The sequence below is a fragment of the Caloenas nicobarica genome, chromosome 15 (assembly GCF_036013445.1).
Source record: "Caloenas nicobarica isolate bCalNic1 chromosome 15, bCalNic1.hap1, whole genome shotgun sequence".
NCBI classification, from domain to species: Eukaryota; Metazoa; Chordata; class Aves; order Columbiformes; family Columbidae; genus Caloenas; species Caloenas nicobarica.
This window is the reverse complement of record NC_088259.1, coordinates 2858244-2919191: the sequence shown is the minus strand read 5'-3', so window position 1 is coordinate 2919191 and position 60948 is coordinate 2858244. Positions and strand designations below refer to the sequence as shown.

Here is a 60948-nt window from a genome sequence, read left to right as displayed (position 1 = left end):
TCGCAAACCTGCTCACAAACGACCGTCGCCATCGACCTGTAGCTCAGATAATGCTTCAGCTCCTCCAAACCCGAGGTCCCGGCTCCGCTTCGCACTCGCTCGTTTCCACCGCTCGGGGGTCCGGGCCGGGCAGGGGCTCGGCGGGCTCGGGAGGCCCGGGCACGGCCGCCGCCAGGGGCTGCCCTCGGCCCGCGGGCCCTGGGCGCCGCTGCCCGCCCCGCCCCGCCCCTCCCGGCCCGGCCCGGCGCGGCGCGGCGGCCCCCAGCAGAGGGACCCGGGGAGCGGCCGGGGGTCCCGGTGGCCGGGCCGGGCCGGGCCGCGCCGCCCCCCGGGCGGGGCCGGGATCGGGTTTCACATCCTGCCCCACTCGCGGGCGGCGCGGCCGAGCCGGCCATGGCGGAGAGGTGAGTGCGGCCGCCGCGCACCTGTTGAGGCGGGCGGGAGGCGCCGCCGCCCCTCGGGGCCTGCCGGGCCGGCGCGGGGAGCGGGACGGGGCCGGGGGCGCCCCTGGCCCGGGGGCGGGCGCGCAGGTGAGGGGCGGCCGGGCCGGGTCCTGTGTCGGCGGCGGCGGGGCCGGGCCGGGCGGCCAAGTTGTGCGGGAGCTGCTCTCCCGCAGCCCGGGCTCCTCCCGCCTGTGCCGCCTGTCTGCGGGGGAGCCTCCCGCAGCCGCTCGGCTCCCGCCAGCCCGGGCCCTGGCGACGTGCCGGCCATTGCCGAGACCGGGCTGTTCGCAGGCTCCGAGCGCTGGCGGGCGGGTGGCCCCGAGTTTCGCTGGGCTGAGCCGGCCCGACCCCTGCCCGGAGCTCCCGGGCTGGGCCTTGGGGTCCGGCCGAGCGGCCGCTGGCAGCATCGCCCTCCAGGGAGGGAGGCCGGGCTGTGCTGGGTGCCCTCGCACCTCTGAGGACGGGTTGTTTATCAGAAGCACCCTCTGATTTTGTACCTGTTTTGGACCAGGCTCGCAGGCTTCAGGATGGGGTGCATGCGTAGGTTGCTCTCTGTTGCTTAAAAACCCAAACCTAATTACAAAATGACAATGTTTACCTGGTGAAGCACAGGAATGTGAGTTGCACTTGGTTTGCTGGAGAGGGGTGAGCAGGAGAGGGTTTGCTCCTCACCTGGCAGCAGGCAGGGAGCCAGGCTCACCTGTTGGCAGTGACAATGGAGGGCCAGGTGGCCAGGCCAGTTTCCCAGGCTGCATCCTGCTTCCCACAAACACGGGCGGATTTTGCGGCTCCTCTGAATAACCCCATTCAGAGAGAATTCCTCCTGGTCGCTCTGTGCCTCGGCTAGTCAGCCAGAAGTGGTTGAATTAAGTTTGGCCGTGCTGGGAGGAAGGTACAGAGCCTGGCAGAAGCACTGTCCGCCCCACGGCTGACGCCAGTTGCTCTAGTGCTGTTTTGCTAGTGTATTTTTTTTTTTCATCCTAGATGAAAAGCTCATTGAACATTCCTGCGAGCGGGGCTCTCCCCAGGGGCACCAGATTTCAGCTGGCTTCCCACATTCTCTTTGTCTGGGGAAGAGGAGGGAGGGCTGTGCTGGCATTTTGCCCAGTACCTCTGTGACAGTGCAAGGTGTTTGGAATGAATTTTTAAATTTCTCTTGCACTTGAAGTTGTTGGGTTTTTTTCCTTCTGCTCTTCTGCATCTTCTCCAGCAGAATGTGGGTTCAGTTAGTCTGTAAGAAGGAGTGTCTTGGGAAGGGATAGCAAATCCCCTTGAGAGTGGATGTAGAGTACCAGAATTCATCCAGAGTGAAACCATCAGCGCAGCAGCAACTCCGAGCGGCTGCTTCTGCCTCCGTGCTTGTGCAGCCAAGGCACTTGTGGATCACGGCTGCAGGTTGCTTGTGTCGGAACGAACTGGGAAACCTAACAAAGCCATGCAGCTTTGGGGCTATCGTTCCGCTGGCCAGCGTAGGGGAGCACGGGGCTTCTTGCGCCAGATTTCAGCGTATCCCCACTGACTATCTCTTTGGTGCTTTTTGAGTTCAGTTTTTGCCGAGTTGATGAAACAGCTCTTTCCTATCGGTTGGATGGAGGCTATTTGGAGTGATGCTGAGATCACAGCAGATTGTAGGAATGCAGATTTTGAAGCCAGGTTTTTGGCTGGATAGTTCGCATGCCTTCTGTATTCACGACAGGTTTGCTTAGCTGAAACAGATGTCTTGGCCTTAGCTGGGAGCACATGAGCTACAGGGAGATAGATCTAAGTGTGCTGGCCCCGGTGCGTTTTGTAACCAAGAGAATTTTATGGTTGTCCTTATGATGCAAAAGGCTGCTTCAGCCTGACTGTTACTGGATCCACAGCTGAAAACCTCCTATGAGACTTGCACGTTTAATGTGCCAACGGGAGATGCAGAATCTGGTTCACTGAATGCTGTCCTGCTTTAGGGACACGAGGCACATGCCTCCCATTTGACTGGTTTACTTGATCTCTAGAAAAATGTTATGTGTGGTGGTGCAAAGATGAAAGAAGGAGAGACCGAGACTCCTGTAGTGAGCTGCTCAATGGGTAAGAAAATCTTGCAGATTTCAATGTATTTGTATCTGAGCTTTGAAGCTTTTTTTAAAATCAATTCTGCCATTCTTTTGGGGTTGGCTTCATAGGATTAGGGCAACTGCTTGCTGGCAACCAGGTAAAGTTTTGTAAACCAGAGAACAGTTGTTTTGTTGGTGTTTTGGGTTTTTTTTTCCCCAATAGAGCCATGGAGGAAGAACTGTTAGCATCGTTGAGGGACTGTGGGAAGGACTGTAAGATCTGAATCAGCTTTAATGGAATGACTTCTTTAATCAAAGATAACAAAGCATAGCCGTAGGATTTTGGCTTTAAATTTATTTAAATATGTATTTTAATAAATATTCACGAACCCTTTCTTTGAAGTTGCAAAAGGATGTGTCATATCTGTATTTCTTGATAAGGCAAATGCATTAGTAAGAATACTACTTGCGTGCCATTTTAACTATGGAGGACAAAACTCTTCAGTTTGGACTTGCTGTTTTAGCAGCGTGTTTTTGGCTGTTTGAATTAAACAGCCTGGGGATGTGAGCAGAGGGAGATCTTCCGCTGGGGACTGCTGAGGTCCTGGGGGTGGGACTGGGTGCGCTTGTTCAGTGGGAAACCTGCTGGTCCGGCTGGCTGTTTTAATTTGATTAGTACAAAACATAAAGGGTTCACATGCTTTATGTTCTGATTACAATGAAGACTCTTGATTTTTTTTTTTTTTGTTACTGAGTCTCAGTATCTTGACTATGAGTTCATTGCATATAGTTAATTCAGATTAATTCAGGCTTTAATTTGTCTTTGCCTGAATACTGGTTTCTGTATTTTTTTCAGAAGCTTTACTTTAGGAACGCTTCATCAGCCTGCCCTGGAGCTGCTGACGGGCTCCTTGTGTCTGAACTCAGCTGTGGATTTGCAGCAAAAGGGTCTTCTGGCTTTTGGCAGAGCATCTGCACCTCCCGCTGTTATTCAGCACAGAGCCCCCCGTGTTCTATGAACTGGATCCATGTGCTGTATTCTGATTTACCCTCTTCTTTATTGGCAGAAATAAGGCCATGAATAACCGTCACGTCTGTAGCTGGCTGTGACCGCAGAACAAACTTCTGCTCCCAGCAGGTTGTGCCGCTCTGGCCTGCTGGATGAGCCTGTTCCTGGCTGAGTGTTGTGGTAACTCGCTCCCCAGTCAATGGGCTGGGGTGGCGAAGGTCTCTGCTGTCTGACATTGGTGGAGATACGTGCAGGTGGGAGAGGTTATGGGCAGCCCGAGCACTGCCGTGCGCTCCTGGTGTCATCCCTGCTCCTCTGAACGTGCTGCTGGAACTATCGCTGACCTCGCCAGGGCAGCTTCCTTGGGATTAAATGGTCTAGGGGTGAAGGACTGACTGGCTTTAAGTGAAACCAGGAGCGTGTTTTGGCTGCAGTAGCTCTGCTGGCAGAGGCAGAAGCGGGTGATTAGGTCAAGAGAGGTTCCCCTCCCCCTCTACTCTGCCCTGGTGAGGCCACATCTGGAATATTGTGTCCAGTTCTGGGCCCCTCAGCTCCAGAAGGGCAGGGAACTGCTGGAGAGAGTCCAGCGCAGCCACGAAGATGCTGAAGGGAGTGGAGCATCTCCCGTGTGAGGAAAGGCTGAGGAGCTGGGGCTCTGGAGCTGGAGAAGAGGAGACTGAGGGGTGACCTCATTCATGGGGATCAACATGGAAAGGGGGAGTGTCAGGAGGATGGAGCCAGGCTCTTCTCGGTGACAACCGGTGACAGGACAAGGGGCAATGGGTGCAAACTGGAACACAGGAGGTTCCACTTAAATTTGAGAAGAAACTTCTTCATGTTGAGGGTGCCAGAGCCTGGCCCAGGCTGCCCAGGGAGGTTGTGGAGTCTCCTTCTCTGCAGACATTCCAACCCGCCTGGACACCTTCCTGTGTAACCTCATCTGGGTGTTCCTGCTCCGGCGGGGGGATTGGGCTGGATGAGCTTCCGAGGTCCCTTCCAACCCCTGACATTCTGGGATTCTGTGATGAGCTGTGGAGGACAAGGTGGTTGTCTTGTCCACTAACGCTGCCGTATGCTGTTGAAGCTGCTCCCCTCAGCAGGCCCAGCATGGCCCGGAGGTAACTCCTGAGGTGGAACCGGGCCTTCAGTTATGATGTTTAACTCTATGCAGATAAAGCCTCATCCTTGGGAAACACCTTCAGACACAGCAGAGTCTTCTGATTGAAACTAATCAGAAGTTCAAAGGGAAGAAGCAGCGTTTCCTCCTTCCCTGTGGTCGCCTTTCCCAGCATTTCCATTCCTGTCCTACCACCCAAATGACTTTCTCAGTGGATGATGCAATTAGCAGGAGATGCTTGCAAGCTTTCAGCAAATAAATACGTCAGAATTTGAAATGCCTCATTTAGGCTCCATCAGTCCTCCCCAGATGGAACGCAATTATTTGTGCCTTGTTGTGACATGTATACGCTTGTGTTTCTTTTAAAAGCCCTCTGGGAAGATTTGAATAGTTAGTGAAGTGCCTCTTATTTGTAATAAAAATAAATTCCAGAGCAGATACTGGGATTTGGTTTTTGCTGGATTCATAGAGAGTTTCTGAGCTCTGCTGTCATGATTTACACATTTGATGTTAATTCCTGCCTTTGTCAAGGTGCACACAAGGGCAGTTCCCGTGTAGAAAAAACAGCTTTAATGATCAAGCAATTCCTTGTGCTTTTTAGTAGCTCAGTCAGAGTGTCCACTGAAGCAAGCTGCCTCTCTGACTGCTTTTTATACTTTTCATGGGGAATAGCAGTCTTCTGCTTTGGCCCATTTCTTAAAGCAGTCACTTTCCTCCCACTCCAAAAACTAGTAACTAAAGCAGCAGACGTGAGGTCCATCTGGCTCGTACACTTGGAACAAGACACTGTAGGTAAAGAGAGAAAATGTTTTTTGCACTTGGTCTTTGTCTTGTGGGAGAATGGAAAAAATACCATTATTTAGGATATATTCTCTCATCCTAATTACTATTCCAAGTGGTTTAGGTTACTGATGTAAGGAATAACAGTGTTTTATATTTCCAGCTGAATATTGGCCAGCAAATTCCAGTGTAGCTGGTGTCAACCATCCTCCAGCTACTCTCCCAAGCTTTTTTCTCTGTGTGTTGTCAGTTGCCTTTTTTTGGTTATGCAATGCATAGAGCCAAAAGAAGTTTGGGAAGCTTATAATGAGGATGCTGAAGATCCAGATTGCTTGTTTGGAACGAAGCATGGAAGGTGGAAAGCACTCGGGCAGCGCCGGGGGGAGCGTTGGTGCAGCTTGTGTAGCAGCTCCAGGAGCCAGGGTGTGTGTATGAGCTTCAGGTGAAAAGGAGGGACTTGGGTCAGACAATACCAACTTAAGAAAATTCCCCCTGAAAAAACAAGCTGAAAGACCAAAGCACTGGAGATGCTGAGATTTTTTTTTTATTTTTTTTTTTTTTTTCAGGCTCTTTTGTCGTTTTAGACTTAAGGTCTTATATGAAATTTCACTCAGGGCTTTAAGCTGCAGCATGCTGGGGAACTTCTGAAACAGAGAGGTCTAAATAGAATTATTCACTGGCATCTTCATCAGCCACTGGAGGCAAATAGAAGGCTGGTTCTACATAGGGGATGTATTTCCTTATCCCTCTCTTATTCTGCTTGTGCCCAGCTCCCCGAGCCAACTCTCACTACGCTTTGTTTCCTCGGTGGAAACTGCTCTGCCGTGGGATGAAATGAAGATGACAGGGAGTGCCCCAAGCTCCTGGACCTGTTGTGTGTTCCTGTGTCAGCCTGGAGCAGCCCTGGGCCCCTCTAAACCGGCCTTTTCCTAAGCCGCAGGGTTTATGATCTACCAGAAACAAATAAACCAAGTGTGGAGGGGAAAAGCCCAAACCTGCGTGGGGCTCGTTTGTGTGTGGGGCTTGGCAGGTGTGGGACGCTGCCATAAGGCACTTTGCTTTGGCAGGTGGGGCTGTTTCCTACCTGGGCAAACAAGGTTGTTGCTTTCTGGCTGGAAAGCTCTTACAGAAAAGCAGAAAAGCCTCAGTGTTGTGGGATTGCGTGTTGTCTTGTACATCATGAACTGGTGGCCCAGGGCCAGGTGCACTGTAGCAGGGATAACTTCTTCATTCTGTAGATCTGGTTTTTCTGTTTGGTTTTCCTTGTATATTTTTTTTTTCCCCAGAAAAGTGACAAAGAGGCTTACTGTCTCCATCGCCAGTGATCCCAAGAAAAGCCCTGCACAATGCTGCCCGACAAGTTGGGACCGAGCTCAGTAAATCCCTTTTAACCACATAGAGTTCAGCTGTCTCGATTTTTTTTTTTTTTTTTTTTTTTTTTTTTTTTTTTTGACTCCGAGGCAGTGCTATGTCTCGCACGTGGGTTTTCATGTGTAGCAGCAGCCAGGGCTCCGTTTAGGAGAAGAACGAATAGGCATAAAATGTTTTCAGTAACAAAGCAAAGTTAGTGAAAAAGTTATTACAGGAGACTTTATAGGTGAATAATTAAATACAGACCCAGGGGCTGCAATGGGTGAGCAGTGCGGTGTGGTGTTACCTGGAAAGGTGCCTCTCGGGCTGTGGCCAGAGCAGGTGGTGGCTGTTGGCCGCAGTTTGGGTGCGGGTGCCCTGGCTGCCTTGGGGTTACTGCCGGGACCCCGACCCGCTCCGGCCGCTGGTCCCGGGCACCCCCGCTGCTCCGGCACCTCGTCCTCACCCCGGCCCATCTCCTTGCGCAGTCGTGGTGCCCCACGCTGCCTTATACACTCTGGGCTTGTGCCTCGTGTGCTTTTGGTGCTGTGAGGGGAAACAGCAAGTGTGGGGTTGTTTCCAGACACGGGGTGAGCTGTGAGTGGTCACACACTGTGCTCCAGGCTCTGAGTCTCTCTTATGTGTGTTTAAACAGTAACTCAGGGTCCAGCTGGTAGTTTCCACGCATTGAGTTTGTCACAAAACTGTAAATGCCACATTTGGCCCTCTTCGGTATGGCAACTGTTTCCTCCTCAGGTATATTGTATTTCTTTGATAGTCCTTTGAGAACTGTGTATCAGCCACACTGTCTAGCTCTTCCTTGCTCCCTAGCTATGGTAATTAGGTTTGGGATTTTTTTTATTAGGCCTTCCAAGCATTGCTCTAAGCTATGGTGGGAGAAGCTCCAAGTGTTTTACGAATTCTCGGTGATGAATCAACATCAAGTGAAGCAAAGCGAGATGGTGAAAGGGCTGTGAGCTGAGGCGCAGAGCCTGGAGTGCAGCTGGCTTGAGAAGCACTTAACATACGCCTAAGGACAAATGCTAAGTATGTCATAATATGGAGGTACATTTTCTTAGCAATTTAGGCCATCCTAATGTGATGAATAGTCTGGCTGGGATATGGCTGAGGTGCGCTCAGTCTGTACAGTGAAATGAGTGTGAAACGAGCAGCGTTGGGGATTGGAGGGTGGCGTTGTGCTTGAGCCGGTGCTGCCCCGGGGCTCTCGCAGTCCTGCCTTAGAGCACAAATGGCAGAAGAGTTGCAGCTTTGGCTTGGAAACTCCTTACAAAGCTTGCTCCTGAAATAAGGTACTTCAATTTTCCTGAAATTAGTATTAAAATCACTGAAAATGAGTGTGAAAAGCAAGTGCTGTGGCCCTTTCTGTACTGTGGGTTTAGAAGCTGCTTGAGGAAATGCCTGGTGAGTAAGTGGTGGTCTGACAACTCAGCCTAAATTTGCTAAACCTGTAATTTGAAATTAATACAGGGGCTTGAGGTTCTGGAGACTGAAGGCTTTTCCAAAGCAGAAGTCTGGTTTGGGGTGGCAATAAATGTAAAAGATGATAAAAACAGTGTGATCTTTTGGGGGTGATGCTGTGCACTGCCACCCTCGTTTCTTCTGGCCCTGGTTCTTGCCACCACAATGGTTGAATTCACTAAAGCAAGAGGAAACTGGCTGGTTTTTATTTAGCAGGTGGGATTAGCTGTGTGCGGGATTTGCGGAGCTCCAGTGACCTGTGCGATAGGTGCTGGGAATGCACCGCAGGGAAAAGAGTGTTGGGGAGACACGGAGGGGACCCCTCCTTCCAGCAGCAGCAAGTTGTCGGGTCCGCTCTGCTTTCCGTGTACGGTGACGTTCTCATCCAGGTCCCTCCCCGTGGTCCGTTGGGCCAGCTCTGGGCACCGTGCTGCATGGGTGACTCTGGGTGTGTTGTTGAGACTTTGACCTTGAGTGCCAAACCCTGCTGTGAGACAGGGAGGCAGAGCTGCCCATGGTGGGGGACACTTGTGTTGCTCTTGTTGTTGAAACAAGGAGGGCTGGGTGAGCCCAGCAAAGGGGGAGATGTCTGTGATTTCAGCCTCTCTGGCTCCCCACAACTCTTCCCCAGCAAGGCCGCCTCTTGGGGTGCGATGGCAGAGTCCCCAGTGCTGCCTCGGCTGAGCACTTATGTGCTTAAACTTTGTTTGGCCTTGGAGGGATGAAATCACTGGCTTTCGGCTCAGTGTGGGTAAGGAAAGCTTTTGCTGAGGTGCCAGAGCTGTCTGCGCATGGGGGAGGAGAAGCTTTTTGGTGTTTGGTGCAAGGTGTGTGTGCTGCAGGGCTAGAAGGAAACTTCATCCTGGGCTTTGTCTGCCCCGCCATCTCTGGAGTGTGAAGCAAAGGCTGCATGCTGACCACAAAATAGCTCTGAAACAGCCCAGAGTTCAGCTCAAAATGTGAGAACAGGTGACTTCCAGGGATCGGTGTGCTCGTTCTGCCTGACCTGGCCGGCTCGGGCACTGAGCTGCGCTCAGGGCGTGTTGATCTCGGGCTCTGGGGAAGAGCAGAGTTTCCTATTTGAGTGTGTCTCCTGACACCACGTACATCTTGTACTCCATGTGCTGAAATAGAATAGCCCGTGCAGCTGGCTGCCGTACCTGCCCAGAGCGGAGCTTGGCCCTTGGCACGCATCTAATTCCTGTTACCTTCCCCAAACCCCTACGATTTGCAGCAGCAGCCGCCATCTCTTTGAGCACGTGTGTGGGGATGGTCAGAGAACAGACACATTTCTCACAGGTCTGCCTGCGGTGCTGCTTGCTTGCTCTCCACGTCCCAGCTGGGTTAAACACAGAGTTTCCATGAATTGCAGAGAGTATTCGAGGGGCTTTACATGAAATAACAGTATTCCCCAGAAATTACCATTTTGGGGCTGTTACCTGTGGTAGGAATTTCACATAGAATCACAGAATGTCAGGGATTGGAAGGGACCTCGAAAGCTCATCCAGTGCAATCCCCCCGCCGGAGCAGGAACACCCAGATGAGGTTACACAGGAAGGTGTCCAGGCGGGTTGGAATGTCTGCAGAGAAGGAGACTCCACAACCTCCCTGGGCAGCCTGGGCCAGGCTCTGCCACCCTCACCGGGAAGGAGTTTCTTCTCATATTTAAGTGGAACCTCCTGTGTTCCAGTTTGCACCCATTGCCCCTTGTCCTATCACTGGTTGTCACCGAGAAGAGCCTGGCTCCATCCTCCTGACACTCCCCCTTTCCATATTGATCCCCATGAATGAGGTCACCCCTCAGTCTCCTCTTCTCCAGCTCCAGAGCCCCAGCTCCCTCAGCCGTTCCTCACACGGGAGATGCTCCACTCCCTGCAGCATCTTCGTGGCTGCGCTGGACTCTCTCCAGCAGTTCCCTGTCCTAATTTGTGCTGCTTTGCCCGTCGGACTATAGCTGTAAACCCTTCTAACGGTGCAGCTGTTTCACCCAGAGAAGGCAAAATCAGCTTTAATGGTGGGATGTGTCTGCACTGGAGCTTGGACTGCGCTGTTGGTCCCTGTGGCAGGGCAGCCTTTCACCAGGACAGGTGGGACGTGGGCCTGTGGACAAAGAGCGATGTCACTGTGGCTGGCTGTGAGGACTGGGTGCTGCCCACTGGCCCCTTTGCAGGGGGCAGCCCTGCCATGCACAGCTTGCCACGCTGCTCAGGGTGCAGAAGCGGCTCAGGCTTCATCTCTTTCAACTTCACACCTGCTAAGCTGTGACAGAAGATGTGAAGAGGAGTGATGAACAGCTGGGAGATGCAAACCCTCGTTTTTCTTGTCCTTCAGGCAAAAATTGGTCAGTGAATTTTTAATTTCTTTAAGTTAAGACCTGCTTTGTGGTTTGCTAGCAGCTTGGCCCTGCCTCTTGTCTTCGGCAGGACCTTGAGCAGAGCCGTGCAGACCTTGCCCGCGGCTCTGTGCTCAGCAGTGCCGAAAACAAGGCAGGAGTCGCGGCTGGGGCTGCTCCGGGCAGAGTGGCCTTGGCTGTGGTCCTGTGCTCTCCAGGAAGGAGGAGCCTTGACCCCTCTGCCTCTCATCTGGCGGGTGCCTCAGGAGGTGCTTTGATCACTTAATGTGTTTCCAGCTGGAAATACATCTTGGTTTGGGCATCAGGAATATGCAGTTACCTGTGAAAACTCTATGTGTGCGCCCAGGAGCAGTCATGGTAGCTCTGAATCTGTGGTTATGATGGGCTCATTATGACTGGCAGCATTAATAAAATTAATGAGACTACCTGCCATAGAGCTGGTGTTTACGCCTGAGTCTGCCGAAGAGGAGCTGTCTGTTGTTGCAGGGTGTGGGAGCCCTGATGTTTGTCTGCTTGTACAGCTCTGTCCCTCTGCTGAAGAGTCGCTGATGGGACCAGTGGTGGTATGGGAGTTATTCAGTGACGCCGTTGGCAGCTCGGAAGGAATGGATACCTCCACCAAGAAAAGATCAAGGGCACTTTTTTTTTTTTTCTTTTGAAGACAGACAAAAAACAAAATAAAACATACAGGGGAAGGAAGACCAGCGGAGTGAGAATGATGTTGGTCAAAAAAGGGAAGCTGTATCCATGCAAGAAGACCCCCAAAAAAGTATGTATTACGGCAGATTGCATGTAAAATCAAAATAAGGCAGGCCAGAAAAAGACTTCTGAAGAATGAATTTGCCAAATATGACTCATTTTCAAATGCATCAGAAACCTTTTGGAAGCAGGCAGCAGAAGAGATCGAGGTGTGAGAGGCACGAAAGATAAAGCCATCACAGAAAAATCTAAACCATTTTTTGGCCATCTTGACTCCTGTGGAGGAGCTTAGTAACTTTGCAAAGTACAAGCTCACTACAAAAGAGCTGTCTGAGAAGCTGTCTCGCATTGAATGTCAGTAGAAATCACTTTAGAGCAAACAGAGGAACTGATAAGGAACTGTAAGGAACAGATAGTGTTTACTCAAGAGTGCAGTAGGATCTTAAATCTGAAATTGCTGAGATACTTTTGTGTGTATCCTGTTGCTGAAGTGCCTTTGGTATCGCCGAAACGGATGGTGACGAACACGATGGCATTTTTTAGAAGGGAGATCTTGGGGAAATTGGGGGGGGCACATACACATCAGGTGGCTCAATACCTGTGCCAGGTGTGCTGCTGGGAGGGGCTGGAGGGGACCCTGGGGACCACAGACCCGAGCGTCCGACCTCTGAAGGCACGGCCAAGCACGGCTCCTTGGAACTGGGTTCAGAGGGCAAGCCTGGCCTTGGGTCCTGCTGGAGCTGGCGGGCACAATCAATAGACATCATACAACTGGGTTTTCAAACAACCTTTGACAAAATTCTCCACCAAAGGCTTTTAAGAAACTAAGTCACCGTGGGCATGAAGGCAAGGTCTTGTTATGGACTGAGAGCTGGTGGAAGCACAGGATGCAAAGGGTCGGGCTTAGTGGTCATTGCTCAGGTAAGAGTCAGCAGCGAGGCCCCACAGACTGGTGCTGGGACTGGATTTCATCTGATCGGTGACCTCGGGCACAGGGGGTGCAGTGAAATCCCCAGGTTTGCAGAGGATCCTCAACTCCTTCAGGTGGCTGAATACCCCATTGGAGGCGAGGGAATCCAGAAGGACCTCACGGAACTGAGCAAGTAGACAAACATGCGGCAGATGAGCTTCAGTGTAGGAAAATGTGGAGTAACCTTACCAGAAAATTATCTACACCAGACCTGTGTGATGCTGAACCTGGAACTGGTGGTTGCAGTTCAGAAAGGAGCTGAGAGTCATCATCGACGGTTCTCTGAAATTATCAGTTCAGTGTGTAATGTTAGCTGAAAAGCCAATAAATTTTGGTCACCATTGGCACAGGAGATGATAACAAAGCAGGGGGCATCATTTTGACCTTCTATAACACCTTGGTGCATATCTTGGGGGCTGATGCAGTTCTGGTTTCTGCACCTCGAGAAGGATGGTGGTGTTGGAGAGGCTGCAGGGAAGACAGTTAAAAATGACTGAGGGACAGAGCAGCCGCCCTATGAGGAGAGAGAAAAAAGTTTGTGACTCTTTGGTTTGGAATGGGAGAAGTCTGATATAGCGCATGATCAAGGTATACAAAATCATGAAGGCACTGATTAAGTTGAATTTTATCTACCAAGTCTTGTGACTCTAGAACCAGGAGCACCTGATGAAACCTATAGGAGATTAGTTTAAAGCAGGTAGAAGGAAGTACTTTTATTTTACACAATGTGTGATGAACCTCTGAATTAATTTTCCTGGGGGTTGTGGATGCAAAAGGCATCAGGAGTTTCAAAAAGCACTTGGGTAAACTTAGGGGCAGTAAATCTGAAGCAGGTACTGGGAAGAGCAGCCATGGATGTGCCCTCAGCATCCATCCCACCAGTGTGGATTCTGGGGAATGAGGAGGATGGAGGGAGGGTCTGACCAGGCTCATGTGCTCTGCCAACCAACCTCTCCTGCTGTCCCAGCTGTAGGCACGATGGAGGGGCAGTGTCACCCAAGGTGTGTATCTTACGTTCCTCAAAGTTCCCAGAAACCAGCATTGGGTGGGCACAGAGATATGCCGTGGTGCAGAAGAGCCAGTGTGGTTTTGTAGACCAAAACTGAGCCACATGACTCCGTCGGTACTTGGAAGGTGTTTGGGAGCACACGGCGGGTGGTCCAGTGCACCTCTCTGAAGGGTTTCTGCACAGGGTACCCCAGAAAAGTCCATCGTGGGATGCGTGGGTGAAGAGGTGGTTTGGAGGCAGACTACAAGGATGAGAGTGGATTGTCAAGCTTCACGGTGGAGGGAAGTTCCTCGGGGAGCCAGGCTGGGATCTGCGGCTCAGAGCATTTGTGTTGTGTGTGACCTAGAAAAGGGGATGAAAGCCATGGCTGGGGAGGAGTGTGCTGGAGTCCACATGTGCAGCGATGGGCTCTGAGCAAGCGAGGTAAGAAATCCTGAGCGCTGAAATTCAGCAATGAGGTTTGGGGGTAACGGGTGTTTCTGTGACGGCATCGGCCGCGTTCGGCAGCGCTGCAGGAGGCTGTGAACTGCAAAGAGGGGAGCAGAGAACAGCATGAACAGGTCATGACACCACTGTGCTCCACTGTCAGGCTGAATATTGAGTGAGTGTCCACTCACCCCATCTCAGAGAAGTCCTTGCTTCTAACTGCTGAAGTACAATAAGCGTCTCTGTGGTTTTTTGCCTTTTTTTTTTTTCCCCAGTAGCAAATACTACGTGCTGGAGGCAGATGACAACTGTCTAGGTGGACATCAAATATAGTTGAATGTGGTCCAGATATTTGCCCTAGTCCATTGGCCATGCTGTAAAAGGAGGACAGAGAGAGCACTGCCTGCAGGGGCATCTTTCTGGATTTCCCCCCTTTCTGCTGCCCTCCTGCCACTGCTGAAAGTGAAAAGGTCAGTTCTGGACTGAACACAAGCTAATAAATGCTTGGGGTTTTGGTGAGAGAAAACAAAAGGAACTTGTTTTGGGCACCAAATCAAAAAGCAAATTGTTCTCACACCACTGTTCGCTGTTACCATGTATAGCAATTACTGCCATGGCAACAGATATTTTCAAGATCCAGCCAAGATCTTCCAGGGCTGCAACATAACTTCTGATACTTGCTCATTGTGGTGCTATTAATAACTGTGTTTTCCCCCCTCATAGCCAGGAAGTTTCTTCTTCCTCATGTACCAAGTGTGAGGGATAAACTCATTTAAAATCAATTGTAGGGAGAAGTGACACTGGGGATTTCCTGGATTTTTTTTGTTCTGGAGATCCTGTCTAGTGCTGCCAGCTCTGCAGCCACCTCCTGAGCCGAGCTGGGCTGTCTCTCTTGTGCTATTTATAAGAAAACCCAGTCTGAATTTTTTATTACTACTTTTTTTTTTTTTTTTAATCCCCTTAGATCAGGACAAACAGATGACACATATTTACTCTTCCAGCTATGCACAGAGCTTAAGTGTTTATTTCAGGCTGACTTGGTTAAGGGGAGAACCTGCTGCCAATTAAACATGATCTGGGCCAGGCTCTGGTATGCATGATTTCTTTATTTATCTCCTGGTCATTTAAGCAAGATAAACGCTGCGTATTCAAGTTTGCGGTTCAACTGTTCTTGGCAGTAGTTGAATTTAGCTGTGTTTAAAACCCCCAAGTGCACATTCGCGTTTTCCCAGCAGCATTAGCACACCCGCGTGAATCTCCTTTGGGCTGGAAGTGTCAGAAATACCAGCACCAGGTCTTCTGGCACCTGATCGAGGAGCTGTGGGAAAGGTGATACTTGGGCTTTTGCTGATGCCGGTGGTTCCTCTGGAGCCCGAGTGTCTGTGATGCCCTGTGACGGGGGAGGACCGGGGTGCTGAGTCGGTCCCCAGCTCTGGTTCTGGTCATACACGAGTCACAACTGTGCAGTTGTCTGGTTTCATCCCTGCAGAGGAATGTGCTGTTTTGCAGGCTGGTCTGCTCTCCCTGGGGGAGTTTGCCTTTCTTCTGCAGAAATGTAGCTGTTAACTGTGGGTGCCTCCCTGCCCCCTTTCCTCACCAACCCCAGAGTTAAAAGGAAGCCACTCTCTGAGCACTCTGGTTTTCCTTGTTTTCTGGTGCTCTCAAGTCTTGCAGCTTCTTCTGATGTCACTGTCTTTGACGTCACCCTTCCCCACGGCTCCTGGCCCGCTGGATTGACAGCCTACCGTCATCACCGAAAGAAAAAGATTTAGTGGAGACACATAATCTTTTATCCTTACAATCTCCCTGGAGAAGCTGCAGAAATGAGCATATGCCCTGCAGAAGTTTGGTCCAAGGCAAGAAATGATTCAGTCGTGTCCACAAGGAGCGACTGCATCCTTCTTCGATTGCTGCTGTAGCTGTTTCTCGGGAGGGTCTGTTGAACGTGGTACCGCCGGGGATGCTGCCGGGGCTGCGGCTCCCGGGGGGCAGCGCTGCGATGTGGGGGTTCACCCAGTGAGCTCCTGGCCATCCCCGAGAAACAACCGAGATGATTTTTGAGAGCCTTCGGTGAATGACTGTCAGTCACCAATAACTGGCTTCTTGCTGACTCTCAGGAAGGTTAATCCCACCTTTGTTTCTATGACATGGTGAGAGCAAAGGCAGATTTTGGGCTTTAACTAATCATGCTTTGTTCTGACATGCGAGATTGTGGAGATGTTCAGTTTTAAAAAGGCTGTGACTGCATTTTAAGGCAAGCTTGAGCGACTGTGTCTTTGTTTCTCATTAAATCAAGCCAGATCTTGTTAATGACAAAGCACCAGAACTACACATAACTAGTATTTTTGTTTATCTGGAGTTCGAAGGTGTTACTATAGTCACTGCTAATCTTATGGACGCAAGTGTATAGCACACAAAGCAGAGGGTTGAAATACAGCTCACGGGATGTGACTCCTACCCACACCATAACGTTTTGGAGATGATCAGAGAAAAGAACGTCACTTTGGGGCAACACTTCAACACGCCTTTCCTTTTGGAGGAAGTGTTTGTCATGGTTTAATACATCAGAATTAAAAACAATGGAAAAAATCAAACACGGGCTGTGTTTTTCATTCCAAACAGCTAATTCATTCATTGGTAGGTGAGTGTTTTGGAGCTGGAGATGTGCATGGAGCAGGGAACCGCGTGCCTTTCCTTCAGCAATTCCTGTAGGCCAACCAAACGTAAGAAATTAATTTCTCATGGAAAAGAGGTTTTTTTGCTTATTGTTTTATGAAGGGTTTATAAACTCTGTGGCTGGGGTTTTTGGCTATTTATTTACTGCCTCTCTTCCCTTGCCAGAGGAAATTAGTGTGCTTTGGGCTGGGGAAGACGGCGGCTGTGAAGCAGCTCCTCTGCACGGAGTCCCGTTGGGATGAATTTCCTGATGGCAGCTCAGGGCGCAGGGGAGAGTTATTCATTTGCGGACTCCGTGTTTCCTATTGCTTTCACTTGCTGCCAAATTCCTCTGCCATCCCGGCATTGTAGTGGTTAACTTGAGTCACGCTTAACAAGCTTGGACAGCTAATACTTTCAAGAGCTTCTCTGCATTTGTTCCTGCTTAGTTTTTTCAACAGAGCCGGCAGAGACAGCTGCAGCCGGAGAGATTTGCCGGAGAATGAAATGGCCTAAAAAAGTTGTGATGAAACACTGTTATCTTTGTTTTGTACTTTCAGCCACCAGTGTCTTGTGGGCTCTGCAAGCTGAGAAATAACCGTGTCCCTTGCAAACCGCGTCTCTGTCGTCCATGAGTTTTCAAGGGCCTCTGTGTTTCAGCTGATAAATGACTGGCAGTCCTTTAAATGAAGAGAGACAGAGGGCCATTATTTTGCTAATGCCACGCCATTTAGGAATGTCGCTGCCTCAGATATGTGGCTTTGCAGACTGGTGCTTGAAAGCCTGATGCTCTCCAGCCCAGCTGTTTGCAGGGAGTCACCAGCGGTTGTTGGTGCCCGGCCTGGTGCTCCAACCCGTAATAACAGCCTCGCTCTGCTCCTGTCCCCAGCGCTGCCCCCTCCTGTGCCTCCTTTAGAAAAGCTGAGGTTGTGGTGGGTTTTTTATGGACTGGTGAAGTAATTTTAGACCTGAGGTGGCTGTCTCAAGAGGCCCTTTCAGCCCTGTCCCTGCGTGCTCTTGCCAAGGTTGCTGCTCATCCCAAGGTACCAGCTGATGGCTTTCCCGTTTCTGGTTTTGTAGGTTTCTGTTCCTGTTTTCCCAGTCTTCGCTCACCAGCACCATTTAGAAACCTCTGTAAATGTTTTCTCTGTGTTGCTCAGCGTTCCTTTGTGTAGCAAACGAACATCTCTGTGCCTGGTGTAAACGAGCCTCTGGCACTTGGCTGTTTGCTTTGGTCCAACGTGTCTGCCAGGGCGCTCTCTCCCCTTCAATGAAGATGGTACAAAAATAGTTCTTTTGCCCTCCTGTATGGGGAAGCTGTGCGCCCTGTAGCATTGCAGTGTGTTTGTGGCCGTGCAATGCCTTCCATGGTTTCACTACACCCAGGATGATCTACCCATGCACAGAAATAATGAAAGCCAGTCGGCTGCGGAGTTACCGCTGCAGAATCGTGTTCCTCACGCGGTGTGAGTGATGTGGGCTGCTGCCGGGGCGGTGGAGCAGTTGCTGGGTTTACGTGGTGGGGCAGCTTTTCCAGAACAGCTTCTGATTGTGGAGCCTCCTGTTCCTGGGCTGCTCTCCGTGGCACCGACCGGCTGAGGCAGCAGCTGCAGGGCCTCCGCTGCAAGGGCTTTGTGGCAAGGCTGGGAGGAGTCCCTGAAATTGGTAGTAGGTGATATAGGAGGTTGTGAAGAGTAAATCTCAGTCCTGAAGCAGCTGGGCAGCAAGCTAGATAAATCAGGACCTTTGTCAGTAATTCCTAGAATGGCAGAGAGAGAGGGCAGCGGGTGCTGTCGTGTCCTTGACATAGCAGGGATGTCATCTGGGTGACGTTACTTGTTTTGGGATAGGGAGAGCACTTGGTGTGTGCTGATTCTCCAGGGCTCTGGGCTTTTGCCCTTCGTCCTTTGGCAGGTGTATTTTCTCCACCTCATTCCCTGCAGCCTTATCAGGATGATGTTCTTGGCCGTGAGTGCAGACTTGTCAGCACTGGGAAATGTCGCCCTGCTTGGTTCTGATTTACATCTGTTCAGCGGCTGGTGGGAGGTGTGGGGGACTTGGAGGGAACAGGAACCAGCCATACTCAGCTTTCTGGTCGCTGAGCACAGTTTCAATCAGCAGGTAGCCCTGCGGTGCCAGGGCCCCTTGCAAAAGCAGCAGACTCATGCACAGGTTCCAACTCCATCCCTTTCTCTTGCTCTGTGTCCATCCCCCTGATAAAAACAGGAACAGTGCAGGCCTAATTGTAGGGTTACATTCACACTGGGAGGCTCTTGGGTGCTTTGAGTCCCATCTTGGGCAGATCCTGTATGACTCTGTGCCAGCACACTCTCCCAGAGGGGGAGAAAGCCCAGCTCTGCTCTGGCAGAAAGCATCTGTCTTAGCTTGGTGTGACCCAAGAAGACATAAGGCTGAGAGAGTTGGGGTGTTCAGCCTGGAGAAGAGAAGGCTCTGGGGAGACCTTATTGCGCCTTTCCATACTTAAAGCGGCTGATAATAAACATGGGGACAGACTTTTTAGCAGGGCCTTTGCGACAGGACAAGGGGTGATGGTTTTAAACTAAAGGAGAGAGATTCAAGCCAGACATGAGGGAGAAATTGTTGCCCCTGAGGGTGGTGAGAGCCTGGCCCGGGTTGGCCAGAGAGGTGGTGGCTGAACCATCCCTGGAGACATCCCAGGCCAGGCTGGACGGGGCTCTGAGCAACCTGAGCTGGTGCAGATGTCCCTGCTCATGGCAGGGGGGGCACTGGGGGAGCTGGGAAGGGCCCTTCAAACCATTCTGTGAGTCTATAAGGAGAAAGCAGATGTGTGACCTTGGGTACTTCACTGCAGAGGTTTGCACACCTGGGAGGATCTGGCTGGGGCAGCTGGTGATGGCCTCGCATGAGGACCTGCTGCGTGCCTCGGTGAGGCCATGTACAGGTGGGACGGCCACAATGACGCCCATCAGGCCGTGCTTGTGGTGTATGTGCCTGTACAAATCCTCCTTGACAGTGGGGGCATTGCCTCTGGGAGCATTGGGAAGGTGTCAGGCTGCTGCCCTGGGGCTGAGCTCAGGGGCAGCACCCAGGGATGGAGGGAGGGCAGGATACATCCCAGCTGTCATGGTCAGTTGTTGCTGAACTCACAGGTCGTCATGTAATGCCTTCACTTAGCAGCTATGAAGTATTTATTCTCTAGAATATTGCTAAAACTGAGGTTTTCCCATGTAGATCCTGTTTGTTGGGCACAAAGTCTGGTTATGATGGTGTTGAGGTGGGATGCAGTCGCTGTCAGAGCACAGCGCCTCTGGTATCACAGACCAGACCATATGTCCTGGGGTTGCTGCAGCCCGTGCCCACACAGGTGGGGGGACAGCACTGAGCTGCATCGGGCCTCGGTGCTCCCCAGGGCACCCGTGCCCCTGGGCAAGGACCCTGCGGTGGCACCAAACCTGCCCCGAGCTGCCTCCCCTCCAGCACCTGGGGTTTGGATGGGGCTGTGGATGCACACAGCACATTTTCATAGAATCATAGAATCATTTCAGTTGGCAGAGACCCTCAGGATCATCAAGTCCAGCCATAACCTAACCCTAAGTCTAGCACTACCCCATGTCCCTGAGAACCTCGTCTAAACGCCTTTTAAACCTCTCCAGGGATGGTGACTCCACCACTGCCCTGGGCAGCCTGTTCCAATGCCTGACAACCCTTTCTAGGATGAGTTTTTTCCTAATATCCAATCTACACCTCTCCTGGTGCAACTTGAGGCCGTTTCCTCTGGTCCTGGCGCTTGTTCCTGGGGAGCAGAGCCCGACCCCCCCTGGCTCCAAGCTCCTTTCAGGCAGGTCAGAGATCAGAAGGTCTCCCCTCAGCTCCTGTTCTCCAGCTGAACCCCCAGCTCCCTCAGCCGCTCCCATCACACTTGTGCTCCAGCCCCTCACCAGCTCTGTCGCCTCCTCTGCACTCTCTGTCCTCTTCTTTAGGAATGAGAGAGAGAGGGGGGATGAAAACTGCCAGTACAATTTTTTTTTTTTTTTTTTTTTTCTTCTGAAACTCTTTGTCAAATGCTCAGCCCTTAAAAGGAAAAATGACTCTGCTGAAGCCTTCACTGGGCTTAGGAGGTGCCGCTGTGTCTGGGGCAAAGCTGAGCTCTAGGGAGGCTGTGTGAGGATTGGGGGTTTGAGCTGTGCTCTGATGTGCAAAGCAAGAACTCCAGCCGTGGTGCTGCAAGAGATCCCACAGGTGCTGTGGGGGCAGCTTGAGGGCTGGACGGGTTGTCCAGGCAGATCCTGTAGCCCAAGGAAAGTGGCTCATTGCTCTGTGTCCTGAGGCTCAAGCTCCACAAGGGCTTTTGTTCCCCGGTCACATAAAACCCCTGGGCTGGCTGGGACAGATCTGCAGGAGAAACTGTCCAGCAGGATCCGTGTCCCTGGCCAGCTTGAGGACTCTTAGGAAGAGCAGAAGGAAGCACCTGTAACTTTTTTGATACTGAACGCTTTTTTACATCTTGTGTCTTTCCCCTCTGCCCAGGCTGCAGTGGCCACAGCTGGTCTCTGGCCATGGTGCAGTCTGAGGTGCTCACCCTCCCTGACAATTTGGAGACAGAAAGAAATGAGGTGCTCTTGGCCTTCCAGGGAGCAGCAGATCTCCTCTCCGGGCACAGCAGCTGGTCCCTCTCTGCACCTCCAACACAGGAGCTATGGCAGGAGCCGGTGCTTGCCCTGACTGTGCAGGCACAGGCAGAGCTGTGCCCAGGCAGCATGGTTGAGATTTTTTTTTTTTTTTTGGTGGATTTTACTTCTCCTGCCCTTAGGTGCAATTTCCTGTAGCATTGGTCTGTGCAGTCCCCTGGTGACTGTGCCCATGTCCCTGGTACCCACTCTTGTCCTGGTCTCCTAGGCCCCATCCAGCAGGTCCTTTGTGCTCTGTCCCAAAGCCATGAAAATGGGGATGGTTCCTGTCCCTTGCTCTTCCCTCTTGCAGAAGCCACATCCTGTGGAGGAGGGATGGAGGATGGGGTGGAGGCGAGCAGCCCTTCGCTCCCCTCTGTGTTCCCCTGCCCGTGGGGTGCTCTCTGTGACCCCGGCCCTGACCTGGGGACGGTTTCAGGGTCCAGATCAATACGAGCCTGATGCTGCTGGTGGGGCTGCGCAGGTGCTGGTGGGTGGTGCTCAGCACAAAGCGGGTGATGGAGAGCGTGCAGGTTGTGGTGGGAGTTTCTGTGCTGCCCTCCCTTCCCCGTGCTGAGATGCAGTGCTCTGAGGTGCCTGCGCATCATCCCACCCCAGGTTCAGGTGCTGGTGTCAGGCTGTGGGACCTTGTGCCTTTGGGGCTGTTCTGGGCTTTATTTTCAGTTGATTATCTTTGTGGTATGACTTGGCATGGTGTCTGTCCTCCTTGGGGAAGGTTCCTCTCTGCCCCCCCAGTCCTGTTGTGGAAATGCCAGGAAATCTCAGCCATGTCCTGAAAGCCCTTGTGTCTTCCTTGTTTCTCTTTGAGACAGGATCTTGGAGGAATCTGCTATTAATTTTGGTGCTGCCCTGACCCGCTCCCGCAGGATGAGCTGCCCCGTTGCCATTGGTTCTGCTCTGGAGCCGGGGTGAATGGGGAGACTCGCAGCAGGAGATGGGAGCTGGTGGTGCTGGTACGAGGGCTGAGGGAGTTTGGGAATGGCTGGGAAAGAAGCAAGAACCAGCAGAGTCTGAGCAACCAAAAGGCCACCAGGTTTCTCATCTGGCATCTTTCTTTGAAAACACCACTTAGCAGAAGGCTTAGGGCTTTGGTTGTGTGTTTGGTTGTTTTTTGTGTTGTTGGGTTTGGTTGGTTGGCTTTTGTTTGTTTGTTTGTTTAAAATTAAAACCCCCAAAGTAATGAGATGCTTTGCTTGATAGGGCCTCTTCCAGGCTCTGTCCTGCCTCTAACCCACCCAAGTCGTGGTGAAGTGCTCCGTTCTGCTCTCTGTGCTGTGTTGCCGCACTGGGCTCTGCTCTTAGAGGGCTGCCCCACGCTGCTCTTGCTGGAGCTGAGCGTATGTGCTCAGGCTTTGAGCAATTGCAGCCATTCGTTCTATATTTTCACAGTCTGGTCTCTCTCCTGTGAAGTAGAGGTTGATTTGTTTGCACAATGCTTATTTTCAGAAGCAGGAAAATTTCAGGGACAGCCTGACATTATACTTATTTTAGTTTGTCTATAATTTTTGTTAGAAGGATGCATGTGTGTTCAAAATAAGTACGGATATATATAAAAGTGTGTGTGGGGAGAGGGTTGTTTTAGGTACATTTTTTTTTTCCTAAGATCTAAATTACAGCTTTTCCAGACTTCACTGAGAGAAGGCAGTGAATAAAGCCTAAATTGACTGAGTGAACCAGTGGAGCATCACCGTGAGGAGCTGGTGCTAGAGACCTTCTTGGACCTCTGCAGCTCCAGGGTACGGATGAGTTTTACAGCCTTGTCCTGGCTTTGTGCAAATCTGAGCGACCTGGAGCCGCCTGTGGGTTGCACTTTACTGCTCAGCATTTGCAATGAGCAAAGTTTTTCTAAGGGGAGTCTGTCTGACAGCCCACCCAGTGTGCTGGGGTGGCAGAAGGGGAAGGGGCAAGCGTGACCCTCTCCAACATCAGTTTTTAGCGGCCCGGGCTGCTCTCCAGCCAGCCAGGAGCCTGGACCTGCAGGGGAGCAGTGCTGTCAGCAGCTTCAGTGCCTCTGCGATGGTACTCGCTCCCCATTCCTTAACTAGTTTGCCTTGGTCTGCTGCTGGGGCCTCCCTTTGGAGCACTCAGGGTTGTAAACATGGCTTTGTTCTCCATAATGCTGCTCCTGCTCCCTCTCATGGGCCCCTCGTCATAAGCTCCGTTAGCAGGAAACGAAGGAGGCTCTGAACTCCCTGTCTCTGTAGGACAGACAATTTCAGATGCCCGTCCCCATCACCCAGCTGCTTGTTGCAGAGAGGAGCCCTGGACCCCACACACTCGTCCCTGCGTCTGGCTGGTGTCACAGTGTGACCCATTTCCAAGAGCTGTACTTCACTCTCTGTATGTGTCTGTTGGCCAAACTCTTCATTCCTTGTCCTTAAGGAGGACCACTTAAATAGGCACTTAGTCTTGGCGTTGACACATCCTCGGTTAGATGACCTCTGATGATGGGATCTGCCTGGTCCTGGGGCCCCACCGCCTCCTGGGGCTTCTCAGAGGCTTCAGCAGCCCTGGCTTGGAGCCACAGGCAAAGAGCTGCAGCTCTTTGTGCAAGAACACAGCAGGGTGGCTGCCCCACGCAGGGCATGGGAGCAACACCTGGCCCATGCAAGGTACAGAGGTGGGGTAAAGGGAAGCATCAACACTCATAAAGGTCATGTTGGCCTTTGGCCTCTCAAGTTCTTCAGTCTCCTGCTGTCCAGGAGGGTCCTCTGTCCTCTGAGCACAGCCATCCTTCTGCGATCCTGAACACCAGACCACTCCCTGGCTCTGTTCAGGCTCCTGTTTCCTGAAGGAAGAACTTTCTGAGGTCTTCAAATATCCCACTCAGCACAGAGTCACGTTTGGTCAAGAAGGACTTTGTAGGGCCCCAGCTCTCTGCGGGGCTCATCCCGAAGAAGGGAAGTGAGGGAAGGAGGTGGGATCTTGGCTCGGAGCACAGAAGTCCAAAAATTACATAACGTGGAAGTGAAATGGGGGATCAAGCTGTGAGGGCTGTCCTTGCAGCCACGCAGGGCTGTGCTGGCTGTGGAGCTCCCCACGCAGGGGCTCCCCAGGGCCTCCCCTGGGCTCTCTCGCCCCTGGCAGGCAGGTGCCTCCTGGAGCTGGTGCTGAGCACAGGGGTGAGCGGAGAGAAGCTCCGTGTAGAGGGCTGGGTGGTCACATCGCGCGGCTCTCGAGCTGACAGCTCCAGCTGAGAAAACACCTCTCTACTATTCATATCTTTGCCTGGCCTTGTGAAGAGCTCGTGGTCTCCAGGGACCGCGTGTGGCTGCCCCGGCTGTGGTGTCACTTGGGTGACGGTGGCAAGAAACCCAGCTCTGCTGTGGAGTAGTGGCTGTTCAACTTCTTGGTGTTTCTCAGGTCTACCCACAAGTGGCTTTTCTGTTTCTGTCCCTTCCATTTCTGATCTTGCTCCTTTCTCTTTAGTTAAAACTATTTTGTTCTTTCCTGGACTTGCACTAACATTTATAGTTTTTGTGAGAAGATCCAATCAGGAGATGCTAGCAGGATGCTCTTGCAGGCTGAAATACCCTTTTAATCCCAAGGCTTTGCTAAGCAGGAGTGGCAGCCAGGAGGGACCCAAGCTGTTTTTGAAGGAGCAGAGTTTGCAAATGTCCAAAATCTCTTTGCCAGGGGCTGGCAGGAGAGAGCTCATCTTACCTGCTCTGTCCCTACAATACTTGATCAGAAACGAGCTGCCGGCCTGCAGGGGCTGAGCCTTCAGGTGGGAACAAACCTTTCTGCCCGTGTCAGAGGCAATTCTGCACAAAAAGCTCTACGCTTCCTCCTGCTTTTTGTATGCCTGCTGCACTGTGTCCTCCCCCCCCCAGCAGCTTGGTGCTTGGGGACTGAGCTCCTCCATGGCCCTGCCACCCTTCCAAAAAATCAGCGTGCCCAAGGCAAGTGCCTTTGCGGGCAGGTGGGGCTCAGGCTGCTGGGGCGAGCGGCTGGAGCTGCGGGCTATTGACAGGCTAGGAGGCGTGGGAAGTGTTTGTGCATTTGCACTGGACACAGAGGAAACTCCCGAAATCTCTTGACAATACAGGAGGATGCACACTGGGTTTGTTTTTGGAAGAACGGAGGGATTTTGTTGAAATTCCCCCACGTTGCAGGCTCTGGTGACCAGGTTAGTTCTCCGGTGCTGCCGCGATGCCGACGGGCTGTGTCCCCCCACACTTGAGCTGCCGTGGGGGTTCTGTCTGGGTTTGCAAACCGGGCCTGCAGGGAAGTCCGGTGCCTGGGGATGTTGAGTTCCAAGAGGTGAGATGGACTGAAACCACCACAGGGATCCGGGTGTCACCCAGCGCTTGGAGCTGAGGGGACAGACAGGAAAAGCATTATTCGAACCATTCCCAGGAAACTACTTCTTTAACCCCGCAAAAGGGAGTTGGAATTAATTTTTTTTTTCTGAGTTGTGGTCTTATCTCTCTGCAATCCTGGGTTTATCACGTCTTTCCAGAGTTCCTGATGTTATGTTCAAGGCTTGTGTGGCAGCCCAGGGCTGGCCCTGCTCCAGGAATGTGCTCCTTGCTTTTCCTTTTTGTTCTTTACATATGAACGTGATTGTACCAAACTCTTTGGTATTTCAATGTGTTCTGTGCAGATTTTTTTTTCTCTGCTTAAACTGCACCTCAGTCATCCTCAGCCCCTCAATTTTAAGACCAAAGAGGTCACCAACCCAAGTCATCCACTTACGTGTCTTTGCACACAAAGATAAACATAAGCTTGTTAAAACGGAAGACTATAGTTAGAAACACACGCTCGGTCGCGACCAAGTGCCATGAGAAGAATTCATTATTTTCAATAGCTTGCATTTAACAGAAAATAGCTGACCGCTCCTCTCTGCGGAGGAGCAGCAGTGCTGGTAGAGTCATTGGTGTTTCAGAGCTTTGCTAATCCGGTTGTTGGCAAAACAGATCAAAACCAGCCTGCTCTTGAATGCTAAAAAGGTTGATCGCTCAGCTGCATCTCGATTGCTCAGCTGGGTCTTGCAGGGTTTTGGTTTATTTCCTTGCCAAGCAAATACTCCATAACTACCTCCTGCTTCTCTTCCAAGCTCGTCTGTGTGTGCGTTTCTGTCGCTTTCAGTGCGGGGGTCCCACCGTTCCTGTGTTCCTCTTCAGCGCCTGCCCTCCGCCTGCCCTGCCCTTCCCCAGCGTTGGGCAGAGCCCCCACCTTCCAGCAGCAGCACCAGCCTCTCCCCCCTCGAAGCTGCCAGTGTGACACCTGGTCTGAGTCCCCTCTTCAGTCCCCTGCGCCCCGTTTCCCGCTGGCTGCGCGTCCTTATGAAGACTCGTGGTGTTCTCAGAGGTCACTACTCCTCTCGTGTCCCCTCTGAACTGTCCCCGACACCCTGTTTGCTAGTTCCTTGTCCCACCTGCACTTCTTTACTGCTGTCCCTGTGGACCTTCTTGTCTGGCTCTTCTCCCAGCACCGCTGGGCTCTGCTGCTGCCCTCATTTTCCCCTTTCATGCCCTGTTTATGGGTGACGATGCCCTCGATAATGGCAGTGACTTGCCAATTTGTTCCTGTGCCTGTGGTTCGACATTGCAACTATGTGGAAATAATCAGGCTGGCTCTGATTCCCACCCCGAGCCATGGCATGGGGTGCTGGTACGGCTCTTCATGTTGCACCTGAAGTCAAATAGGGGAACTGATCAGTTTTGACCAAAAAATACCAAACAGCAAAGCAAGTGTTTTCTAGACACAAAGTTTTCCTGGCAGTGCCCTGTGGTGGGAGCCCAGCAGGAGTTGGTGCCCTGGGGAAAGGAGCGTGTGCAGCTCCCAGCTGCTTGTTGGACCAGTGCGAATGGACATGGTGGTGGCAGCCTGGGCTGGGTAAGCTGATCTGGCTGAAAACAGACCTGTGCCACAAAAGAAGTGGCCTTTACCCAGGTGAGCTTCTCCAGTCAGCCCAAATGACCGTCAGCCCCCTGTGAGGCTGCATGGTCAGCATTGCATGGTAAATGTTGTGATGAGGAGAATTGCACCTTTTCGGTGCAATTCAGGTTTATTTTGGGTTGAACTGACATAATACCTATCAATTTTGCATCCTCAAAGAGTCGAGGAGCAGCCCGCATTTTAGGGGTGCATGCCAGGCTGCTCAGCATTGAATACACCAGCAGTTTTCCTAGCGGGGAGCTGTGATGTGGTATTAAACCACTTCCCAGATTTGCCTGGTGGGAAAGGACATGTTGACATTCCCCAGGAAGCCTGGGCAGAGCCGAGGGCCGTGCTGCCCTGCCAGCAAACACCTCCTGTCCTGCCACCGTGCCAGCAAGGCTGAGCCCAGGCTGCCGTTTCGGGCACTGCAGTGCTGTCACCATCACTCTGACCCCACCAGGAACCACCCACCAGCAGCCCGGCGTGTGAGAGGGGTGCAGCAGGATCTCCTTTCTACTTCGAGTGAAATGGGATCCTCATCCTGCAGCTTCCACCAACACAGGGTGGAGGAGGAGGGTGGAGGGCCAGGACTTGGGGGTGTGGGGAGAAGCTGGAGGGCCTGTGTAGGTTTTTTTTCTCTGTTTTCAGCTGCACGCTGGAGCCAGGGGTGGCATCGCTTTAGTGACAGCATCTCTCCCAGGTGGGAGGAGACCTTGCTGGTGTTTGCACCCCTTCTTCTGTTTACCTAGGCCGGCCAAAATGGTTTTGGCTACAGCATCATGGCGGCATTGACCTTGCTGAGCTCCTCTGCCCTCATCTGGGTCGGCTGTTTGGGATAGGGGTGTCGATGTTAAAGGCTGATGTGCCATATGTGAGGGCTGCGCAGCCCAACATCTCTGTTGCTGCAAAACCATCGTGCTGGTCTGCCTGAAAACCAGCCCTACAGCACTGCCCGTGTGGCTCTTGCTGAGCCCTGGGCTGGGCCAGTGCGGGTGCTGGCGGGGGCCCTGGGGCTGGACGGGCTCCTCCAGTGGCACAGGGGCCACGGATCAGCGCCTGGCCCTGCCTGCCCTTTACCCCAAGGGGCCACCGAGAGCCTTGGCCCATCAGCTGAGGGAGGAGGGAAGAGCTTGCAATGGAGATGGTGTCATCTACCAGTCACTTCCCTGCATTTATCTTTTGGTCAAGCAAGTGTGGGCTTCGAGCAGGGACCGGCTGCCCCAGAGGTCCCCTCCAGCCCCCCAGCGTGTGAGCCGGCAGGCAGCGCTCGCATGGGCCGGCTGCCCGCCCTGTCGGGAGCCAGGGCTTTGGTCTCCCGAGGTGGCTTTAGCAACAGGGTGTAGCTCCCGAAAGGAGCAGATCCTGCTTTGCAGATCCTCCCTGCTCCCGAGAGCGAGTTCCCCCGTGCATCTTGCCAGGCACCAGCACTCCTGCCATCGCACCAGCCCTTGATAGGAGTTATCAGAGCATCAGCAGGTGATGCTCGCCCGCCCCGTGTCACTTGTCCCGGGCTGGAGAGTGGCGTGAGCTCACACCAGGGCCAGGCTGGGGGGGTGACCTCCTGTTCCCTGTGCCAGGGAGCTGCTGCTTTGGCTCCGCCCCATCTCAAACCCTTCTTGTCTTCCCCTGAGTTTGTTAGATCGCTGAATGGCCCTGAGCAGCACTTTGATGTGCAGCAGGGCTGCTTGGCCCAGAGGCAGCAGTTCCGCAGGGCTCTCAGACAACCCATTTGCCTTGAGGCTCTGGCCCAGACTAACCCGGCTCTCGTGTCCCCCGCAGCTCGGACTGGGTGGAGATCATCGAGCCCCGCTCCCAGGAGCGGATGTACGTCAACCTGACCACCGGCGAGTGCGGCTGGGAGCCCCCTCCCAACCTGAAGGTGCGCCAGTCGGACCAGAAGCAGTGGTGGGAGCTCTTTGACCAGAACAACAACCGCTTCTACTACTACAATGCCATCACGCAGCAGACGGTGTGGCACCGGCCCCAGGGCTGCGACATCGTGCCCTTGGCGCAGCTCCAGGCCATGAAGCGCAGCTCCCAGCCCGACTGCCGGGGCCGGCAGCACCGGGGCAGTGCCGGCAGCGATGGCAGAAGCACCCCCATCCAAATGGCCCTCCTGCAGGAGATGGAGAAGGGCAAGGGGGACTGCGCCGCGGAGAAGAGGAAAGACACTGGCAGGTAGGGAGAGCTGTAGCCTTCTTTGTTTATATCTGATGGGCAGCTTCAGTTGCCAGCAGGCACTGGCTGCTCTGCAGAAGGTCTGGAAAGCTGGGCTGCCCTGAGAAGGACAAAGTGCTGCCAGGACACTGGTATCACTGCTTGCCCTCCTCTTCCCAGGGTACAGCCATTCACTTTCACTTGAACGTCCCTGGTCTGGGCCAGGTGTCATTTGTGTGGGACACCATAAAAACACATCGGAAGATAATAGTCACTCCAAAGCCCTTTGTGCTAAACATAAGGAGAGAGACAGGCAGGAGAGTCACACAGTGACGAGGGCTCTGTCGGGCGCTCATGGTGGGGTTTGCTGGGATGGCTGAGCTGCCGTGCAAGGGGTTTGGCTGCTCAGAGTGCCGGTGAGCCCGGCTGCCCTGGCTCCTTCCCTCCCCGCTCGCCCAGCTGCCTCTGTGTGCTTGCAGCTCTGGCCGGGGCGGGACGTGGGGCTGCAGGGACAGAGCTCCTGGGCACAGTTATTTGCTCACATCAAGCCTGAAATGAAAGAACAATAACGGGATGCTGTTTTGTTTGGCTAAGAAATTTTCTTACACTCAAACCAGTCTGACAACAATCAGGTTTGTGGGTTTTTTTTTTTTTGTATTGAAACTTTGCCAGCTTCAGCTGCACAAAAGCATCTCCTCTCCAGTCTCTGTGAGGCCAGCCTGTCCACCTGGGGCACTGCCTGGGGCTGCCCTGCCTCCTCCTGCCCTGTCTGGGCATCATCCTGCCCTGGAAAACGTGGTGCCAGCCGCCCGGGAGGCCCTGCAGTGAGCGGGGTTGGGTCACACTGAGGAGAAGTGACTCCCCCAAGGGCTGGAGCAGAGCTCGGCTGAGCCCGGCACTCCTGCCATCCACCCCAGCGCTTCTGGTCCCTAGTTTGGGCATGCAGCAAGCCAGGCTTTAACAGCTTGGGGCTTGGATTGTGCTTGCCTCCCTGTGTGCCTGGTGTTGGTGGCAAGAGAAGAGAAAAGTGAAGGTGATGAAGACCACGTAGGATGGGTGATTCTGGAAAATATATGCTCTAGAGCCCCCTGAACTGAGATTTATCACTTGTCTGCTGCACCTGCGAGATGCTACTGTATTCACTTCAGTCCTGTGTGACTGGAAGATGCTGGTGATGCACATAAAGTGCACCAGAAAGAGCCCAGAGCTTTACTGGTGCCTGTGATGTTTCCAGTGGCCCCTGCCCCTCTGAGCTACAGACCCATCCAGAGGTTGATCCCTGCTCTGCTGGGAGAAACCTGAACAGTGAGAAATGCCTTAAGCTGAACCCCAGTAGCTCCCAGTTCCCTCCAGTCCACACCAGTGACCACAGGTGAGCCACAGACACGTGGGATTTGCCATGAGCCAACTGGCATCCCCTCCTTGTCCCTCCACAGCCCAGCACTCTGGGACTCCTGGGACAGGCACTGACAAACTAGTTGTTTCCAGAGGAGCAAGTGCAAGAGCCTTGCTAGGGCATAAAGTGTCCTGAGCTTCACGGGGCCCAAAATATTTCTGACTCGGCTCTCGAGAAGGGAACGTGGCCTCCTCTGCCTCACTCTGGGAAACGGCTGTGCCTGAGGGGATAAGCGATGGCAGCTCTGACCCCTCAGCTCTCCAGCCTGCTCGGCAGGGAAGACCCCATGCAGGACCCTCACGTGGGAGGTGGGGAAGCGATACAGCATGGGCAGGGTTTGTTTTACCTTTTTTTGCAGCCAGGCTGGTCCCAGGCAGCATCTTGGGCATCACTGCAAGTTCTCCTGTAAGGAAGGGGAAGTGGGAAGACATCCTCCTCCATCCCAATACAAAGTTTTTGCAGCGATCTCAGGGTACTTTGAGTGTGCAACAAGCTTAGTTGAAGGGCAAGTGCTGGGAAAGGTGTGAGTGGAGCTCGCTGGGAGCTGACAGGCTGCTTGGACTGGAGGGTCTTCCAGACCCTCACACCCGTAAGCCAACAGCATTTCCCTGTGGAAGCTGCTTTCTTGGAAGCAGGAGGCTGAGCGCTGTTTCCTTGCACATCCATCATGTGTCGTCATTGCTGTTTGTGAGCAGGGGCTGCATGTCCGGTTATGGCGTGGAGAATTATTTCTCTACCCACGTCTGACACCCAAGAAGAGATTTCTTGCCTTTTGTTAGCTTGTAAAATGGTGAGCAAAGAGCTGAGCCCAAAGCAAGTGTTCCCAGGTGGGATCTAATGCCCTTGCTGGGGTGTCTGGTCTAGTAACAGCAAAAGCACACCAAGCTCGTCAGCTCTGTTGTCTGCGTTGTTCTTCAAAGACAAACATAAGAGTGTCCTCTTCCTTCCCGCAGCAGGGATACAGCTGTATAAACAGAGGGCGAGTACGTTGAGTGCTCTTGGTAGCATTTGTCATCTTTATAGGTACCTGCACCCAAGATGGTTTCACTTTTCTCTCTAAGGACAGTATGAGAGTTTTGTTTTTCTTCCCTTCATGTTTGTCATCCCTTGATAGATGGAGAGGCCAGGAGAGACCAGCGTGGTCCCCAAAAGGGGCCTTCTGAGAGCACATGCCACAGAGAGCTGGGGGAAGGGATTTCATCCTTTTTTTCACAGAATCCCAGAATGTCAGGGATTGGAAGGGACCTCGAAAGCTCATCCAGTGCAATCCCCCCGCCGGAGCAGGAACACCCAGATGAGGTTACACAGGAAGGTGTCCAGGCGGGTTGGAATGTCTGCAGAGAAGGAGACTCCACAACCTCCCTGGGCAGCCTGGGCCAGGCTCTGGCACCCTCACTGAGAAGAAGTTTCTTCTCATATTTAAGTGGAACCTCCTGTGTTCCAGTTTATACCCATTGCCCCTTGTCCTATCACTGGTTGTCACCGAGAAGAGCCTGGCTCCATCCTCCTGACACTCCCCCTTTCCATATTGATCCCCATGAATGAGGTCACCCCTCAGTCTCCTCTTCTCCAGCTCCAGAGCCCCAGCTCCTCAGCCTTTCCTCACACGGGAGATGCTCCACTCCCTTCAGCATCTTCGTGGCTGCGCTGGACTCTCTCCAGCAGTTCCTTGTCCTGCTGGACCTGAGGGGCCCAGAACTGGACACAATATTCCAGATGAGGTCTCACCAGGGCAGAGCAGAGGGGCAGGAGAACCTCTCTGACCTACTGACCACCCCCCTTCTAATCCCCCCCAGGTCCCATTGGCCTTCCTGGCCACAAGGGCCCAGTGCTGGCTCATGGTCACCCTGCTGTCCCCAGGACCCCCAGGTCCCTTTCCCCTACACTGCTCTCGAGCAGGTCGTTCCCAAGTTATACTGGAACCTGGGGTTGTTCCTGCCCAGATGCAACACTCTACACTTGCCCTTGTTATATTTCATTAAATCTTTCCCTGCCCAACTCTCCAGCCTGTCCAGGTCTCTGGATGGCAGCGCAGCCTTCCAGTGTCAGCCACTCCTCCCAGTTTGGTGCCATCAGCAAACTTGCTGACAGTGCGCTCTATTCCCTCACAGAATCACAGAATGTCAGGGATTGGAAGGGACCTCGAAAGATCATCCAGTCCAATCCCCCTGCCAGGGCAGGAACACCCAGATGAGGTTACACAGGAAGGTGTCCAGGCGGGTTTTGAATGTCTCCAGAGAAGGAGAATCCACAGCCTCCCTGGGCAGCCTGTTCCAGTGTTCCGTCACCCTCACTGAGAAGAAGTTTCTTCTCAAATTTAAGGGCTGGGCACGGTGGAGGGCTGAGGCTTGAAGAGGACAGTCCTGCTGGGAGCAGAGCCCGTGTGCTGCTCTGCCGCGTTCGGGCACACCGCTGGTCAGGGTGTGCATGGGCTCTGCTGTCCCCAGCCCTGCTGGCGCTGCGGACCAGCCCTTCTCTTCCTGTGGTTCTCCCAGGGTCAGGGACTTGTTTCAGAGTGAGGTTTCCGAGCTTCCTATAGTGATAATGATGCATCTCAAAGTCCTCTAGGTAGAAATGCACCATGCCTAGGCACATCCGTCCCCCAGGACAGGAGAGGTGTGGGTCCCTTCTGCTGGGCAGTAGGTTCTGCTGCCTGTCCCCTTCTTCACCACCTTCCCCACGGCTCAGCATCCTTGGCTGGGAGGGAGAAGTACCTTGGTCTTACCATGCCAGGACAGTGTGTTGGAGGAGGTGTGTGGCATGAAGCCTGTGAAGGTGGCTATGAGGGTTCCTCTGCCTCTTCCAAGTCTGGTTTGCCTCATCACAGGCTTACGTCTCTCAATGCCCAGTGTAAGTAATGCCAATATTAAGTTCTTTGTAACTGGACAAGAAACACCATCAGGATTCCTCTTACAGGCTTGTTTCCGTCTTATGGCAGGGCTCACAAACGCAACATGCTTTGCCTGTGCCCACAGAGCTCTCCTGGTGCTATGCAGACCTGGTTTGGGTGGCATCTCCATCCCTGCCCAACGTGTGGGTACCGGCAGCAGCGCCACTGAAATACAAACATCCCTGTTCATTCGCCTCTGTCAAAGCACCAGGAAAGTGACTGCTGGGAAGGGCAGAGCTGAGGTGTGAGGCTGTTTCTCTAGGCTGCTGGGAGGGAAGAGCAAACAATGGAGCTCCGGAGCCTGGGAAGAGCTGCCGGATCCGCTGGGCCTGCTGGAGCTGGGTGCGGGCTGGGAAAGCCAGCGCCGGGTCGTGGTGTTTATATTGGAGCTGCTTGAAAGCATTCCTCGAAGGAACCATCTCGGAGGGACTCGGCAGGGTCTCTGCTGCTGGTGGCTGAAGAGCACAGCCGAGAGGCCACGTTGGGACGTTTCTGCACCACTGGCTTTGCTTTCTGTCAGGGCTTTCACTGCTCAGAAGGACAAGGCTGAACCTTTTTCAGTGCTGGGAAGTCAGGAAGTCCCTGTTCTCCTCTGCTTGGTCTTTTCAGCAGCCTGGGGATGGGATTGAGCAAAGCTGTATCCAGACATGGCCACAGGTGATTGTTCATGGCTGTGGAAATGGTCCTTTCAGAAAAGCCTTGTCTTCTCTGTGGTGGTGCCTCTTCCCTCTGATCTCCGGCTGCTGGGGAGGCTGGAGATGGCACAGTGTGCCCAAAATGAGACTGACAGGCAAAGTGGGATGCAGCACATGTTTAGTGGTTTCACTTCACCATCACACTCACTTACAAACCCCCTGGTCCAAAGGAGTGTGGTGGCCATGGCTGGGCTGGAGTTTGGCTCCCTCTGCCCTCAGTGACACTGGAGCAGTACAGGTCCTGTCTCCTCTGGCCCTGTGAGACCCCCCTGGACATCCCGGCAGAGCCGTGCAAGGACACGGCCGTGGCATGAGGAACGTACCTGAGTCCCATGCAAAGCTCCTGCGTGCAATACCCTCCCCTTGAAGTAGGAGTGCCTGCAGGCACACCGTGGGCGTTGGGGCACCCTGGGGAGGTACCAGTACCCCGTGGGTACCTGGAAACCCCTGGCAAATGGTTGGGTGCCTGGAGCAGTGCTCACATCCCGAGTTGCAGCCAGGGAGGAGCGGTGGCACAGTGGCCTTGCTCGTCTCCTGCCCCTGACTGCACCTTTGCAGCCCACCCTGCTCAGCTGCCCTGTGTGGCTGTTGTGCAAAAGGTCCCAGTGCCACTGTCCCCCGAGAGCTGCCTGAGTGACACGGGGCTCTGCTGGCGCCAGGGGTTCGCAGTATTTGGTCTGAAACGTTCCAGGGTGGGCTGGGTCCCAAGTGAGCTTTGTCCCTCAGCCTGAAGACAGAATGTGAGGCAGTGGAGCCCACTTCTCTGGCGCCGTTGCCTGTTGGCGCACAGATTGCAAGTGCAAAAACCTGCTGCGGGGAGGCTTGCTGGTCATGGCACAGCCCCTTGCCTCATTGCCTTGCCACAGCTGTCTGTCTAACCTGTCCTGCTGGCTGCTCTCAGGGAGTCCACAGAGCAGGTGCGGGGAGAGCCCTGTGCCGATCCGGAGCTCCTGCCGTTCCCCCCACGTCCCACCCGCACGGGCGAGCCCGTGCCAGGGCCCCATCCTGGCCTCCCGTCCCCGGCAAGCTGTGGCTGGGGTGCTTTCCTTCCACCTGGTGAGGTGACTCGGGGCAGCAAGGAGCTGTCAGACTTTGGGGTGCCCATCGCCCTCCAGCCGGCACCAGGCTGCAGGTAGGCAGCTTGTCCTCTGGGGGAGGCTGCGGGCACAGCACCCCCTTTTCTTTTCCAGATCAAATCCCTCATTGCTCATCTGAGGGCCGAAATGTGGGCTTTGCTCTTTCTCACAGATGCAGGGGGAGGCTGTTGCCAGCTGGGGTCCCAGAGGACCCTAAAATCGTAAAGTCCCAGTGGGGCAGGAGCCCATCTCTGGAGGCCGTGCTGGTGGTGGTGTGCAGGTGCCCGGCCCCGCTCCTGAGCAGGGACAGATCGGGACGTGCCCAGCGCTGCCGCGGGGGTGCAAGTCGGGACAGGCGCTGCTGGGGCTGATGGGGCAGGCGGTGCCGCTGCCCGCTGTGCAGGCAGGAGAGGCTCCCCGCTGTGGCCCAGGGCTGAGCAAGGTGGCAACAGAGCTTGGGGCTGAGTTCCTGCTGCTCCAGGTCGGCAGGGTTTGGTGGGCGGCAGCACTGGTGACCTGCAGATGCCAGCAGTACCAACACACGCTGAGCCTGCGCGGCAACGAGTCTGGTTGTGCTGTGCCTGACAGGCGAGTTGGCCAAGCCTTCACCGAGTGGGTGGTTCAGCTGTGTGCAGAGCTGGCTGGAGGTGCAATGTTTTAGGTCAGAGAGGGGAATAACCTCATGGGATGTGGGGTCTCAGCGCCTTCCTGCAGAGCAGAGGGCTATTTTCCAGCCCTGCCACAGCAGGGGCTCTCTCGAGGCAGGGGACCCGTCTGCAGCTCAGGGGCTGCAGCCCTGCAGGGCTGCGGGTCTTCTCCTCCAGTTCACCACAGCTGGATGGTGCGGATCCAGATGTGGTGCTGGTCCAGATGTGATGCTGCTCCAGCCGTAGTCTTGAGTTAAAATCACTCCCACGTGATCACTCCTGGCCTGCCCGCAGAGTCGGGAACCTGTGAGTGGCTCTGTCCTGCTTGTCCTTGACATGGCTTTTTGCCAGTCTCACTTCCCGGCCATGAAATAAGCTGCTGGTACAGCTGAGTGGAGGGGTAGGTGGAGGGGTGTCAGAGATGCTCATTTAAAAGCCTACCAAATGTTGCTGCTCTGGTTCTTCCTTTTAGTCCAGGAGCTCTTGGAGGAGCAACCAGGTCCTCAGCAGCGCCTGCTCGGGGGATCGGGGCTTGACCGCATGTGGGAGGGACACACAGGTGTGCAGAGCGGTCCCTGCGGCCCCAGGGAGGGACACTGCTGGGTTTGGGGCTGTGTGTCCTCACAAGTGTCACCGCCATCCTGCTGTTAACCACTGGCTGTTCCCTGCCCACGTCCTCGCGTGGCACCGCTGGCAGTCCCCCCCTGCTCCAGGCGTCACACCTCCGGGAAGAAGCACGGAGAGGACAAGCTGCTGATGGCAAACGGGACGGGGAGAGCGGGGATGGCAACCTGGGCAAGTGGAGGGAGGCCAGCCCCAAATCCCTCGTTGGGACAGGGCTCGTGTCAGTCCCGGGCTGTGACACTGTGAGCAAGAGGCGGTGGCTGGGGACAATCCTTTCTCGCAACGGTGGCATCTCCATCTTGAAGTAGTGTCAGGAGCTCCCTTAAAATAAAACCCTTTGTGCTTTAGGGGGAGATACTGAGGGAAGTCCCTGGAGCAAGGGGCACCCCAGGATGAGAAGCAGAGGACGGTGGCCCTTTCTCCACCACTCTCCTGTAGCTGGGGAGCTGCAGGAGGCAGAGCCGTGTGTGCTGGGGAAGGAGCCGGGCTCTGCAGAGCCAGGGGTGCAGCACAGGGCGGCCGGAGGGTGCCGGCGCCTTTGAACCCTGGCGGGGAGCCAGCCCCTGCGCCCGGGCACGCCGGCCTCACCCGCGCCTCTCCCCGCACCGCTGTGCCGAGCGCGTTCGCAGCAACGCGGTGCTCTCGGACAGCATGTTTTGCCAAAAATATGGTAAGTGGTGGATGGGGAAGGGGCACACCACCCCATGGGGAGTGGAGCCTTTGGGAGTGGACGTGGGATATTGGGTGCGGCGCAGGTAACTGGGAGGGGAGCAGGTGAAATGGGGCACCCACAGTGATGTGGGGCTGCTGCTGTGGGGCAGACGTGTCCTGGTGGGGCGTGGGGAGAGCAGTGGTGTGCAGAGGCACCCTGCGGTGGGAGAGCCACGGGGGGACAGGCAGAGCACCCCAGGGAAGCTGTGCTGAACGGGAGGCTGGGACCACAGGTGAGAGGTCTCTGGAGAGCAGGAGCAGAGCACAAGAGGGTTGGGATGGCTGGATATCTTGGGGAAGGCACACGCAGGGGGTAACGTCACCGAGAGGCGGCTCTGGGCGCGGGATGGAGGTGGGTCTGTCTGCCAGCACAGGGGCCGTGCAGGATGGGTCAGCAGCACGGGATGGAGAACAAGCGTTAAGGTTCAAATAGAGCAAAAATGGCTGGGAAGTTGTTATGGGAACACCTCCCGTCACAGACAGGACACGCACAGCATCTTACCCAGTGACAGCTGGTAGTGGGTATGTAGAAGGAGGGCACAAAATGGGGCCAGATTCAAGGGGACCTTCCTGGGGATAGTGGTGCCTTTTAAGACCTGGAAGCTCAGCTGTTTTAACAGCCTTTCTATTCCCTTTTCCCTAGAGCTCACAAACACAGAGGGACTGTAGCCGCATCCTGGCAGCAGGTGGTTGTTACAGGGCAAAATGCGCCTTTGGGATGGGGCCATCACAGTGGGCACGCTGGATTGTGATGTATCCCCAGTACCACCACAGGTCAGAGGGTGTTCCCAGCAGAGGAGGGTTTCACAGCCATGAGAGCTGAGCAGGGTCAGCAGGTTTGGCACCTGGACCGGACTGGGAGGGTGCTCTACACAGGGGCTTGGTGGGTTGTGTCAAGTGGAACACACATCCTGTGAGCTGAGGACATCCGTCCCCGTACACCTCCCATAGACCTCATGGGTTTTTCTGCAAAATAAACATGCATTTGGAAACCTAGATCAAAAAAATAATGTGGTCTGGAAGGACTATCGTCATAGTTGGACACTCCGAAGGCGGACACTTGGGGTTGTTTTCCAGCTCACTGCTTGAATGATGCAGAATAGGTTACTGGTGTTCAGCTGGTTGTTCTGGGTGCCCTGCTGGCTAATGAGCCCTGGGAAGCGTAGGTCGGTTCTTATCTCGGTGCTGCTGATACCAGACAGGTTATAATATGATGAACTTGTTTCATCTCGTCGTCGTGCTGTTCATGACTCAGAACTTTATCGTGTGTAACAATGATGTGTTTCTGTTTCGGGAAGGGGGATCTCCAGGAAAAAACAAGGAGGAGCTGATGTAACTGGCTGAGGAATGTCCAGGCACTTTGAGACTGACAATCTGGTATTTGGGTAGAAGTAGAGGATACTTCAGTTAATATAATTCTTAAATAATTCCCTGGTTTTTTATCTTTCTTCCTTTAGGGAGACTCCTACCCACTGGCAGCCTCTGCCAGGCACAAAAGCAGCCATGTTGGTCAAAGTGAACAGCCTGCGGCAGATACAGAGCTCTTCAAACAGTTCGCTGCACCTGCAGGCTGCTCCAGAGGCCAACAGCCAAAAATCTCTTCCGAAACCAGCCATATATGCTCAGCCTCAGTCCACGGCACAGAGCCCTGGAGCCTCAAAGCAATTGCCTGCAGGAGAAACCAAGCAGTCTATGCAGATCAAGAAGACGGAGAATGGTGGGTTTTGCATAGTGCTGATGAATGATCCAACTTCTCCAACGCCTCCAAGGAGCCAGGCAGGAACCCCCCAGCCTGCATCCCCCAAGTACGCCTCCCCTGCACCTATATACGATGAGCCATCTTTAGAGTCTCCAATTTATGATGAGCCGCCGGTAGACATGGACACTGAAAGCGTCAGTATGAGTGGGATGTCTCCACCAAGGTCACCAAGCAATAGCTTAAAAAAGCAACTGCAACCAACCAAATTATTACAGCATCCAGGTATGCAACAGCAGCAGGCTGCAAAGAAGCATGCAAGAAATCCCTCTGCCACTGAATACAGCCCGGCTGGGAGGGAATATATAAAACACATGGTCAACATTGACCAGTCGTCCAAGCTCTCTCACTCTCCTGCTGCAACAGCTGATGCCTCTGCTAAACTGCCTGGTCAGCTCGCTTCAAAGGACAGCTTCAAGCAGTCTTGGAGGATCTTGGAAGCCAACGTCTTCAAGAACATGGGAGCCCACCACAGTCGGCAGAACAGCCTGCAAACTCAAGAGTACCCAACCGCTATAAGCCATCAGGATTCTGGTTATTCGACCGGCCCTTCTCCAAGCTTGAGAAAAAGGAAAGGAAGGAGGCAAGGGACAAGTCAAGGCAGACCTGGCTCCGTGGGCAGCAGCAGCGAGCTCACGGCTTTGAACGACAAGCTGATCGCCGAGATGCGTGCTGTGGTGGGCAGGTCAGCGGCGTGCAGGGGAAGCAAAGCCAGCCTCGATGCTCAGAGTCTGGAGAGCAGCATCCCAGCAGAGAGCTGCAAAGTCAGATTTCAGTCCGACCACTTGAAAAAATGCATCAGCCGGAGCTCCAGGGACGACATCTCGGCTAGTAACAGGTCTCTGTACAGACAGGGCCTGGAGAGCAGGGGCAGCGTTCCCCACGATGTGGCTGCTCCGCAGGACACAGTGAGGCAGAAGAGGACTTTTGAGAAAATAGATTCTTTAGAAAAGAACGTGACCAGCCAGACAAGTTTGGCTTCATCAGATGCGACACGCCACTCCTCCCAGGTACCCCCCCGCAGCGGGTTCAGTCGCACCCCTTTGCTGGGCCGTCGTGGGGCAGAGCTGGCACCTGCTCTGCTGCCTGCACAGCAGTGAATGGGTCACAGAGCTTCCCAGCTGTGCAGGGGGACACCCCGTGTCAGTGTTGGGAGAGGAAGGGGAATTGCAGAGGGGCTCGTGTCCAGCGAGCCCTCAGCGCTGCGGCTAGCTTGGCAGTGTTATTTGGGTAAATCTGGTGCCTGATCATTTTACCGGCGCTCATGCTCCTCTGGCAGCCCCTGCCCTCCTGGGGCCTTTCTGCACTGGGCTGTACAGGACGCAGTGTCAGGATTTGCATGGCCACATGGCAGCATTTTTCTCTTTTTTTCTCTCTCTTTCTGGCAGTTCCTTGTATTCTGTTCTCCCTTCTGACCATTCCTGAGCATTGAATGGAAATATTCAGAAAACCCGTGGCAGTGACTCTAGCATCTTCTTGTTGGAAATAACTATTTTCAAGCCTGTTAGTGTGCCTACACAAGTGGGTTTTCTTTCTAACGCAGCACTTCTGCAGAATTTAGTTTGCCATCTTCTGTTTGGATTTGAAGGAACCTCCTGTTTCATGGTTTTAGTTCAGATTTAGGTTCTACATAGGTAATTTTATATTCTGTGAAGGTTTTGTCCTTTTTCCCTTCGCTCTTCCGATTATTTGACTCCTGCTTGAACAACTTGAGTCTCTGCATCTCTTCTGTGAGGCACAGCTGATAACAATCCTCCAGCATGAGAACTGACTATTGATTTTAACCCTTTGTTCTCTTTTCTCCTGTTTGCTAGTCCCTGACCTTTCATGAAGAAGCTTGGCAAAGCTCCTTGACCATTTCAGACTGTTCCAGCAGACCTGTGGGGTGTAACTTTTCTCTAAAAGCCAGGCTGACACCTCCCTGCTGCATCAGATTCATGTGTGCGCATTCACCTTTTCATTGTCATTTCTGATCGATCGTGCCTTGCTTTCACCTGAAACCCTTTTTAAAACTGATGTCATGTTCCCGTGTTTTCCATTTTTCAGGCATGGGGCCAGTTTGAGTTTACATGACTTACATGTTACAGTTCAGCAACTTAATTTCACAGCCTCTTTAGAGTTGTTGGAAGACCGCTGCCCGGTCTTCAGGATATGTTACACCTCATTGCATTGGTGGGGAGAGCTGAGGCTTCATGTCTTGATTATGCACAAGAGATGGTGGGTTGGGGATAGGCTGTGAATGGCCCTCAAAATGAAAAATAATTCGTGAGTGGAAGGATGGAGAAGGAGAATAGAGTGTAAGGAGATGGACGTAGTGGTAAAGGCAATGAGTCAATAAATAAATACTCTGTTTACAGAAATACTCTGAGATATGAGAGTCCGAGTAAGGAGGGAATGAGGCTGCAGAGATTATGGCAGCAAAATTGCTGCCTCACCTGAAAATGGCAGCATGTGTCTTGAGTCACCAGCAGTGTCCTGTGCTGGCCCTGGGAATCAGGAGACAAGGAAATTCATTATCTGAGGAGGGCGGGCAGAAGTTCCAGGACAGGCTGAGCAGAGATGTGGACTGTCAGCACAAAGGTAATAGCTGGGTAGTTGTGTGAACAAGATTTGAGAGATAAGCTCTAGAGAGAGGGAAGAGGAGAGAACCAAGAGCCTGTTGAACCTCTAGGGAGTGTGAGGAGGTGGATGCTCAGAAGTACCAAACACGCTGAAGGAGCGATCAGGGTGGCAGGAGGAAAACCAGCCCCGGGTGTGGAATGTGGATTGAAGGAGAGTGAGGATGGAGATGGCAGAGAACTGCGGGCAGGGATTTTTAGGCAGCATGTTGGGTGAATTCAGAGAGGGCGAGGAGGCAGAGGGTAGCTCAAGGGATTAAAAACATAGCGAAGTAGGAAAGCAGGAGAAATGGTTGTGCCCCAGGCTGGCAATGAGCAGTGCAGTGTGATGTGAGCTCATCCCCTCAGCCACGGGTAGGTGTGTGTTGGGTGGGACACAGCGAAGGGCTGGACTGCACAAGCCTCTGTCCCGAGTTCAGCAGTTCCTCCTTCTGAAGAAGAAAACACCGACTTGCTCTAAATGTTTAAGAACTAACGAGTATTTTGGGGGTTGGCTGTAGGCCAGGACCGGAACAGAGGGTGGCATTCAAGTTAAAGGTGATCTGCAAAGAAGGAAAATGCATGTTTTGTATCACTTTTTCCACCGCAAAACCAGATTTGCAGCATTTCTATTTCTTTGTCTTCCTTTAAACCCCAGAGACCTCAAGATTATCTTCTTTGGCTTTTTCCTACTTGCTAGAGATCTCCTTGGAGAATGCAGAGTGAAGTGTGGGCTGGTTAGCTCTTAGTTGCTATATGTGGAAATTTCAAGTCTAACAAAAAGGTCTGTTTCCTAAAACAACTTGTTGGGAGTTCAATATCTGTCCCAGGCTGCCACTTCCATCCAAACCAGAGAATTCTGATGGGCAAAATACGTGTCTTATTCTCACAAGTAGTTATTACACATCATTTTCTTGGGATCAGTACTACTAAAGCTCTAATTATGTAGTTATCTGTAGTGATCACTGGGAAAGAAGGATGGACAAGGGCTGCATGTAAAAACTGCATACGAAGTCTGGGAGGAAGGAAGAGCTTTGTCTCTGCTGCTTATCTCTGCAAACTTGTGATCAGTGCCCTTGTCCCTGGAGCAAACGAGTTGGATCACTGCAGGCTGCGTTGGGGAGCTGCTGTCCCGAGTTCTCTGAGAAATAAAAACAACCCAGTGCTTGTGAACAATTCTGATTTCATTTTGATTCATTTTCATCCTACCTGCATGACAGCCTTGCCACCAGAATAGCTGTGCTCATGCTCTACTTTGCCTCTCGCCTTCTGTCCCATTTGTGTGTCTGGCCAGTATCTCCATTAGGAAGGTCATGGTGGAATTGAGATAAATGTTTGCAATGCCCCAACACAGGGGCTTTCCAGGTACAGGCTGCACAAAGCTCAGCAGCTCCTGCTGGTTGGTAACCATGTTGATTTGGTTTTGTCTGGTTTTGGGTTTTTTTTCTTTCTAGAACTTGGAACAATAGTAAGGACAGGAACCAGCTATGGGATTGTAGGGGCCACAAAGGGTAAAGATGAGAAGGAAGCAGCGCTAGTGGTGCTGTGGCTGTCTAGTCTCTGCCACCTCCTGGTGTTCCCCACCCGCCTCCTGGGCTCTGGTGGCTCCACAGGAACCGAGAGGTGAAGAGCGGGAGGAACGTGGCTCCTCAGTGTGTGCCTGGTGCCCCAGAGCTGTACCGCTGCCCTGGGGTCAGCCCAGCTCCTGCCTGCGCTGTCCCTGGGACCTCCGGGACAACCCGGACAGTCAGACCCAACGCTTCCCTTAGGGGCAGCATAAGTGTGCGGCTGTGCCAGCCAGGCTCTTGCAAACTACAGTCGTCAGCCACTGATTCCGCACAAAATCATGTTTTGTACAGATTCCCCACTTTGCAGTTGCTGGTCACTTCATGACTCGCTGTTGGTAATTTTCCTGGCAGGGTAAGGAGTCATCTAAGCTGCTTTTAACACGTCTGTTCTCCATTGCAGCCCGGGACAATCGAGTTGGACCCCAAGCAGGAGAGCGGCGGCCAGCCTGGCAGCTGTGTGGGGTATCATTTCCCTTACAACACCCTGCGGAAGCCCATCTCACAGAGCAGCATGGCAGACTGGGCTTCTAAAAACCTGAACATGCACACGCAGGGCATCTTCCGCCGGAGGATCTCCATCTCCAACATGCTGTCCTGGAACGGCGGCTCTATTAAAAAGCCAATGCTCATCACTAGCAACCGCACCATCAAAAAAGAGGCGTGTGAGATGTTCAAACTGGTGCAGAGCTACATGGGAGATCGTCAGACTCGCATGGACCGCAATCACGTGGCGTTGGTCACGGTCACCAAGTGCTGGAGCATGCAAGGTTTACGGGATGAGCTCTACATCCAACTGATCCGGCAGACAACAGATAATACGTGCTACCGAAGTCTGGCCTGGGGCTGGGAACTAATGGCCATCAGTCTGGCCTTTTTCTCCCCATCACCCAAATTTCAGTCTTATCTGGAAGGTTACATTTATCGCCACCTTGACAGCGATGAAAACAGTAAGTGCCTCATGCATACCTGCTCTGTCCCCAGCAGCATTCTCGTGGGTTGTGCCACTTATCCAGGCTTGTCTAGTTTTTAAAAACACAGGTAATCACCAGCCAGTGCTGTGGTTTCTGTCAGTGGGAGCAGCATGTCGTGGTCAGGTTCATCCTTCCTTGGTGGGATGGAGCTGCCACCAGCTCGTCTCCCTGCACTTCTCACCTGGGTCTGGCAAAGAAATTCCAGCCTGGACTGTGCTCATCTCACCCATCAGCATGGCAAGGTCAGCGCTGAGAAGAGCTGAGTTGGACCCACCAAGGGCAGAGTTTCTGTGGGTTCTCTGAAGACACTATTTACTTCAAAGTTCCTTAAAACAGGAAAAAAAACCCAAACAAACAACAACAAAAACAAAACAAAACAAAACCAACAAAAACAAACAAAAAAAACCCAGAGTTTTTTATGGGAGCCATTGCAAGCACTACGAACAGGCTGTAGCTTGGCAAATAGTCTGCTACCCCAACTTTATATTGCTATGGTGTCCTGTTAAAAAAAAAAAATCCAAGTGCCAGCCTGGAGAAAGTATTTATTGATTTATTGGCTGATCTGTCACTGTTCCAGCAGCGCTGCCTGTGCCTTGGTGCAGGCTCAAGCCCCACAGCTACGAGGGTGGTGGTGGAGCGGGGTCCTCTGGTGACAGTGGGACAGTGCCAACCTCCACCTTCTGCTTTCATGCTTGTAGCCTTCACATGGGGTTCCTTCCCTGAACCGCCAGATGTGCAGCTCTGGTTTGGGTTCTCACGAGGATCCTAAATCCCTGTCACTTTTCTCCAAAACCGTTTCCTCCAGCTGCGCCTGGCGCAGGAGTGAAGGATCCCCCAGCCAGCACCAGGGCCCCGGCAGCAAGGAGGAGTAATCAGAACTATGTGGGTGGGTTGTTCCTCCTGCTGGTATTTGGGCAGTAGGTTTTATTAGGTGTGAGCCTGCTGCCTGGAGCACCTTCTCAATTATTTAGCCATTTGGAGACAGAGTGATGTTCTGGGCCCCTCGCGGGTGCGTGCGGAGCTGCTGTGGTACAGGACCTGTCCTGAGCAGACCTCATGCTGGAGTTAGACTGGCTGCCATGTCTAAGGGTGGTTCTGGGCTTTGGTATTTTATCTTTCCACATTAATCCAGAGCCTCTTTTGAATTTTCAGTTGTCCAGCGCATCAAGGAGCTTGTGGATCTGAAAAACAAGAAGAACTCAAAATCCAGGAAAAAGAGGAAACAAAACACCGAGAATGAAGGTAAAGGCAGGAACGGCGTGCAGGGAGCCGGGAGAGACAGAGATTCGGGAAACTTTACTGTAGGTGGGCAGTGTGTGAGGTTTGACCAGAGCATGGATCAGCAGCGTGGGTGGCAGCCGGGCAGCACACAGGACACCATTAGCTCAGTGTGGCAGCACGGTGGGACCCCTTGGACTCACAGTTGTGTGAGGAAAGGGATTTCCATTTGGATGCAGACTTGGGGCTGTAACTCAGCTGGGCTGTGTATGCCACAGTTTCCTATAGCAACTTCCAGTGCTAAAAGCTGTATGAGCCAGCGTGTCGAAAAGAACCTGTTCCAGTGGTAGTAATGGATTTTGTAAACCACCACCCGACCTGAGGACCTGCAGGGAGGACACTGATACCTGGCAAAGAGCAAGCGCTGCTGTTTTCTCTCCATTATTGGCTTCCCCTTGTCCGCGCTCCTGGACTCTGCAGCCCAGGGCTTGCTGCGGCATCTCTGCCTTGTGAACAAGAGCTCACGTATTCCTCCAGCCTCAGGTTTTAACTGCTGGCTGCGGGATAATCCTTCATCTGGCTAAAGTCTTGCTAGGCAATGTCCATTCAGGTTTCTTTATATCGCCTTCTGAAAACGTGAGCTAATCACGTGAATTCATGTCAGGCAGCAGCTTACATCGTGTGGCCTTCATGTTTTTAATCTGGGAGAGCTGGAGTCAGGTTCCTGCGCCAGCAGGCGGGCGTGTGGAACGCGGACTCCGCAGCTGCGCTCTCCTGTAGTGGCTTCTGAGTGTCCCTGCTGCCCCGAGGGAAGGGCCTGAGGGGGCCCCTTGGTCACAGCCCCTGCAGAAAGAGCATCTATCACTTCTCTGTCTCCGGTGGGATTCGGAGCAGAGACCTGGAATTGCACAGGAGGATTGTATTTCTGGTAGGGATACGTCTTTTTCTTGTCCTGGTCAGGCCCGGAGAGTTCAGCCCATTCTGGCCCTTCTGAAAGTCATTTTTCTTGTGCTCAGAGGGATTTTGATATCTTTATGGGACAACTCCCCGGAGATCGCTGTGTGCCCGGCGGGCTCTGCCTGCGGGCTGAGCAGGCTCTGCTGTGCAATTGCTTGTCTGTGTTGCATGTACTGGAGTTGTTCTTGGGCACATAGACGTAGTTTTTACCTAAAAATAAAAAATACATTTTAAATTACACAGATATATGAAACGTACCAGGTTGGATCTGCTGCTGGCTGCAAGCTCGGGCTTCTCCTCGGGACACCTGTGGCTGCTCCACCGGCCCCGCTTGCCGGGCCTGGGAGGGAGGGTGGGATGCAGCTCCCTCAAGTTGCAAGGCTGTTGTGAGAGGAAATTCATTAGTAGCTCTGAAATACCTAGACGCTTATGGATGCTGCCACAGCAATTTAGCAGAGAAATCCGTAAGGAAATCAAATGTGCTGTCTTTAAACAGAACTGAATAGCAGATATGTAGATATGTATGTAAGTCTTTCAGTGAAAACTGGAGTTAAAGCAGTGATTTCCCCACCACACACACTCATGCAGTGCAGAGGCTTGTAAGTAAACGCTTGGCTGAGTAAACATTTCTCATCTGACATGCACCCAAATAAATAATTTTGAAGTTTCCCACGCCCACTTCTGCAGTCTTCATCTCCTAGCATAATGCTCTGTGAGTAAATGAAATATGAAAATGGTGCAAGATCTTTTCATGGATCAATAACCCATTGGCAGGCAGAAGAATAACGGGTAGAAACTAATGGTGTGTTTTCAGAAGGAGGATTGTCTGCTGATCCGCAGGAATGTGAGCTGGGCTTTGGGTCTACACAAGGAGGCAAATAACGAGCTGGCCGCTCAGTGTTGGTACAAAATTATTCAGGATTGTAAAAACTAAAGGTGCAGAGGGATTTTGCAAGGGCAACTGAGCGATTAAGCAGCAGAGAAAACTGTGTCAACAAAAGCAAAGTATTGTACATGGGGGAAACGTCCCTCGCTGCACATGCAGCAGCAGGCTCTATGCAGCTTTCAAGGAGGGAAAGACATTTTACAGCCCGTATATGAATTTCCAGAAATGTATACCCGGTGCTGGGAAGTGGTCAGAAACCAGACAGGACCAGCAGGTTGTAGAAAAAGGCCAGAGCAAACCAGCACTGGGCTGTAGTCGTGCTGTGTCTGCGTCTGCGCCGCGTGTCCTGCCCGCGGACCCCCAGCTGATGAGTGCGGCTGGGGGAGCCCCCAGGAGCTGGACCTGGAGAGGTCAGTGGCCTGAAAGAAACTGCAGGTGACCTGGGGGAACCGGGAGGAAGAAAATTTCTCATCGTTCATCATAGCAAAAAAACTGCAAACCGCCTGGTTTTGTTGTTGGGCAGCAGGCTGTAGAGTGCTCTGTCCTGAAGCACAAAATTCAATCGTTAAGAGTTGGCAAAGCCGGGTGTTGTGCAGGCTGGGAACATAAACAGGTTTAGGATGAAATGGGACAGATTCGAGGAAGGGAGGTCTGTCAGTCGATGGTTCATGGTCCAAGTGCAACACTGCCCCAGGGTATCTCCCACCTGCTCTTAGCCGGGAGATTTTCACAGGGGAATGCTCATTTTTCAGACACGCTGCATCTGTTCATACCCTCCCTGGGGCAGATGCGGGCTGCTGGCCCTACGGCCCTTTGGGCTGGCGAAGCACGGCATTGCGTAGATGAGGTTCTCAGAGACATCCTTGTCAATATCTCCAGGGTAGGTGTCAAGAGGACGGACCAGACTCTGTTCAGTGGTGCCCAATGATAGGACAAGGGGCAACGGGCACAGACTGGAACACAGGAGGTTCCATCTAAACGTGAGGAGAAACTTCTTCACTTTGAGGTGCCAGAGCCTGGACCAGGCTGCCCAGAGCGGGTGTGGAGTCTCCTTCTCTGGAGACATTGAAACCCGCCTGGACCGACCTGTGTGATCTGCTCTGGTGACCCCGCGTGAGCAGGGGGGTTGGACTGGATGATCTCCAGAGGTCCCTTCCAACTCCAACCAGCCTGGGATTCTGTGATTCTATGGTTTAGAGGTGGACTTGACAGCATTGGGTTAATGGTTGGACTCGATCTTAAAGGTCTTTTCCAACCTAAACTATTCTCTGATTCTGTGATTTCCCATGTAGGGAATGATGCTGCAGCAGCATTGCTGGCTGCAGAGGGTGCACTGGTGGTGTGAGGAAGAGGAGCTAAAACCCTGCTGTAAAATGGGGCTGCTGGGCCGATCCAAGGCAGGAGAGCGGCGCTGGGCAAAGCTCTGAAGAGCAGAGCAGGACGGGGCCGCCTGCGCTGATGGTGCCAGGCTGAGGTCCCTGAGAGGCCACTGTAGGTCGGAGAAATACCGAGACAACAGCTTCTGCTGTGCTAAAATACATGTCCCATGGCCAGGTCCTGATTCCACATTGTTTGCTGCATTTTTTAAGACATTTTCTGGCAAGAGAGCGTTCAAGTCTGTTCCAGAAGGTATGTTCCTGCGTGTGCCCTGCCTGGATTTTAACTTGTTATAAAAGGAGACATTCTTTAAGAAGCTCTTCACATGTGTTTCTAGGCCAGCACATGGAAAAATATTTTCCTTTGCAAACTATTTTTCACTGTGTGGGTTGTTAGTAGTCTTCTGTTCCCGAGCTCCTGGGGCTACTGTGGTACCACAGGAAATAACAGATCAACTTGGATTTCACAGATTCATGATGTGCTCAGAGAAGTGGAATTGCCTTCAGTGTCGGCCCTTTCCAGCCATGCAGCCGAAGCTGCCGGTCCCTGCGCCGAGGGGCGCGAGCTGGGAAGCGGAGGGGGCACCTGGGGGTACTTGCCCCCTCGTTAGGAGAACTGACCTGGTGATGAGCTGAGTGCCAGAGCCAGCTGATCGCTGAGCACTTTAAAGGCAGCCAGACAGTCGAGTCAAGTCACTGGTTTGGAAAAGCGGAGGCTAAAGGTAAATTCTGCTCCTCTCCCTCCTGTTTCCCTCCACAGCCCACCACTGGCCTCCTGGCCTCTCCACATCTCCTTTGCCCAAGGGGCTGGAGCACAAGTGTGATGGGAGCGGCTGAGGGAGCTGGGGGTTCAGCTGGAGAACAGGAGCTGAGGGGAGACCTTCTGATCTCTGAACTGCCTGAAAGGAGCTTGGAGCCAGGGGGGTCGGGCTCTGCTCCCCAGGAACAAGCGCCAGGACCAGGGGAAACGGCCTCAAGTTGCACCAGGGGAGGTTGAATCTGGGGAACAATTTCTTCCCCAAAGGGCTGTGGGGCATTGGAACAGGCTGCCCAGGGCAGTGCTGGAGTCACCATCCCTGGAGGGGTTGGACAGATGGAGATGAGGTTCTCAGGGACATGGGTCAGTGCCAGGGTTGGGTTAATGTTTGGACTCGATGAACTTGAGGGTTTCTGCCAACCAAAGTGATTCCGTGACGCTGTGGTCTTGCACTGCACGTGCCCGGGAGCGGGAGGCACTGGATTCGAGGCAGGCGGCTCCTGCGGTGTCACGGGGAGGCTGCATGCTGCACGTTCAGGGGAGCCATTCATTCTGTGTCCACCACAGCAGGGTGACAGTCACCACTTTCCTCAGGGCTCCCTCTGCTTATTTGGCGACTCAGGTCCATGGGCAATAAGGGGTCCAGCCCCTTGCACACAGGACAAGTTTGTTTTCAGTTTATTTGCTTGAAATTTGGTTGGCTCCACACATGGTCCCAACAGTCCCGTGTGGGTCAGAGGCTGCAGCTCGGTCATCGTTGGAGCAGGACGCCTCGCTGCAGAAAGCGCAGGATGTAGGTTTTGGGCTTTTCCCAGGGTCAAGGAGCTTTCTGGGAAAGTACAGAACAGGCTTCAAGCAAACGTGTCTGGCTGCTGCCCACGCATCAGCCGTGCAGGCTCTTCAAGGCAACCGGTTTCTTTGCAAACCTTTTTAACCTCTCAGGGTGATTATGGGTTTCAGGGTCTAATTACAGTGTGGAAAAAAAAAAAAAATCCTGTTATTAGTTTTGAATGTGCTGCCTCCTGTGTAATTGTTGTGATACAGAGGCGCAGCCCAGTCTTTTTCCCATTCCCTCCTTCGTGAAGTGGATGACACTTGGCATCGGGTGTGTCTGCACACGTTAACAACAGAAGCCGTAACCTGGAATAGTGAAGCATCATGATGCAGCTCATTGGGTTTGTTTTCTTTAATCCTTAGACATTTCCAGTGTAAATCATGCCTGGGATTAGCAGGATTTTTGCATATGGGGAATATCTTGCTTTAGATATTCCCAAGAGAGAAATTCTTAAAACTGACTTTCCTTCCCGTTGCCTGTGGGAGAGGAGGATGCTCTGGTACCTCCCTCAGCATCGCTCCAGCGTTTGAGAGGCTCCGTGTCAGCTGTGACAGTCACAGTTTGATCCAGGCAGGGGCTGCGGTTTGTCTGCTGGCTGAGAGGAGAAGGCGCATCTCTCCCCTTGGTGAGTTGTTGTTCTGCCTGGGGGGAGCGTGTCCTCCCTCGGCATGAGAGGATTTGAGGAACTCCAGGCTCCTGACCAGCTCACCTACGCCGTCGGGTGTGTGAAAGGCTGATCTGAAATACCCAGCATCTGATCAGAATGCAGATTTTTAAAGCCACAAGTATTTTGAACTCTGCTGCGAGCTTTGAGCCTGGCAGGGAGTCAAATAGGGCAGATCTGTTCACTGCTTTCAGCAAGCAATTTGGGTTTGACTCGAAAAAGAACAAAAGGCCAACGGTTTTGGAAAACCTCTCCCAGCAATCAGTGCTGTCAGTGCAAACATTTCTCTTGGTGTCACGGGGGGATTAGCTCTGTGAATCCTGGCTCAGCACAGCCAGAGCAGCCGTTCTTGCGGAGGGTGGCAGCTCTCGTGGTGAAGTTCCCAAGCGCTGGTGTGTCCGATTCTGCTCGTATCACAGAGTGTGCCCGAGCCCTGCGGTGCAAGGCTGGCTTGGAGGAGGCTGCAGGCGGAGCACGGGGAGACTTCTGCAGGGCTGTGGGAGGTGAGGGACCCCAGCACCTCCCCACAGCTCTCCTGTGCCCTGAGCTCACTCGTGGTGCTGGGGCTGCCTCTCCGGCCCCACACACCTTTCCCTGCTGCTGCCTCTGTCCTAGCCCAGGACCGCAGTTCTTGAATCATAAACAGTTTGTTTAAAACAGTTCGAAATCGTCGCTGGCAGGAGGCCGGTTCTGCATGCTCTGTTGCTGAGATCTGGCAATACATGAATTCCCAGGCCCGTGTGTGTGTGAGCCACGTAACTCCAGCCATGCTGCGGGGAGCGAGGACTCGTGCTCACATGTGTGCCCAGGCTGCGAATGCTGAACAGCCCCTTGTGCTGGGTCAGGCCAGGGTCTGGCTGCCTGTGTGGGAGGTGGAGACCTGCAGGAGGGGCTGGGAGGTGCAGAGCTCTGAGCCTCAGCCCAGGGGACAGATCCCTCCAAGCCCAAGCAGCGACTTGCCCTGACGCTGCCGACCACGGGGCTGCAGGGCCGGGGGCTCCGGGGCGCGTGGTGGTGGGTTTCGGCACAGGAGGGGGTGGCTGTTGGTGCCAGTGGGTGCTCAGTAAGGGCTCCGGTGTGGTGGGTGTGTGGCACCATGGGCCGACCGGTCCTTTCTCCTTCCTGCCAGGTCTGCCCATCAGCACCTATGCCAGATATTGCTACCGCAAACTCCAGAAAGTGGCCATCACCGGAGGCAAAAAGGTGAGTGTCTGCCCCGGCCGCGAGCCGCAGGCTGCCTGTGCCCTGCTCCGCGTCCCGGCTCCCAGGGCTGTCGGTCCCGCGGCTCCCGGAGCTCACCGCTGATTCAGCGATGGGAAATGGAGACAGAGCAGGGGGGCTGGCTCAGGGCTCGTGTCCCCACGTGTCTGCCCAGATCCCGCCATCCTCCTGCCACACAGCAGTGCTGCCACACTGGCAGCCACACAGCTGCTGCTCCCTGGCCTTAGGGACATGGAGGACAAGCCTGATGTTTTCCTGTCTGTAGGGCAGGAGGGACTGTCTGTGCAGGGAATGCCCATCATTTGGTTCCTTCAGGTGAGGGAAGAGTCTCTCTTTGCTTCTGAGAGCTTGCATGGGCTGGGCCTTGCAGCTGGTTTACTGCAGAGTTGTTCATTCGTAGTTCAAAAAAATCCCACAGTGGAGATGGCTGCACCTGGGGGAACCTCTGTGCTCTGCATTATCTGGAGATCCTCCTCCTCCCTTTCCTCCGCACAGTTCTGCGCTGGGCTGTGAAAGCTGGCAGGCGGCCTCAGCCTGTCCGTCCTGAGTCTCTGAGCCAGATCCGGTCATTTTTTATTTGCGCAAATCCTGCTGGGGCCTCCCTGCCATCTGGACTCTGTGTACAGTGAGCAAATAGCTGAAATACCTTGGGAGGAGTGAAGGCTCCCGGCATCCCCGCAGGGGCAGGACAGGAAACGTCCGGACACGCATCGCGCGCAGCAGCAGCCGCGGCAGCTGCCGCCCTCCGAGAGACCAGCAGGAGCTTTCCCTGCCGTCGTGTCTCCCGGTGGGCCGTGGGGTTGCTGCTGAACGGCTGCCGTGCTGGGCAGCGTGTCGTCCCTACGACAGCACTCTGCGCTTCTCCGAATCTCTGCCATGGGAGATTCAAAGCCCCTTTCAAGCGTAGGCATCCTTTGGAAGCACCAGGTCCCAGTGTCCGCTTTTCAGGGAGCTCCAGCACCTCTGACAGCTTTCCCTGGAGTTGTACATACTTGGAATTCTCTTCTCCAAAGGGCTGTTTTTCAGCTGTCCTGTGGCCAAATGCTCGCCCGGCACTGGGCCAGTGTACACGAGCCCCTCTGACCCCACCACGGCCGGGGACCCGCTGGGCTCATCCTTCCTCCCACAGCACCAGCAGGTTGAGCTACAGCTGGAGCAACCCCACCGATGTGCAAAACACGGTAACAGAATCCCTTCAAAACCAAACTTTCCAAAGGGCTCTCCTGCCAACAAGCAGCAGCTTCTCTGCTCCTCTTGGGCCTGATGAGTTGAACTCCCCCTGTTTTTAGGAGGTGGAGGGTGCAGAGCAAGAACCGTGCTGCCAGGAGGCCAGCAAGGTGTCCACGTGTGTGGGCGTCCCTGCCCATCTTGGCCGCTCAGCACCACTGTCCTGGGTCACTGTGTCCCTGTGGGCTGCCTGTGCCACAGCCGCACCGAGCTCTTCTCTGTCCCTAGGGCCTCCGAAAGCCGACAGTGGAAGAGATAACGCACGCCAGGAACGCCATCGTGACGCCGTCGCTCTTCGGCAGCTCTCTGGAGGAAATCATGCTGCGGCAGCAGGACATGTACCCGGGGAACAAGCTGCCCTGGGTGCAGACGCAGCTGTCGCAGCAGGTCCTGGCTCTGGGAGGAGAACAGACGGAGGGGATTTTCAGGTGAGCTTTTGTGGCGCTGTGTTGCTTTTGAGCTACCCTCAAAGCCGAGAAGTCAAGATTGACCTCCACATGCTTCCTCTTCCCTGAGAATAGCACTCTGCTGCAGATCAGACAAAACCCAACCTTTCCCAGGTTCAGGAATCACTTCCTAAAGTAGCATTATCCATTTACATACATTAGCACAGAGGGGACAGCATAGATGTGACTTGAATTACTTAGGACAGCACATTTCCAGGTGCAGCATTGAATGTTCATCAACAGCAGCAGTTGGTCAGCGTGGGGAGGGGACGAGCTCTTGGGTCCCTGCAGAGCAGCTCAGCAAATGCAGCTCATCAGCCTCAATAATGCACAAGACGTGAGGAGTCAAGAGAGACAAAGAATCTGTGTGGTGAACATTGGAGATTCTGGTTTGCGTTTGGGTTTTTGTTTGTTGTTGGGTTTTTGTGGGTTTTTTCGTGGTTTTGTTTGGTTGGTTTTGGTTTTTTCATGTAAGATTTGTGTTAGTTTTTCACTAGCTAAACTTGATTTAAGGTAGCTAGCAAAAGACTCAACCTTGCGAGGGTTTCCAGTAGCTTGGAATGTTTAGCCAGAGGTGATGCTTGTCTTTGGACTGGACATGCTGCAGAGAGGCCTGGTTACAGAACATAATCACTCCCAAGAACAGAGCAATAGTTGATGCCTGAGCTAGTGGGAAGGAGACAAGTGTTTCTTCCACTCCCACTTTAAAGCTGTGTCTAAACACTGGCAGCCCGTTCTCTCTGAGGAGCCGCTCTTGTAATGCCCCTGGTATGTGCTCCCTTCTCCCGGGGGCCTCAGAAGCAGCTTTGCAGCCACCGTTTGCCATCTCACTGCCACACCAGGCACATTGCCCTACTCGCCTCTAAAGCACCTTTGCCGTGTCTGTGTGCAGGATACCTGGTGACATAGATGAAGTCAACGCCTTGAAGTTGCAGGTGGATCAGTGGAGAATCCCGAGCAGCCTCAGTGACCCCAACGTCCCAGGTACGGGAACGCAGCGGCCGCGGTGCCGTGCGGAGGGGGAGGTACAAGTGCTGCTGCTTGGGGACCTGTGCACAGCTGGGTTTTCATTCTCTGCCATTCCAAACACTGCCCACAGATCAAACCCTGGGTGCGGTGGGGGAGGCTCGGCACAGTGAGGCCATGCGAGCCGGGCAGCGTGCGGAGCGGCCGCGAGTCCTTCAGGGGCAGCACAGCAGCTCCAGGGTCTCGTTGTCCTCTCCTTCAGGCAGCCCCAGAGCTGCTTCCTGGAGGAGCAGGTAGATAAGAGCCCACATTTTCCTCTAACTGGCCAGTCTGGCTGCCCGAGGATTTCAGAGCCAAGACTGAAATATGGTGAACCAGCACACATGCAAAATCCCTTCTCTGCCCTCTATTTCCTAAGGGAAAATAGAGGGTTTGCGCTGCCAGGTTTGCATCTGAAGGTGGTGGGGAGGTAAGCAGAGCTGTTCTCATGCACCCTGCTTTCTGCCCAGCCTCTCTTCTCAAGCTGTGGTATCGGGAGCTAGAGGAGCCCGTCATCCCCCAGCAGTTCTACAAAGAGTGCATCAGCAACTACGAGAACCCCGACGCTGCCGTGGCTGTGGTGCAGCTCTTGCCAGAGCTCAACAGGCTGGTGCTGTGTTACCTCATACACTTCCTGCAGGTAGGCAGCCCTGCGGTCCTGCATCCCGCTGCCGGCCAGGAGCCTGGAGCACACGGGGCACCGTTGGTGGGACAGCTGTGGTGGTGGGTTCTGGGACCCCTCACCTGTATTTAGGGTGGGACTGATGGAGATGGGTCTGCTGGCCTTGTCCCTTATGGGAGCAATAAAGCGTGTTCCTGATCTTGTAGAGCATGGGGCCAGTCCCAAAGACTGAGATCTGCAAGATGTTCCCTGTCTGCTGAGGCTCCCATGCTGTCGGCTGTGTCAGAGCATAGTGGGCTTCCCCTGCAAACGTGTGGCTCTTGGGGCATGGTCTTTCAGGGAGGCCACATCTCTGCTCTCCTTGCACCTCTTCTTAGGCCATGTGTTGGGAATCTCTTGCCCTTTTCCACTGCTCCAGCTGAATGTCACCTTATTATCTGCAGATCTTTGCTCAGCCGTCAAATGTGGGCAGAACGAAGATGGATGTGAATAACCTGGCCATGGTGATGGCCCCCAACTGTCTGCGCTGCCAGTCTGACGACCCTCGCGTTATCTTTGAGAACACGCGCAAAGAAATGTCCTTTCTTCGCATGCTGATAGTGCACCTGGACACGAGCTTCATCAAAGGGCTGGTCTGAGCCGCTGGCCCTGGGCTCCAAGGCATCGCTCTGGGGAGTCGCTGGGTGCCCAAAGTCTTCTCCTCTCCACTTAGATTTCTTTAATTGTCCCTGCTGTTGTCACACCCTGGGTTAGCCCCTGAGCATCTCCCAGCAAATGACCTCGTGGACAAGGACTAGACACTCTTGGAAGGCTCGGGCTGTTCAGCCCCAAGAGATCCTTGGACGTGCCAGGCCAGGTTGAGTGCTTCCTGGCCTTCCAGCGTGTGCCAGGAGGGGCAGCCCTCCTCCTTGGAGCCGCAGGACTGGTTGCTCGTTGAAAGGGCTGCGACATCCATGAGAAACTGCTACCTGGAGCAGCGAGACTCTTCATCTCCCTTCTGGAGTCAGAGTTGGCTTCAGGTAGGAGGACATCACTCCTGTGTTGTGGCACGAGCTGGTCCTGGGGGAGATGCTGCCTCATTGGGGATAATCCCACTGCCATGGAGCCAGCCCAGTTCACCTCTGCAGACTCTTGGTTGGACACCTGAGGGTTGTTCCGACACCCCACGACCTGTGAAGGTGTGGGGGGGTTTGCTGAGGCAGAGGGCTTCCTTGGACTGCCCTGGTCAGTGGAAGCACATTGCAGCCCAGGGAGAGGTGTTTGAGCCTCTGCTGCTGGTGGCTGGACAGGCAGAGATCCCACAGCTGGGAACCTGGGCAGGCTGGATCTGCACAGCATCCATCTCAGCTTCTCCTGTAGCAGCACGTGGTCAGCATGTGGGACCAGCCTGTGCGAGCTAAACCAGCTCCTGCCCGCGCCCTGGGGGCTGGGACAAGAGGGAGGCCACGCACCTGACAGCAAACAGATAAACAGCCTCTTTGGCATCCTAACGAGAGCCATATCCCCTGGAGTGCAATGCCAGTGGCCTTGAAACTCCTTTCTGCTACAGGCAGCGTGAGCTGACACCAGCCTTCCCAAAGAGCGTCTGAGACTGTGCTCAGAGCAGCCTCCACGGCTCCAGCACCTGGTACCGCATCCTTCCCAGAGCGCTCTGCTGGGAACGGAACACCAGCTTCACCCACCCTCCTGGTTCAGCCCAGCTCTGAAGAAGGCTGGAAGGTCCCCAGCAGTAAGAAGAGCTCAGATCTGCCTTCCAGGCAGAGCAGCAGCATCGCTGTGTGCTCGTGAATGCTGATCCTGCCTGGAGTCCCCTGTGGCACCTTTGCTCTTCCCACCAGACTCTGGTAGGAGTTGCAGAGGGGCAGGGACGGGAAGGGGACAGAGAGGAGAGACAGGTCGGAGCAGCTGAGGTTGGTGGAGCTTGCGTAGGGCTGGCGTCAGGCAGTTCTCACTGTTGCTATTAAACCCCTGTGGCTTTCTGTGTGCCACCAGAAGTGAGGCACAGCAAGGACAGTGCCTTTCAGAGGCAGCGCATGGATTTCCCCGCAGCCTCTGGATACTGTTGTGTGTTCCTTTGCAAGCAGCAATTTCTAATTCTGTGGCATCCTGGTGTTACTCTGCTCTTCCTTTGACGCGATTTCCCTGCTGGAGGCAGATCTGCTGCAAAAAGCTGCGCATTGGGATTCTTCATGCGATGCTAAGTCTGCTGGTAGCATCCAAGGCTGCATTTCATTTCTGCATCCGCCTCCTTTTCACATGGAGACCTGGGATCATCCTCTCCCGATGGCAGCAGGGAGCTGGGCCCTGCCAGCAGTGAGGTGTAAAGCTGATCTCTGAATCTGTACCAAAAGTTTGGGAGTAAGGTGCCAGGTGCAGGGAGTGCCCCGAGCCAGCTGGCTGCCTGGATCTCATGATGCGTGAATGGGGTTTCCAGGCACGTTTGCTTGGGTGGACTCCGCAGCGGGACTTCAGTTTGTGCCCAGCTGAACAAGGGTCGTGGTTCCTCTTCTTGTACCAGATGCTTCTGTGGTCCAACAAGCCAGGAAATCCTGCTCCCATGTCAGGATTAGCTCTGCCAAACGTGCCCCCAAAAATGTGCCAGGATCTGTGTCACACACCCATCCCATCTCACCCCACCCCATCCCATCCCATCCCAGGGCTTTGAAGCCATTCAGCTCAGTTTGGCCTCCTGAAGCGCTGAACAACTTGTACTTCAGATGTGGGGCTACTGTCCCAGAAATGTAGAGCCAGGCAGGGGTGACCGGCTCTGCCCTATTTTCTGAAATCGGAATTGTTGAACAGGCTGGGGGTGCTGTGTCCTGCCCCGCCGTGGGCTGGAGCAGCGTGTGGCTCCTGCCGTCCTCTCCGGGCTGCATGTCCCTCTGCCGGGCTTCGCCTGCAGCCAGTCACCGCGTAGGTGATCCATGTTATTCCTTGCACTTAGCTGTAGCAGTCAGTCAAACCGTAGGCATTTGCTGCTATTACAAATGAATGCTTCTTGCCAGGGCTGTATAATAGGCTAATAAATGACACTGGATATTATTTTCTTTGCCAACAGATTTGTAAATACAAATCATTAAAGCAGCCTCTCCTCTGTTATAATAATAATAAATACAATCTCCATGGTTGTCCCTTGTCTTTTTTTGTGAATTTCTGAAGCATGATCATGTCAGCCTGGAGGTGCAGATTTCAGCTTGGATGTCACTGTTCATGAATAATGTTTGGGAATCAGCATGACACGAGCACTTGGAAAGGAACCCATGTGCTCTTGGGCAGCTGCTAAGGAACAGTCAATGAAACTTGGAAGAGAACGGGTCAAAACAGATAGAGGACAATAGTTCTTTGCAGAGGATCTGCTGGACCCTTTCAGGGTCAAAAAGGGATTAGAGAAGTTTATGCGCAACAGCTCCCCAGATGGGCAGGCGGAGGGTAAGAGAGGGATGTGCTGCTGCTGCCCCTCAGCTGCGGGTGCTGCAGCTGGACCGCAGGAGGTGGCCACACACACGCGGTTCCCCTGCGTCAGCTGCTGTTGATGTGGTTACAGAATCACAGAATGTCAGGGGTTGGAAGGGACCTCGAAAGATCACCCAGTGCAACCCCCCCGCCGGAGCAGGAACACCCAGATGAGGTTACACAGAAGGTGTCCAGGCGGGTTGGAATGTCTGCAGAGAAGGAGACTCCACAACCTCCCTGGGCAGCCTGGGCCAGGCTCTGGCACCCTCACCATGAAGAAGTTTCTTCTCATATTTAAGTGGAACCTCCTGTGTTCCAGTTTGTACCCATTGCCCCTTGTCCTGTCATCGGTTGTCACCGAGAAGAGCCTGGCTCCATCCTCCTGACACTCCTCCTTTCCATATTGATCCCCATGAATGAGGTCGCCCCTCAGTCTCCTCCAGCTCCAGAGCCCCAGCTCCTCAGCCTTTCCTCACACGGGAGATGCTCCACTCCCTTCAGCATCTTCGTGGCTCTGGTTAGACAAGCTGTTGGGCTGACCCGCCTGGGACGTTCTTCTGTTCAGACTGGAGGATCCTCTGATCTTCCCTCCATCCTCGCTCCAGCCCGCGCTGGTGCTCTGGCCTGGTGCTGCTCGCACAAGTGCCGGCTGTGCCGCTGCAGCCCCCCGGTGACCAGTTCCTGCCCTGGGTCTGGCTGGTGCTGCTGCGGCTCGCGGGGCGGCTGCTGTCCTGGCGGCACTGGAAGAGCTGGTGTGCCGCAGGCAAAGCCGCTGAGGGCTGCTCGGTCACTCCAGCAGTTTAAGATCACCTGCTGGCCAAGGCACTGGGTCTTCACACCGGCCTTGCTGCAGGGCGGACGGGCAGGTGGGCTGTGGCCTTCAGAGAGGGGCAAGTGGGAGCAGAAGGAAGAGCAGTAGCATCGTAACCTCACACAGCCCTTTCCTAGGTGGATGTCTGCAGCCTGATGTCTAAGTGTTCCCCAAGGCTTTGCTGTGAAATTAGCTGATTTTGGCCAAATCAAAAAAGCCTGCAAACCAAGAGCTTCAGCTCAGGCTCAGAGACTTGGCCTCGCTTCTGCAGTCACCTTGGCCTGATACCTGGATCGCTTAAAAAACCAACAGCCAGAGTCGCAGCTGGGCTCATAACGAGCTTGTGGTTTGTCCTCAGCTGCCGCCAGCAGCACAGAGAGACCCTGTGCCAGTGGCTTGGGGTGCAGTTCACTTGTCTTTGGCTCCCTGGGAAGAGGAGGCACCAGCAGCTTGTCCGAGACTTGCCCGCAGTCGTGGAGGGGTGATGTGTCCCCATGGGTCAGCACCCCTGCAGTGCTGGGTGCTCTTACTGGTGCTGTTGAATTTCTGGGCAGTTCAAGTCTCCTTTTCACAGAGCCTGGCGTGAACCATTTGCTGTCTCTGTGATCGCGTCCTGGGAATTTGCAAACAAAACTGGTAAGAGCAATTCTCCCAGCTGCTGATTGCAACCCTGCCCTCAGGTCTGCTGTCCGAGCTCCGCCCCAGCTCCTGAAGAGCCTGGGCAGATGTTGAGGCATCACAGGTGGATTTTGGACCTCTCTGTATGTTCAAGCCTGAGATGGAGGCAGGTAGGGCTCAGCTTTGGCAACTGCCTGGAGTTTTACAGGACATGGTAACCACGAGGCCACCCATCCTGGTAGAGAAGCTTCCTCCAGTCTCTCCTCCCCTTGCAAATGTGAGTGGTCTCCCTCCTCCTGGCCCACTGAAGATACTCAAACCAGAGGTGCCCAGAGGTTGTGCCACCTCCCCAGAAATCCAGAGCAGTGGGAGGTCAGTTTTTGGCCTAAGCCCCATGTCGGTTTTTAGCCTAATTCTCATGTCAGGCTTTGTACTAAATCAGCCCTGTGGGAAGATGGAGAGAAGAGGAACTGGCAAGGCTGTGTCAGGAGCCCCGCGGCACCGGAGGAGGCAGAGATGGGAGGGTCCCTGTCCTGACGCTGCCCCAGTGTGGGTTTGATGTGGCTGCCGAAAAGCGCTGGCAGATTTGGCAGAACCGGCTCGTGGAGATGGCGCTGAGCTGGGGCTCTGCAGGGCAGGGCTCAGGCTCCGGCACAGCCACGGGCTGTCTGTGGGACAACCAGCAACGATAGGATGGAGAAAGCTGATTTAGCTGCTGAGTGTTGCTGCTTTTAGAGCTCCTGTTGTCCAACAGCCTTTGTCAGTCACGGTTCATGGTGGAGCGAACTGGGTGTGGGTGCAGGCAGCTGGGGAACCACCCCAGGAGTGAAGAGGGGACGGGGAAGAGCCCAGGCATTCCGAGTGAGCTGCACCACGTGTGGGCCC

The 60948-nt window shown here is 53.7% G+C and overlaps 1 protein-coding gene across 1 annotated transcript; it reads left to right on the top strand.

Moving 5' to 3' along the window:
* The first annotated feature begins 325 nt into the window (after window positions 1-325).
* Window positions 326-58312, top strand: LOC135994686 (rho GTPase-activating protein 39-like). The gene is made up of 10 exons (XM_065645461.1): window positions 326-404; window positions 28659-29057; window positions 38533-39841; window positions 43397-43943; window positions 45120-45209; window positions 51790-51863; window positions 53337-53536; window positions 54447-54538; window positions 55030-55199; window positions 55625-58312. The coding sequence occupies exons 1-10, from the start codon at window positions 394-396 to the stop codon at window positions 55817-55819; spliced, it is 3087 nt and encodes a 1028-aa protein (XP_065501533.1). The 5' UTR covers window positions 326-393; the 3' UTR covers window positions 55820-58312.
* Window positions 58313-60948: the final 2636 nt, after the last annotated feature.

Coding starts and splice junctions, on each gene's coding strand:
- LOC135994686 (XM_065645461.1), top strand. Junction 45,210..51,789: donor ACAAAACACCGAGAATGAAG/GTAAAGGCAGGA, acceptor CCTTCCTGCCAG/GTCTGCCCATCAGCACCTAT. Junction 53,537..54,446: donor CAGACGGAGGGGATTTTCAG/GTGAGCTTTTGT, acceptor GTCTGTGTGCAG/GATACCTGGTGACATAGATG.